The sequence below is a fragment of the Somniosus microcephalus genome, unplaced genomic scaffold, assembly GCF_052327205.1.
Source record: "Somniosus microcephalus isolate GS21.2 unplaced genomic scaffold, FLI_Smic_1.0 unresolved_chr9, whole genome shotgun sequence".
In the NCBI taxonomy this organism is placed as follows: Eukaryota; Metazoa; Chordata; class Chondrichthyes; order Squaliformes; family Somniosidae; genus Somniosus; species Somniosus microcephalus.
In genome coordinates this window covers 37,735,004-37,807,092 of record NW_028225187.1, presented here as the reverse complement: position 1 = coordinate 37,807,092, position 72,089 = coordinate 37,735,004, and the positions used below count along the sequence as shown (strand labels likewise).

The 72,089-nt window shown below is 43.5% G+C and overlaps 1 pseudogene; it reads left to right on the top strand.

Moving 5' to 3' along the window:
* Window positions 1–42,008: 42,008 nt before the first annotated feature.
* LOC147085081 (immunoglobulin superfamily member 1-like) lies at window positions 42,009–70,335 on the top strand (annotated as a pseudogene).
* Window positions 70,336–72,089: the final 1,754 nt, after the last annotated feature.

The following is a 72,089-nucleotide window of genomic DNA, read 5'->3' as shown; positions in this document are numbered from 1 at the left end:
TTACCCACCCCGAGATTTTCCCAACCCCATACACGATTTGCTCAGACAGCATGTTCACGTGCAATTCGTGTACAGAGTACCTCGCCATCTGGTCCCGACGCGGGTACACCTCCGCGGACGGGCGGCCTTTAACAGCTAAGCCCTTGCTGGAGAAAATCCTAGCAGCTGTGGGGGAGAAAGGACAGGTGTTCATCCATAAGGTGAAGGCTCACTCCATTACAGAACCCCGCAGTCAGGGCAACCAGCAGGCGGATGCGCTAGCCAGGGAGGGTGCCCGCAATGGCATTCTCTGGGACCCATACGAACCCGGACCCGTGGCGGCGATCCAAGGCAGGGAGGGAATTCCCGGGAACACAGGGGTGACACCGCCCCCAGACCTAAAGACCGGCCAAACCCTGGATCCCGCCCTAAAAGCAGTCCTAAAAGCCATCACAGAGGGCAAACAGGTAGAAGGTCCGTACAGTACGGCAGCCCTCACAGTCAAAGAAGGTATGCTGTTCCGAAAGGAGCAGTGGGTTGTGCCACAGCAGCACCGGAGGGAATTCCTGCAATTGGCCCACGAGGGTCCAGGAGCGGGACACCCCGGACCTGAGGTCACCTGGCAACGGGTGGAGCAGGCAGGATGGTGGCCGGGACTTCGGGACGATGTCCGCGAGTTCTGCGCAAGCTGTCTTGTGTGTGCTGCTAACAACCCAGACCCCCACAAAAGGAAGGTGCCCATGGGGCACATCAGGAGGGTAGAGGGACCATGGCAGTCGATTCAGGTCGACTACATAGGGCCCCTGCCCGCCGCCCAGGGAGGCTATAAGTACTGCCTTGTCCTGGTAGATGTGTTCACCAAATGGGTAGAAGCCTTCCCGTGCAGAACAGCTACGGCACTGGGTACTGCTAAGATCTTGATTCGGGAAGTGTTCTCACGGTGGGGACTCCCCCGTTTTGTAGAGTCCGACCAAGGGAGTCAGTTCACCGGTCAAGTAATGCAGAACGCCCTCAGGCTCTTGGGCATTGAGGGAAAGTGGCACGTAGCATACAATCCCCAGTCATCCGGGATTGTTGAGCGTATGAATCGGACCCTCAAGGAAAAGCTGAGGAAAGAGACAATGGGCTCGCCCCAGAAATGGGTGGAGGTCCTGCCTTTAGTCCTCATGGGGATCCGAGCCAGCCAGTCCAAAAGCACGGGGTATTCCCCGCACGAGTTAATGACTGGAAGGATCATGCAAACACCCACCCATGTGCTAGCCCCGGTGCTCACTGAGGGCCAGCTCCGAGAGGTGAAACGGGACAAATTCACCCAAACCCTCTTGGAGCGCCTGAGACAGATTTATGGGCAGGCGGCTGGGAACATGGGAAGACAGCACCAGGGAAATAAACTGTTGTTGGAACCTCGGAAACAACAAGAGTGGGTAGTCGGGGACCAGGTCATGGTCCGAAACTACGCCAGGGTAGGGAGTTTTGAACCACTGTACATGGGGCCATACAGCATTGTAGACAAAGCCAGCCCCATGGTTTATGCAGTGAAGACGCCCCGACGTACCAAATGGTTTCACATCAACCAATGTAAACTGTTTAAACCGGGTACACAAGGGCCACCAAAGGGGACCAGGTCTGAGAACAAAGATCCTCAGCCTGTAACAGAGTCACAGACCACACAGGCTGGAGCAGTAGCCTGCGTGAAGGGAGAGGCCATCCCATTGGAGTGGGTGGTCTCATCTTTTGAATGGGATTTAGGCAGGGGAGAGCCCGAACAGCTCAACCTCGCTTTAGACCCAATCACGGAGGAGGAAGAGTCAGAGGACGGCAGTCCCGCCCTCGACTCAAGCTTGGGGGAGGTAGGGAGTGGGGGTGAAGACTCGTTACCTGTAGGGACAGGTGAGGTGGAGTCGGAAGCCACAGATCCCGACCCCGGGGGGGCGGAGCCTGAGGGAGGGGAGCTGGAGCCGGCAGCTGTGGAGGAACCACAGGCTGTAACGGTAACAGTCACGACCCCAGGTCCATCGGCCCCGGGAGCCCAACCCAAAGCAGCCCCTCGTAGGTCAGCTCGAGCGCCCCAGCCCAGAAAATTTTGGCCAGATTCTCCCCATCCTCCCCAACCACAGTTTAAAGCAGCCCCAGGAAGACATGATCCCCATTCAGCAGCGACAGGCTGCGGGGGATCAAGGCCAAAGATCAATGCAGCCCCACCACAGGGTGTGGCACACGACAGACCTCACAGGGATTCGGAAAGCCGCACCACGGAGGGCGGCGCTGTACATAAGTTAAGATAGGTAATTATGGTCATAGTTTAAGGAATGTAAAGTATATGGTGTTAAGAGTACAATTTTGAAGTCTGCCCGTTATGTGTGTTTGTTAGGGAGCGGGGTCCAGGAACCCGCGCGTCCAATTAATTTAGGCCAGCACCTATCGGGAGCCCGGCTACATCATTTTGTTGGTTACAGAAACCTGGGATACGATGGAAAGGATTGTCGTCGCGTTCATGGCAATCGGGTGCGGGTGGGCCTACCGAGGCCGCACCAAGGACGTCATCATTTTCGGGTGCTCCGGGGACACGGCCCCCATCGCAACGGATGGGACGGGGGAGCGAGAGGTAGAGGAAACCACCACCTACTTCCACCAAGGGAGATGGCCAGGTTGGCTGGGAACGAATTCTACGGAATATTCCAGCAATTTCGGTTTTGCCTACCAAGAGACTTCATTAACGTGCCCTCGAGTGAGGATCCTAGCGCCCAGAGTCAGCGTCACCGTGGGAAAGCGGATTTGTCTGGTGTGCAATGGGAACGTACCACCAAGGCGATGGTGGTGGCTATGAAAGCTGGGAAAGGACATGAGAAACTCTACGGTCGAGTGGGAGCGACTGGGTAATAATACCCATCGGACTATTACGGGAACTCACGGACAATTACGTGTGTGTTGGGACAAATGGTGGGAACCGGATGAGGGAATATATGTCTGTATGTGGGGTTCGAGACGCGTCTGCCCCAAGGGCGTGTCCATCTTCTTCCAGAGGCATTGGCAGGATGAAGGGAAGGGGATGAGATGGGATGTTAGCACTCGAGCGTGCGGAGCCCCATACTCCCCTATTCCGGTGAACGCCACTGAACTCATCACCCGCCCACGCAAGCTCCTGCCCACGCTTCCGGTAGCACTAGCCCAGAAAGGAGGGTGCCCAACCACCACCAAGGGACCCGGGAACGGTTTAGTATTGGTACCCACTGGTCAGGTGCTGTACCAAGGGGTACACTACGCGGTGGCCTCAGTGATTTTAAATCTCACTGAGGTAAGATTGCCGGAGTGGTGTCCCAAAGAAACGGAACAATTATACCAGGTCCTGTTAACCTGTATGTTTAGACAATTTTACGAATTTGACTTTGCCGACATCGACAGAGACAAATTATACACCACACCGCCAGAAGTTTTGGATCGAGTCGGGAGGCAAAGAAGGGGTACTGTAAATGACATATTCACTGCTTTTAATACCGGGACATCTGTTGTCAACGCTCTAGATAACGTGGAGCTGCAGACACAGATCAACGGTTTAAAAGCCCAGTTAAGGAACATATTGACAGACGAAAACAAGGTCGTGGGTTCTGAGTTGCATGAGGACCAGGCCATGACACTACACTTTAAGGACATAATTGCTGAGCTGGAGAAACACGCGAGAACGGTAAATGCACTCATTAAGGAGGATCGGAATGCATCCGATCAAGCTGCGCAAAACGAGGCCTGTGTGCTGTATGGGGCGTGGTTATTGGGCGAGGGCCGCAGTAATCTTGAGGATTTAAAACAGGGTTTGGTCCCGTCCTGGATCAGCAACAAGCACTTGCAAGCGCTCCACCCTTTTGAGAATGCATTAAGCCCGTGCCAGCTCAGACTAGCCGCAGAAGCATACCCAGTTCCAGTGGACTGCGGACATTCGAATCACAATATTATGGGAATAGTAGTAAGAATGCCGGTGTTGGGTCCCGCAGCAAAGCCCGCCCCGGTATACAGAGTAGAGAACATTGGAGTCATTCAGGGGGGTGCACACATTCGTTACGCAGTGGTCCCGCCTTACGTCATCAGATGGGAGCGTACGATGACAGGCACCGACCTCTCGGGATGTCGGAGCCGGGGAGCACACATCATCCTGTGTCCCCAGCACTTGAATGCCTTTTTGAAACCACAGTGCGGGTTCAGAACCGCTAGCGCGAAGCCGGTGAATTGCACCATGGAGGCAATGGCAGAGGACCATGTGCCCCCACAGGTAGCATATATCGGGGGTGGGACATACTGCATCACCACTGCAGCGCCTCAGTACCGATATGGACAACACGAGTGGTGTTCGGTCAGTGATAGCAGTTTCTGTTTCAAACCCAGGGCCGAGGTTCAAGTGGCACAACAACGAATTGTTCCCATTCCTGCGCCCTCCACCGTACACATCACTATCAAAGAGAATTTCACAGACTTACAACGATTTGTCGCGCATTTTGGTTATGTCATTCCCCCTCTTCCCGAACACCTCACCATGATTTTAAAAGCCGTTATAATTTCGCAGAAACATTTCTACACACTGGAGCAGAAGACTTTAGAGATAGGAAAAGACATATTGGACATAACCATCCCACCATGGTGGGAGTTGTTCACCAACATAGAGGTCCCCGCCTGGATTAGAATAGCATCCCATATCCTAGTAGTATGTCAGGTTTTGATTGTGATATTTTTGCTCTTCGTGCATTGCAAAAGTAGCAAACGCCTCCAGAGGCACGAGAACACAGGAGAATGGAGAGAACGCTATGTGCTGATGGGGGAAGCAGGTACCCCACTCTAAGCTGCTAGTATAAGATTAAGCGTCTCTCCATTTAAAATTTTTTTTTTTTTTGATTGTTTTGGGTTATAAGGAAATAAGTATTGTTATGTTATTAGTTGTTCTTAAGTTTTTTTGGATTAATAAAAGATGCATGCAGATGGCGCAAAAGGGTATCAACCCCTGCCCATCTGACAGGTGAAGGTGTTATAGTTTAAGATTTGCTGTCTATGATTCCAAATCTGCATGAGGTAATTTTCATTTTCTCCGGAAATGGGAACTGCATGTGTCGTGAGGGGCATAGATAGTTAAGTGCCAGGAATGTTTGGATGTGGGGAATCAGGGAAAATTTGCTCATCAAGGATTGTTGATACTTTAAGCAAGCTATCAGTATCACAGGGGGGCCTGTCAGATTCGCAATTTTCAGCAAAAATCACGCAAGAAAACTGGATAAAATAAGACTGTTTATTGACCAAAGTAAGCTTGCACAGAAAAACATTTGATAAAAGGGCATACAAAATGGCCGCCAGGCCCCGTGATCAGTTTATGAACCATTTTATTTCTGTTACTGCAAGCCAGACAGGCTTGTGGATTGAAGACAGTGAGCCCACGAAAGCCAGTCTCTGGGAACCGAAACTCAGAGCAACAGCATACATATTCAATGGATTATAAGTACAGGATGGGGCCCATCAAGATATGGGCGGACAATGTAAAAACACTTATACCCATTTATCGTACAAAGGAAAAACCGTTTAGCAGCCATCAAGGAAAATGTCCGGACCGATCAATATGCGAACCGAGCCACGGTAACAATGCAAAAGACATTGAAAGACATTATCGGCCAGGAAGGCCAGTTTAAGTTATCACCGGCTCCGTTACAAGACAAAGCGCCCCTGCAGAGATTTCTGCCCGCCAAAATTAATACAAAGACAGGACTATGATTTGGCGGGAGATAAGACTGTCCCAAAAGAGTATAACTATGGATTGAAAGTCCATCTAAGTTACTTCGGACTTCGGGTTACTTGAACAACTTCTTCTTCACTGCCACGGCTTCTTGTTGGGCGACTTCAGGCTTCCATTTCTTCAAGAACTTTCTTCTACGAGGAACGAACGAAGGGCGGACGGTGCCCGGATCGGCGCCTCTTCCACTTCGGCAGATCGATGAAAACGTTTTCGTCTTTTTAAAGACGGACGGTTTCGGTAAATGGGCAACGTGGTCGGTGTTCAGCCAAACAAGGCTCGGCCACGACGAGAAGACGACGAGGGTGGCCCGGGTACTGGGGTCGGGAGATCATCGACGACCCAGGCCGACGGAGACGAAACCCTCTGGAGGACTGGCGATCTAGGCCACAAGATTCTCCCAAGTGCATAGCCTGCATCTGGGTCTGCTCCATGAATCCAAATCGACTTAGTGGATCTCAACCTTAACGAGCGCTCATCGAGGCTGGGTCTACCCCACCGCCTCGAGGGAGGAGAGAATATCGACTGCGCCAGAAGTTTCCAAGTCCACGTGACGACGGAAAGCGGTGCCAAAAAGGCTGTGAACCCCCTTTCTCGCGATTTCGAGAGTGGTGAGCATGATCCCAAGTTCCCCAGGTCGAAACTTAGTTTAGGTATAGGGGAGGGAGTTAAGGTAAATCGTAATGTGTTTCCCCTTTTTCGATGTGCCGTGTGTTCCCCATTTCCATAGAGTCAAGTTCATAAATTTGTGCATGATTGTAGTAACTTTAATCTGAGCCTATGACATGTATTTTGTAATGCTTCAAACTGTTTAAAAATAAAAGCATCCATTTCGTGCTATTCAACCTGGTCTATTGAGTTCTTTCTCTGCACTACTGTTCTCTGCACCTAAGTCCAAGGTCTAGAACCGTAGGGGGAGTGGGTCGAACCACTCAATGGTAATTATTGCACGAAGCCTGGCAGGAGACCAGAAAGAGCAAGAGAAACCCCCTACAATTCTTCTAAAATCTAGGGAATATAGGCCTCAATCTCTCCTCACTGGACAATCACCACATCTCACGAATCAGTCTGGTGATCCTTTGTTGCACCTCCTTTATGACAAGTATATCCCTACATCGGTAAGCAGAGCAAAACTGTACATAATAGATGTGGTCTAAACAAGGACCGATGAAATTGCTTTAAGATGTCATCACACTTATACTCAAATCCTCTTGTAATAAATGCCAACATATCATTTGCTTCCCAAATTGCTTGATGTAGCTGCATGTTAACTTTCAAGCATTAGTGCACCAGGACACACAGGTCCCTCTGAACACCACATGTCCCCCGCGAGAATCGGCGGGAATCGCGGGCTGAGCGGCTGTATAAAGGCTCCAGAGACACAGGTAAGGCCTCAGTGCGAGAATCGGCGGGAATCAAAGGCCGAGCGGCTGTATAAATAGTGTGGAGCTGCCAGATTAGCTAGCAGAAACAGATAGCCAAGTTCCGCACCCATGAGGACGGCCTCAACCGAGATCTTGGGTTCATGTCACGCTACATGTAACCCCACCTGATGCAGGGTCATCCAGACTCGAGTCGACATTGGCTTGTTCTCTCTACACAGATGCGGCCGGACCTGCTGTGATTTCCAGCCAAGAAAAATGGTTTTTGTCTCTTTTTTTGCTTTTCATACAGACCCCAGCATCTGCAATATTTGACCCCTTGTGACCCCACCTCATTGTTCTTTGATGTAATGTTTCCCTGACTGACCTGTTTGGACACCATTCACACCTTTGACTGCTGTGATTATCTCTCTGCCGAGGTGTGATAAATGGCAGTTGGAAAGGTTACCTGTAAACATCTGACATGATTCTCTGACTATATAAGCTGTGTCTTTATGCATTTCTCCACTTCACCTGAAGAAGGAGCAGCACTCCGAAAGCTTGTGATTTCAAATAAAGCTGTTGGACTATAACCTGGTGTTGTGTGACTTCTTACGGCTGTATAAATGCTCCAGAGACCAGGTAAGGCCTCAGTGCGAGAATCGGCGGGAATCGCGAGCCGAGCAGCTGTCTAAAGGCTCCAGAGACCAGGTCAGGCCTCAGTGCGAGAATCGGTGGGAATCGCGGGCTGAGCGGCTGTATAAAGGCCCCCGAGACCAGGTAAGGCCTCACTGCGAGAATCGGCGGGAATCGCGGGCTGAGCGGCTGTATAAAGGCTCCAGAGACCAGGTAAGGCCTCAGTGCGAGAATCAGCGGGAATCGCGGGCTGAGCGGCTGTATAAACGCTCCCGAGACCCAGGTAAGGCCTCACTGCGAGAATCGGCGGAAATCGCGGGCTGAGCGGCTGTATAAAGGCTCCAGAGACCAGGTAAGGCCTCAGTGTGAGAATCGGCGGGAATCGCAGGCTGAGCGGCTGTATAAAGGCTCCAGAGACCAGGTAAGGCCTCAGTGCGAGAATCGGCGGGAATCGCGGGCTGAAAGGCTGTATAAAGGCTCCAGAGACCAGGTAAGGCCTCAGTGCGAGAATCAGCGGGATTCGCGGGCTGAGCGGCTGCATGAAGGCTCCCGAGACCCAGGTAAGGCCTCAGTGCGAGAATCGGCGGGAATCGCGGGCTGAGCGGCTGTATAAAGGCTCCAGAGACCAGGTAAGGCCTCAGTGCGAGAATCGGCGGGAATCGCGGGCTGAGCGGCTGTATAAAGGCTCCCGAGACCCAGGTAGGTTTACCAATCTCCAGTCTTGGAACTCGGAGGGAAGGAGAGAGGTAAAAAGCAATCCAAGTGTGACGTCACCAGAAAGCGGGTAAGTGATTGGTTGGTAAGTATTCCTCCCTTTTTAAGCTTAAATCTCTTTGGTTTATAGTTTCTAAGGTGTGATATTCACCAGCTAGAATCGGGGCAGAGGGTATTTAAGATTAATATTAATAAATTTAATTAATTACATAGAATGGGAGATCAGGTGATGTGTTGCTGCTGCAATATGTGGGAGCTGGTGGACACCATTGATGCTCACGGTGATCACATTTGCAGTAAGTGTTTGCTGCTCGAGGAATTCCGGCTCCGTTTTGAAGAGCTGGAGTCCGAGCTTCAAACATTGAGACACATCATGGAGGGGGAGAGTTACCTGGACTCTGTGTATCACGAGGTATTCACGCCAATTAGATTAATTAATTCAGATGGAGTCCGTGGCCAGGGTCAGGATGGTGTGACTAGAATTGTGGCAGGTACGGGGATCCAGGAGGTAGTGTTGGAGGAACCACAGCCCTTGCACTTGTCCAACAGGTTCGAGGCTCTTACTCCCTGTGAGGATGGGAACAGGGACTGCGGGGAGGATGAGCAACCTGGCGACAGCACCGTGGAGCGGGGGGGCCATTCAAGTGGGGGGAGTTAAAATAAATGTTCTAGTGGTCGGGGATAGTATCGTTAGGGGGATAGATAGAGTTCTTTGCAGCCGAGAGCAAGAGTCCCGAAGGCTGTGTTGCCTGCCCGGTGCCAGGGGTAAGGACATCCCCTCTGGACTGGAGAGAAACTTGGAGTGGGAGGGGGAACATACAGTTGTCGTGGTCCATGTTGGTACCAACGACATAGATAGCACAAGGAAGGAGGTTCTGCTGAGGGAGTTTGAGCAGCTAGGGGCCAAATTAAAAAGCAGAACCACAAGGGTAATAATCTCTGGATTATTACCTGAGCCACGAGCGAATTTGGCTAGGACAAATAAAATTAGAGAGTTAAATGCGTGGCTCAAAGACTGGTGTGGGAGAAATGGGTTTTGCTTCCTTGGACACTGGCACCAGTACTGGTGCAGAAGGGAGCTGTTCCGTTGGGACGGGCTTCACTTGGCCAGAGCTGGGACGAGAGTCCTGGCGGATCATATAACTAGGGCTGTAGAGAGGGCTTTAAACTAACTAGTGGGGGTGAGGTTCCTAGAGAGCAAATAATAAAAATGACAACAGAGAAGGTCATAGACTTAGGTAGAAGTGCGGAAATTTAAAACCAGAGCGTGTCAGGAAGTGGCAGAAGGTATGGAGTATAATGTAAAGTAATAAAAAGGGCAAAAGCAGGAACTAAGTGTCACAAAACATCTTTGAAAGTTCTCTATCTGAATGCACGTAGCATTCGTAACAAAATAGACGAGATAATGGCACAAATAACTACATATGGGTATGATCTTGTGGCCATTACAGAAACATGGCTGCAGGGTGACAATGCCTGGGAATTAAACATACCAGGTTATTTAACGATCAGGAAGGACAGGCAGGAAGGAAGGGGAGGTGGGTGGCTATGTTAATAAAGGAAGGAATCACTATAATACAGAGAAATTATATTGGGTCAAAAGATCAGGATAATGAAACAGTTTGGTTGGAGATAAGGAATAATAAGGGGAAAAAACACTAGTGGGCGTAGTCTATAGGCCTCCGAACAGTTGCAACTCTGTTGGACGGAGTATCAATCAGGAAATAGTTGAGGCTTGTAATAAGGGAGAATCTATAATTACGGGGGATTTTAACTATCATATTAATTGGACAAATCAAATTGTGCAGGGCTCCCTTGAGGATGAGTAAATTGAGTATATTAGGGATGGGTTTCTTGAGCAGTATGTAACTGAACTGACCAGGGGGCAATCAACCTTAGATCTGGTCCTGTGTATCGAGACAGGATTAATTAAAAATGTCCTAGTAAAGGATCCCCTTGGAATGAGTGACCATAACATGGTTGAATTCCATATTCAATTAGAGGGTGAGATGGTTGGATCTCAAACAAGAGTGCTAAGCTTGAATAAAGGAGACTATGAAGTTATGAGAGCGGAATTGAGTGGAGTGGATTGGGAAAATAGATTAAAGGGTAAGACGATACATGATCAGTGGTGTACATTTAAGAAGCTATTTTACAACTTCCAAAAAAATGTATTCCACTGAGAAGAAAAGGGTGTAAAAGAAAAGACAGCCATCCGTGGCTATGTAAAGAAATTAAGGATAGTATTCGACTAAAAACAAGGGCATATAAGGTAGCCAAATCTAGTGGGAGGATAGAGGATTGGGAAAACTTTAAAAGACAGCAAAAAATAACAAAAAGATTGATTAAGAAAGGGAAGGTAGATTATGAAAGTAAATTAGCAAAAAATATAAAAACAGATAGTAAGAGTTTTCATAGTTATATAAAAAGAAAAAGGGTGGCTAAAGTAAATGTTGGTCCCTTAGAGGATGAGACCGGGAAATTATTGGTGGGAAATATGGAGATGGCAAAAACACTGAATGAATATTTTATATCAGTCTTTACAGTAGAAGACACTAAGAATATCCCAACACTGGACAAACAGGGGGCTAAAGGGGGGGAGGAGCTAAACACGATCAAAATCACTAAGGAAGTGGTACTCGGTAAAATAATGGGACTCAAGGCAGATAAATCACCTGAACCTGATGGCTTACATCCTAGGGTCTTGAGGGAAGTGGCGGTAGGGATTGTGGATGCATTGGTAATAATTTTCCAAAACTCCCTGGACTCGGCAAAGGTCCCGGCAGACTGGATAACTGCTAATGTAACACCCTTATTTAAAATGGGCAGTAGACAGAAGGCTGGAAACTATAGACCAGTTACCCTAACATCTGTGGTAGGTAAAATTTTAGAGTCCATTATTAAGGAGACAGTAACAGGACATTTGGATAATCATAATTTAATACGACAAAGTCAGCATGGTTTTACGAAGGGGAAGTCATGTTTAACAAATTTGCTGGAGTTCTTTGAGCAAGTAACATATAGGGTGGATAAAGGGGAACCAGTGGTCGTAGTGTATTTAGACTTCCAAAAGTCATTTGACAAGGTGCCACACAAAATATTATTGCTTAAGATAAAAAATCACAGGATTGGGGGTAATATTCTGGCATGGATAGAAGATTGGCTATCTAACAGAAGGCAGAGAGCTGGGAGAAATGGTTCATTCTCAGACTGGCAATCAGTAACTAGTGGTGTTCCGCAGGGGTCAGTGCTCTTAACTCTTTACAAACTATATTAACGATTTGCAGGAGGGGACCGAGTGTAACATATCAAAGCTTGCAGATGATACTAAGATGGGAGGGAAAGTAGTGAGTGAGGAGGACATATAAAACCTGCAAGGGGACATAGACATGCTAAGTAAGTGGGCAGAGATTTGGCAGATGGAATACAATACTGGAAAGGGTGAGGTTATGCACTTTGGAAGGAAAAATCGTCGAGCAAGTTATTATCTTAATGGCAAGAAACTGGAAAGTACTGAAGTACAAAGGGATCTGGGGGTCCTGGTGCACGAAACTCAAAAGGTTAGTATGCAGGTGCAGCAAGTGATTAAGAAGGCCAATGGAATGTTGGCTTTCATTGCTAGGGGGATAGAATATAAAAACAGGGAGGTATTGCTTCAGTTGTACAAGGTATTGGTGAGACCGCACCTGCAATACTGCGTACAGTTTTGGTGTCCATACATAAGAAAGGACATACTTGCTCTCGAGTCAGTACAAAGAAGGTTCACTCGGTTAAACCCGGGGATGAGGGGATGGACATATGAGGAGAGGTTGAGTAGATTGGGACTGTACTCATTGGAGTTCAGAGGAATGAGAGGCGATCTTATTGAAACATATAAGATTGTGAAGGGATTGGATCGGGTGGATGCGGCGAAGATGTTCCCGATGATGGGTGAAAGTAGAACTAGTGGGCATAGTCTTGGAATAAGGGGCTGCTCTTTCAAAACTGTGATGAGGAGGAACTACTTTACTCAGAGGGAGGTAGGTCCATGGAATATGCTGCCCCAAAAAGCTGTAGAAGCTACATCATTACATAAATTTAAAACACAAACAGACAGTTTCCTAGAAGTAAAGGGAATTAAGGGTTATGGGGAGCGGGCAGGAATTTGGACATGAGTTTAGGTTCGGATTGGTCATGGCCCTATGGGTAGCGGAGCGGGCCCAGGGGCCGTGTAGCCTGACCATGCTCCTATTTCGTGTGTCTAATTCTGTGAGATTCAGGAGATGGTTCTGTGATAGTGGATTGGCGGTTAGGATCAGATCAGCCATGATCTTATTGAATGGCGGAGCAGGCTCGAGGGGCCGATTGGCTTACTCCTGCTCCTATTTCTTATGTTCTTATGTTCTTATGTTTTCTCAATTATATTAATTAAGAGTCAGTGGCAGCGTGGATATAAAATCAACTCAGGGTCAGAAAGAAGTGAGTGGTGCTGAAGGCTTGTTTTTCAGACTGGAGAGAAGTATGTAGGGGGTTCCCCATGGGTCGCTTATTTAGACCTCTGCCCTTGTTCCTATATATTAACGACCTGGACTTGGGGTTAAAGGGCATAATTTCAAATGTGCAGAGACCTGGCTGCTGAAATGTAATGCAGGGAAGTGATGCCTGTTGGAAGGAAGAATGAGGTGAGGCAATATAAAGAGCTTGGTGTAATTTTAAAGTGGGTGCAGGAGCAGATATACCTGGAGGTTCACGTACACACATCTTTGAAGTTGGCAGGCCAATTGTAAAGGCTGATAAAAAGTATACCGTATCATGGGATTTATAAATAGACCCATAAAGTAGTGATGAATAATTATGAGGTGATGCTAAATCATTACACATCATTTTTGGGGCTCAGATGGAACATTGTGTCCAGTTCTGGCCATCAGATTTTACAAAGGATGTAAAGGTCTTGGAAAGGATGCAGAGAAAATTTAACAGAATGGAACCAGATGAGGAACTTCGATGATGTGGACATAGTAGAGAAGTAGATGTTCTCTATGCAGCAGAGAAGGGCAAGGGGTTTTAATAGAGTTGTTCATAATTAGAAATTATTTTGAAAATGCAAATATGTATAACCGTTTCACTGTCCAGAGATCAACAACCAGAGGGTGCACATTTAGTGCAGATGGTAAAATCGCCAGAGGGAGCGCTGCACTGTTGGAGGTGCCCTCTTTAGTATGTGATGTTAAACTGAGGCCCCTTCGTCCTCCCTCAGGTGGATGTATGTTATCCCACACCATGATTCAATGAAGAGCAGGGCAGTGGCACTGGTGTCCTGGTCATTATTCCTCACTCAGCCAACCCAAAATAGCATTTGGAAAATCCACCCGTTTGGGAAGTTGTTGCAAATTTGAGGACAAATGATTATAAGATGAAACGCATTGGAGAATAAATTATCAATATGTATATCTCGGGTACAGGTCTGAGAATAAAACGTGAAATAAGATAATTAACTGAGCAATCCTGGCACCGGCAGTTATAGAAACAGAATAATTAGTCAAAGTCTTCCCTGGGCTGAATCACCAGCTTGCTGCAGTTAGAGCAAGCGTGATTCAGTCATTGCAAATTTTAAGGTGTTTCCTGTGAAAACTGATATCTCTGCTGAAAGCTACTGCTGGCATTTTCACAGCAACACCATCAGTTCCCTATAATCCAAATTTCTCTGTGCAGAATAGTATAGTTGGGAAAGTCTATTTCTGTACTCCCATCGCAAAAAAGTTAGCACCTAAGATTATTGAACCATCATTTTTCACATTGTGCTCTTTGTGATCAGTGTCGCAGATACTGTAAATTGTGATACAGCTCCTCTCTAATCAAAAGCGCCAGAAATCTTAGCTCATAGGACGTGCCTGTAAATGTATTCTGGATATCAATCAATACATTTTCAACAATGGGCCAGAAATTAGGATCGGGGGCTTGCCGCGCGTGCATGACCCGATGTGCACTCACCCGGTGCGCCGACATCTGAAGCCCGAGCCTGCTTGCATTTCCTGTCATTGGCCCGGTCCAGATGTCGGCGCGATGTGCTTACCTGATCCAATGGCGTAGTTAGTGCGATGTGCCGGCTGGGATCAGGTGAGCACTGTGCAGCCAATCAGGGGAGGGGAAACTCATTCATGAGTTTGATAGTAAAGACTGTCAAACTCATGAAAAGTACGGGCACCCAAAAGACTAGTTTAACTTTAATTAAAATTTAGAAAAACATCCCAATAATTAAATAAACTATAAATAAATTTAAAAAACTATTTAAAACAATTAATAACATTTTTGAATTTTTTTTTTAAGAATTCGGGTCTAAAAATAAACTTACCTTACTGTAAAGTCCTTAAAAACAATGAAGCTGTGGAAAAAATGAAATAATTTTAAATATTAAACCACTTACCTTCAAGAATCCATTGCGTATGCCTCCTTTTTTCATTTCCAAAAAGTTCAGGCCCTTGCACACGCGCAAACCTGTCAAAACGTTGATGGAGAGGAAATGCTGGTTTCCCGCGCATGCGCTATGCATGCTGGAATCCAGCAGTTCCAACGGGCCCACGCGTGAGTACACCGTCCGTACTCACTTGTTGGGACCGGAATTACTGGCCCAATGTATTCATTATTAAGTTTATCCGTGTCCTGCATATATGTAAGCTTATATAAATGTCTCTCTCACTAAATGTACATATATATTAGAGACAGAGAGAGAGAGACAGAGACAGATAGAGACAATGAGAGATAGACAGACAGAGAGAGACATAAAAAGAGAGACAGAGAGAGACAGACAGAGAGAGAGAGACAGAGAGAGAGAGAGAGGGAGAAGGGCAGGGGGAGAGAGAGACAGAGAGATCGAGACACGGATGGAGAAAGAGAAAGTGAAGTACAGGGAGAGAGAGGTAGAGAGAGAGACAGATAGAGAGAGAGGGTGAGAGAGAGATACAGAGAGAGAGAGAGAGAGTGACAGAGAGAGTGAGAGAGAGAGATACCACAATCTGCACCATGTCTCTGTGAAGAAAATAAAGTGTTGTTAATTATGAACGGTTTGGATACAGTGAATAAGGAACAAGGTTTCCATTGGCTAGAGGTCGGTGACCAGGGGATGCACAATTATGATAATTAGCAAAAGCATCAGAGGGGAGATGAGGATTTTTTTTAATAACCACTTATTTTGTATCTGTCTTCACTGTAAAAGACGCAAAAAGCAGACCAAAATTTCTGGGGAAGCAAGAGTCCAATTAGGGTCAGGACTTAAACTTACTAATATAAGTAGAGAAAAAGTACTAGAGAAACTAATGGGAGTAAAAGCCAACAAATCCCCTGGACCTGACGGCCTACATGCTAGGATTCTAAAAGTGGTGGCTGAAGAGACAGTGCATGCATTGGTTTTGATCTTCCAAAATTCCCTAGATTCTGTAGAGGTCCCAGCGAATTGGAAGGTCGCAAATGTAACACAGCTATTCCAGCAAGGAGGAAGAGAGAATACAGGGAATGACAGGCCAGTTAGCCTGACATCAGTCATCGGGGATATACTGGAATTCATTGTTACGGAAGTTGTATGAGGGCACTTGGAACATTTTAACATGTTTACGCAGAGTTAACATTGTTTTATGAAAGGGAAATCGTATTTGCCAAATTTGTTAGACTCTTTTGAGGGCAATCTGTGGATGTAGTATATTTTGATTTCCAAAAGGCATTCGATAAGGCATCACGTAAAAGGTTATTACACACGATAGGGGCTCATGGAATAACAGCAGAAAATGCTGGAAAAACTCAGCAGGCCAGGCAACATCCGTGGAGAGATAATAGAGTCAACGTTTCGGGTGAAAACCCTTTGTCGAGACTGGAAAGGCACAGGAAATGAAATAGATTAAGAGGTCAGGCTGGGAGAGAACAAAAGAGTAGTGAAGAGACATTAAGAGGTATTCAAAACAAGACGAGATCGTGATAGGACTAGTGGAGAGACAAAAGACGGCTCTAGATTAGGTGTGAAATGCGCTGGCAGAATGGGAGACAGCTGCCATGTGGGAGAGGGAAAAAAAAGGTGGGGGGAGAGAAAGACCAAAACAAAGATGTGGATAAAAATATAAGAAAAAATGTAATAGGGGCCGAGGTTATGATCTGAAATTGTTGAACTTGATATTGAGTCCGGAAAGCTGTAAAGTGCCGAATCGAAAGATGAGGTGCTGTTCCTCGAGTTTACGGATAGGGGCTCATGGGGTTGGGGGTAATACTGTAGCATGGATGGAGGATCAGTGTTGGGGCCTGAGCTTTTTACAATCAGTATCAATGACCTAGATAAAGGGACCGAGTGTAATGTATCCGAGTTCCGGATGACACAAAGATAGGTGAGACATTAAGCTGTGAGGAGAACTCAAAGAATCTCCCAAGGGATATAGATCGACTTAGTGAGTGGGCAGTACGGTGGCAGCTGGAGTATAAATAAGTGTAACATTGTATGAATTGGTAAATTCCTGACGAAAATACTGAAAGCGAGTCAATCAGATAACCAAACGATGTTTAATGCAAACTGGAGGAAGTAACATTCAAAACTGCAGGAGAACTAATCAACAGGTGTTTGCTTAAGGCTGGCTCCACGAGGACTGAGAGGGGAGGCTCCTCAGTCCGACGTCATGACGTCATCACGTTTCCCGCAGTTGGGAACATCACGTGACCCACGTGGTGACGTCATCTCGTTTGGTCTTAATCCTTTAGCGACCGCGCTGCTTACATGCAGCAAACGAATACAGATACCGATTCACTCTGTTAAAGGCAATTATGTACATCCATATAAGAGTCCCTTGGTGGCTCTGCCACAACCTGACGTTATTCACTTTGGTAGGAAGAATAGAGAAACATAATCTTTTTTCGATGGTGGGAAACTTTTAAATGTTGGTGTTCAGACAGATTTGGGCGTCGTCGTGCAAGACACACTGACAGCTAGCATGCAGGTACAGCAAGCAATTAGGAAGGAAATGGCATGTTGGCCTTTATTGCAAGGGGTTTGGAGTATAAATGTAAGGAAGTCTTGCTACAATTGTACAGGGCCTTGGTGAGACCACACCTGGAGCACTGTGCACAGTTTTGTACTCTTTATCTAAGGAAGGAGATACATGCCTTGGAGGCGTTGCAAAGAAGGTTCAGTAGATTGATTCCTGGGATGAGAGGGCTGTCCTGTGATGAGAGGTTGTGTAGAATGGGCCTATACTCTCTTGATTTTAGAAGAATGAGAGGTGACCTCATTGAAACATACAGGATTTTGAAGAGAATTGTTAGGGTAGATGTTGGGAAGTTGTTTCCCCTGGCTGGATTGTCTTCAACAAGGGGGCATGATCTCAGGATAAGGGGTAGGCCATTTAAGACCGAGATGAGGAGGCCTTTCTTCATTCAGATGGTTGCGAATCTTGGAACTTCACTGCCCCAGAGGACTGTGAATGATGATTCTTTGAATATATTCACGGCTGAGATAGATTGATTTTTCAACTCCAGGGCAATCAAGTGATGTGGAGATCGGGCAGGAAGGTAGAGTTGAGGTCAATGATCAGCCATGATCTTATTGAAAGTGGGAGCAGTCTCGTGGGGCCATATGACCTAGTCCTGCTGCTATTTCTTATGTTCTTATGTTCTTATTATCAGGAATTAATTGTCTGAAAGGGTAATGTAATCAGATTTAATAGTTATATTGAGGCAATTGGATCTATGCTTAAAAATAAAACATTTACAGAGCTATGGGTAAACAACTGGGGAAAGAGATAAATTGAATAGGTCTTTCTTGGAGAGTGCATAGGCGCAATGGGTCAAATGATCACATACTCTACTGTTTCGTTCTAAAATTCTATACATATATGCATATGTATATTTAATACATATTGCAAAAACATTGTCAAGACCTCAATTTATTTATTTATTTATATGAATTCATTAATACAACAAATTGCCACTAATCAAAAAAATTTCTGGTTGCAACATAACTATTTCTAAAATAACATAGGGAATATATAGGACCAGGGAAGATCACATTTATCTATCAACTAACCAATTTATTCCATTGGTTATGCCTGTGGTCTGTAGCCGTTCCAACCTTAGAACAGAAATGAAATCTTGAAACATTAGCACACTTGGAACATGAGGAGGCCATTCAGCCCCATGAGACAGATTTGATATTCAATGAGATCTTGGATGGTCTGAACCTCAAATCCATTTACCCACCTTTGCTCCATATGTTTAATTCATTTAAGAAACAAAATTGAATTTATCAATCTTGTCATCTCTATCTGATTCAAGATCCAAAGCGTTTTGATGTGATAGTTTGGGCCTTCAAAAACCCTATGTTTGAAATATATTCTCCTTATCTCTCGCTGTTTTTTTCTGCCAGTTGTCTTCAATCTGTGATCTTTGGTTACCCGCCCCCCTAGCAGTAAAACCACTTCCTCCTTGCTTACTCTATCAAAACAACTCATAATTTGCAATAGCTCTAGCAAATCTCCCCTTAACCTTCTCTGCTCTATGGAGAACAACCCCAGCTTCTCCAGTCTCTCCACATCACTGAAGTCCCTCATCCCTGGTACCATTCTGGTCAAACTCCCCTTAACCTTATCTGCTCTAAGGAGAACAATCCCAGCTTCTCCAGTCTATCCACATCACTGAAGTCCCTCATCCCTGGTACCATTCTGGTCAATCTCCCCTTAACCTTTTCTGTCCTAAGGAGAACCCCAGCTTCTCCAGTCTCTGCACATAACTGAAGTCCCTCAACCCAGGTTCCATTCTATTAAATAACTTCTTGTACCTCATCATGGCCTTGACACACTTACTGAAGTGTAGTGCCACAGTTGCACACAATACTCCCCCTAAGGCCAAACACGTTGTTTATAATTTTTACCATCACTGTAACTTCACTGTATTTGTTCTAAGGTTTTAACATAATTGATTTACTCTATTAATCGGAAAAAACATTTGCATCACGTTCTTTTCATATACTGGAATGTATCTCTTGATTCTCCCAAATATTGCCAATTGATACATTCCCATTGTGTGTGTTCGCCATCTTATCTGCCAAACTCTCTTCCCAATTTTATCCAGCGGTTACCTTTTATCTCATCCAAGTTGACTTTTTTATTTCCAGTACAGTGACATTGTTGTTGACTATCTGCTTTCAGATTCATTTAACGGCCTGCCTAATGACATATTGGCTCTTTTATAATCCCATATTCCTAATTCATTTAGTAGAGTTGTGCCCAGGGATGCCACCTTTCCTTTGCTTTTAGTAATATTGTAACCTAGTAATAGTTGCAGGCAGCGGAATATCTCGTCCAGCTCGCCCACCTATCCCAGGTGTCAGCCTTGTCTAAGTGGTAACACTGTTGCTTCTTAATCAGAAGCGCATGGGTTAAATTCTAACGTGAGATATTTGATCACGTAATTTAGACTCACACATCAGTGCAGTCCTGAGGGAGCGCAGCAGTGTCAGCGTTACCGCCCTTAGCATGAGACGTTAAACCGAAGCACCATCTGTTCTCTCAGCTTGAACAGCATTATTCAATTAAGAGCAGGGGAGTTTCAAATTTATGCTTGTCCTGTATATATTTAAGCTGGTATAAATGCCTCCCTCTCTCTCTCTATGGATATATATATATAGTGCCAAAATAAAATTAATTAAATCCGCACTCTAGTCTGTAAATGGTAAAATAGCCAAGCAATTTATTTATACACAAAATTATTCAACAGTACAATACGAACAGTCTACGGAGGTACCTAAGGGCTGATCAGGGAGTACAGCTTAGAGTTCCTGCAACTCGTTCCTGGCTGACTCCCCGATTATCTTTGGTCTCTGGTATTTAAGCGTACAAAAACCGTGGCAGGCTCGTGCATAATCCATTAATTGGCTTAAAGCCCGCATGCACATTTGCTAATTGGCTGATTCCCTATCTCGCATCACGTAATCTTTTGCCTATATTTATTGTCACATGCTCTTTATGACCTCACCTATTATTGTATCTTTGTGACCTTCAGTAAACCCGCATGTCTACATTTCTATCCTGACTGTGCCCCGTGTGGTTTTACTTATCTCGAGGTTCCATTTCTTGTGGTTGGTGCTTCTGTTCCTGTTTTATCTAATCTTGCAAAAGCATCAAGACCTTGCGGTTAACATGTCTGAACTGTCTCCGCTGTTGTCTCGTGTGCAAGCAACATTGTTAACCCCTTAACTCCTGAAGGGTGCCAATGCTTCACTTCTGAGCCATATGCAAAGCCTCTTTTATTTCTGGCTGTTGTTGCCAGGCAGAAATGCCTTGACTACGTATTCTTACCCATGAAGCTATGCTTCTACTAATTGTGATTTCTAAAAATCCACTTCAATATATATATAGTGAGAGAGAGTGATAGAGAGAGAGATACCACAATCTGCATCGTGTATCTGAGAAGAACCTAAAGTGATCATAATTATAAAGGGTTTTGATAGGTTGAATCAGGACAAATGGTTCCCACTGGCTAGAGATCAGTGACCAGAGGATGCACATTTATGGTAATTGGCAAAAAAAGAGGGGAGTTGCGGATATTTTTTAGTACCCTATTAATTATTACCTGGAATTCGTGGCTTGAAAGGAAAATAGAAACAGATTTCACAGTTAATTTAAGGTAAGTCATTTTATAGTTGAAAATGAAACATTTACAGGGCTTTGGTGAATGAACAGGGGAGTGAGTCAACTGAATAGTTCTTTCAAAGAGACTGCACAGGCGCGATGGCCACATTGTGTGCCATTTTATTATATACTAGCTGGGGGAGCCCGGCTTTGCCAGGGCTGTTTTGGGCCGGGCGGTTTAAATCGAGTCCCAGGCTTTGGGGCCTGTCTGTCTGTCCCTGTGTGAATCTGCTGCAAGGCAACATTTTAAAACGAGTCCCAGGATTTCGGGCTTGTCTCTGTGTCCCTCTGTGAATCTGCTGCCGGGCAACATTTCTACCTTTTAATAGCTTCAAAGATGGAAGTGAAAGTACTTATAAAACGTTTTTGTTAATGTTATGTAATTTTTAAAAGAGACACTAACTTTTCCGAAGCTGGATTAGCAGATTTTGAGCTGGAAGTAGTGAAGCAATGGCTGCCCGATGCCTGAGTTGAAAAGCATTAGTCCCGCCCACAGACGCAGCGATTGGCCAACCATCAGGTGACAGAACTGTAGGATTGGTCAATCGTGCCGGCACAGGATTGGTCGACCTTGACGTCAGTCAATCAATGCTATTAGCAGATAATGAGTTTAATTTTGAAGGTTTTTTGCATAACGCGCGAACAATTTTTGTCCGACCGAAAAGTAAATATGCTTATGACGGTTCTGGAATCGTAAGCTTTGTTTCGACGTAACACACGTGTAGGTTCGCTCTATTACTTTCGAGTTTATTGAAGACAGACAGACAGACTGAATGACAGACAGAAGTATCCTATTTTATATATATATATACAATAATTTGTAATATGTCTCTGAAAAGTACACTGAACACTTCTGATTAAACAAATTGTTTGCTGCATGTCTTTGGAATATACAGGGTATCATTATCAGAGATGAAATATGTGTGAACTGATTTGTTCACTATCCATGTGCATTAAACATTTCTTCCTCCTAAATATTGAAATGGCTGCAGATAGGCTACAGTAGGTGAAGCTAATATTTAAACAAATCTGCACTTTGAATAATGTAGTGAGTAATCTTATTGTTGTACTGAAAATTAAACAGGATTGTTGTGTGTTTAGCAATTAAATGTAATAATATGTACATATATATGCAAATATATTAAGATAACGTCAACATACAATTAACATAATCTGGAATAGAAATTAATTCTTCTGAGCTTCTCTCTGCGATCCTAAAACAGTCTCTATTTTTTTAAATTAGGGTTTTCAGTCCTGTATCATTGAAACAAGATGTTTAATATTGAAAGATCTTCAGAGATTTGCCGGTAAGTTATATGTGATTGCCTAAAATGCACTGTCATTGTAGGTGATTGTTTCAATACATTGTTTAATATGTGCTCCAGGCTTATATATACCTATATAGGAAAAGGAGGCCATTCAGCCCCTCGAGCCTGTTCTGCCATTCATTGAGATCATGGTTTATCTGCGATTTATTTCCACAAACACGCCTTTGGCCCATATCCCTTAATTCCATTGGTTAACGGAAAGCTATCAATCTCCGATTTAAAATTAACAATTGATCTAGCAACAATTGCCGTTTGCGAGAGAGAGTTTCAATCTTCGACCAGCATTTGTGTGTAAAATTTTGGAATTTCATATTTTCACACCTGATAGGTCTGGCTCTAATTTTAAGACTATGCCACCTAGTCAAGGAATCACTAACCAGCGGAAATCGTTTATCTCTATCTATCCTATCTGTTCCCCTTGCTATCTTGAAAACATCGAACAGATCACCCCCTCACCTTCTAAATTTTAGGACATACAATCATAATTTGTGTAATCTCTCCTGGTAAATCAATATATTAAACACACACACACACACACACTGGTGTAACATGTCAAATTTATGTTCAGAATGAGTGTGTAGTAATTGTATGTGCTGACAGGTCAGGAAGAGCGTGTTTGAAGACCAGGACCTCAAACCTGACACTAAGCTCATGGTCTACAGAGCAGCATTGATACCCGCCCTGCTGCACGCCTCAGAGACATGGACAATGTACATCAGGGACCTCAAAGCACTGGAGAGGTACCACCAACTGTTCCTCCACAAGATCCTGCAAATCCTTTGGCAGGATAGGTGCAGCAACGTCAGTATTCTCGCTCAGGCCAACAGCCCGAGCATCGAAGCTTTGACCATGCTGGATCAGCTCCGATGGATGGGTCACTTTGTCCACATGCCCGATACGAGACTTTCAAAACAAGTGCTCTAATCGGAGCTCCGGCACGGCAAGGGAGCCCCAGGTGGACAGAGGAAACGCTTCAAGGACACCTTCAAAGCCTACTTGAAACAGAGCAACATCCCTACTGACACCTGGGAATCCCTGGCCCAAGACCGCACAAAGCGGAGGAGAAGCATCCGGGACGGCGCCGAACAGCTCAAGTCCCTTCGCAGGGAGCAAGATCAAGGAGCGCACGTCCACCCAAGCACCCTACCCACCCGTGCGTTCAACCACTGTCTGCCCCACCTGTGACAGAGACTGTAGGTCCTGCATTGGACTCATCAGTCACCTGCGAACTCAGTTTTAATGTGGAAGAAAGTCATCCTCGGTTCCGAGGGACTGCCTATGAAGAAGAAGAAGAAGATTATTCGTTCCTTTTGTACCAACTTGATTAACGTGATATCTGTGTTGCAATCTCGGTTACTACAGCAACAGCCACATCATATCCGTTATGTCCAAACCAATGAATAAGGATATTAAGAAAGAAAACTATCTCGGTCCTTTGGAGGATCCGAAAATTGTGCACGAATCTAATTGGAACATGTATACTCTCTCAGTTCTTCTTGGGATCGGTGAGTATGATTCTAGTGTCTGGTAATTTTAACTCCTCGATGATTTTTATTTCAATGAAAAGTTGAAATAGAGAGTTACGCAAACTGTTTGAATTGAGGAACAGTCTACACAGGGCATTGCTCGCTGCTGTTTTTTTTTCTAATGAGCATAGTCGGTCAAACTTGACCTGTATTTGTAATTGTTAAAAGGTGGGCGAGCAATTCACAGGTTACAAAATGGATGATGTGGTCTGGTAGCTTAAACAATAAATCACACAGATGTTTCTCAAGATCTGGACACTGTTCTCGTACAGTTTTAAAAGCGGATTAAAGGAAGTAAGGGCAGGGTATGTGTGGCTGCTATATCACTAATTCAAAGACACATTGTCTATCTAACTTACTTCAAACAGTAAGTGCTGGACAGACTCAGAAGGTCAGGCATCAACTGTGGAGAGAGAGTAGAGTTATTGTTTCAGTTCAAAGAACTTTCATCAGAACTGGAAGTTGTTAGTGATGAGCAGCTTTTAAGAATATAAAGTGCTAGGATAAAGTCGACGGGAAATTAATAAAAGGAGGCAGTCTGTGATAGATTGGAGGACGTGAGTGATTCAGTGACAAAATGGATGATGGTGTAAGGCAAATGGGAGTGCTAATGTTGCAAGTCTAGAAACACATATTGGGTGCGAAGGATTTTTAATGGTTACAGTAGAACAGCAACAGGTAAAGGAATCGTGGAAAATCTAACAAGGTGGAGAAGCTTAACCTGGTTCGGGAATGAGGCGGAAGATAGTAGGTAGACTCCCAGGGGTGCGGTTGGTGGTCGGAAATTGTTTCTGGGAGGGAAGGGCTGATGGTGGAAGTGTGCGAAAGAGGTTTCTGGGAGTTGTTCCCAGTCCCTGCACTTATTTTAAAAGCACCTCTTCTCTAATATCTTCTAGTTCTCATTTCAATTATCGACCTGAATCGTTAACTCTGTTTCACTCTCCACAGATACTGCCTGACCTGCTGAGTGTTTCCTGAATTTCCTGTTTGTATTTCAGGATTCCAGGATCACAGTGCTTTGTTTTATCTATCTGCCTCAATATCTCGTTGTTTTTTCTTTCTTACACTCTCTTTTTTCTTTCTTTCCTTCTTTCTTTATTTCTTTCACTCTCTCTTTCCTTCTTTGCCTCTTTCTTTACTTCTCTCTTTCTTTCTTTCTCCCTCTATCTTTCTTATTTACTTTCTTTCTACCATTCCTTTTTTCTTTCTCTCTCTTCTATCACTCTTTCTTACTTTCTTTCTATCTTTCTTTCGTTCTTTCTCCTCTTTCTTTTTTCTTTCTTCATTTCTTTCTACCATTCTTTCTTTCTCATTCTTTCAATCTTTCTTTCTTTCAATCTTTCTTTCAATCTTTCTTTCAATCTTTCTTTCTTTCAATCTTTCTTTCTTTCAAACTTTCTTTCAATCTTTCTTTCAATCTTTCTTTCTTTCAATCTTTCTTTCAATCTTTCTTTCTTTCAATCTTTCTTTCTTTCAATCTTTCTTTCAATCTTTCTTTCAATCTATCTTTCTTTCAATCTTTCTTTCAATCTTTCTTTCAATCTTTCTTTCTTTCAATCTTTCTTTTTTTCAATCTTTCTTTCAATCTTTCTTTCTTTCAATCTTTCTTTCTTTCAATCTTTCTTTCAATCTTTCTTTCAATCTTTCTTTCTTTCTTTCAACCTTTCTTTCAATCTTTCTTTCAATCTTTCTTTCTTTCTTTCAATCTTTCTTTCAATCTTTCAAACTTTCTTTCAATCTTTCCTTCAATCTTTGTTTCTTTCTTTCAATCTTTCTTTCAATCTTTCTTTCAATCTTTCTTTCTTTCAATCTTTCAATCTTTCTTTCTCTTTCTTTCTCTCTTTCTCTCTCTCTTTCTCTCTCTCTTTCTCTCTCCCTTTCTCTCTGTTTATTTATTGCTCTGTGTCTATATCGATGTGTGCATCTATCCCCTTTTGCACTATTCCACAGGTTGTTCCCCTGTGTCTATTCCCATGAGCTATTTGACTGGCAGTCGGGACCAGAGCCGTTCATTTCTTTTTCCACTTTCTCTCCCCTTTTACTTTTCTCGCTATCCCTCCATGACCGTGCCCTCCTGTTGTTCTGCCTCCTTCCCTCTCTCCACTTTCGGATAGTCTACCCTCCCAAATCCCTACTACAATCCATCATAAAGAATAAGAGAAGTTATCCATTCCTTTTTATGACAACTTGACTAATGTTAACCCAGTGCCCTAATAAGTGACTTCAGTCTGTGTTGCAATCTCGGTTACTACAGCAATGTTCCTGTCATATCCATTATCTCCAAATCAATGACAAAGGAAATTAACAAAACAAAATATCTCGGTATTTTGGAGGATCCGAACAGTGTGCACGAATCTAATTAGAACATGCTTACTCTCTCAGTTGCTCTTGTGATCAGTGGCCATGGGTGTACTGTCTGCTAACATTAACTACTCGAAGATCTTTATTGCTTGAAATGAGGAACTGCCGACACAGGGTTCAGCACACAGCTGTTTTTTCTCTAAAGTGCATATTTGATCTTATTCGACATTTCTTTGACATTTTAAATACATGAAGTAGCAATTCACAGGATAGAAACTGGATGATGTGCTCTAGTAGCTTAAAATATAAATCACACAGATGTTTCTCATGATCTGGACAATCTTATCATACAATCTAAAAGCTTATTAAAGGAAGAAACCAGAAGGTATGTGAGGCTGCTATAGATATACATCAAAGACACATTTGCCCTGTATTTCCGATCGGTGGCTTTGTGCGTGCGGATGTCTCCGATCAGGAAAAATCTACGCATTAACCTGTTGGCTCTGTAGGTGCTGAGGATTGCGATCCTGGGTCTCTCCACTACGAAATGCGAGGAGGACCACGTATCCCAGGGACTCATGTGGTTCGGAGGCTTGCCCTGTTCAATGTGCAGAGGCTTGTCCTTGATCGGCAATGTGGCAGATGAAAGGTAGTTAGATTCCCAAGGCGGGCGGATATTTATTATAAATGCTCTTCATGTCTAATATCTGCTGGTTCTCATTACATTCATACACCTAAAACTTTAACTGTCTCTCTCTTTCTTTCTTTCTTTCTTTCTTTCTTTCTTTCATTCTCTCTTGACGAAAGTTTGAGCAGGTTGGGCCAAACCCATTGGAGTATAGAAGAATGAGAGTTGATCTTATTGAAACATATAAGATTCTGAGTGGGATTGCCTGGTTGGATGCTGAGAGGATGTTTCCCCTTTTGGGGGTATCTAGAACTAGGGGGCATAGTTTCAGTATAAGGTGCCACCATTTAAGACGGAGATGAGGAGGAATTTCTTCTCTCAGAGGGTCGTGAATCTTTGGAATTCTCTACCCCAGAGAGCTGTGGAGGCGGAGTCATTGAATATATTCAAGGTGGAGATTGACAAACATTTGAACTACAGGGGAGACAAGGGGTATGGGGAGAGTGGGAAAGTGGAGTTGAGGGCAAGGTTGGATCAGCCATGATCATATTGAATGGCGGAGCCGGCTCGAGGGGCCGATTGGCCGACTCCTGCTCCTGGTTCTTATGTTCTTATGTTTCTTATGATCTTTAACTCGCTCCTTCTTTCCTTCCATCTGATTCTTTCTTTTTTTTTCTTTCCTTCTTTCCTTCTCTCGTTCTTTCACTCTTTCCTTGTTTCTTGCTCTTTTCTTTCTTTTTTCTTTGTTTTTTTTTCCTTCCGGTCTTTCTTTCTTTCCTTCTCCTTTTTCCGTTTTTCTTTCTTTATGTCCTTCTTTGATTTTTTCTTTCTTTGTTTCTTTCATTCTATCTTTTTCCTTTGCTCTTTCTCAATTTCATTCTTTCTGTTTACGTGATTATCTCGATGTATCCATCAATCTCTTTATCCCCCTGACTATCTTTCTATCGTTCTTTCTATTTACGTGATTATCTCGATGTATCCGTCAATCTCTTTATCCCCCTGACCATCTTTCTATCATTCTTTCTGTTTACATGATTATCTCGATGTATCCATCAATCTCTTTATCCCCCTGACTATCTTTCTATTATTCTTTCTGTTTATGTGATTATCTCGATGTATCCATCAATCTCTTTATCCCCCTGACTATCTTTCTATCATTCTTTCTGTTTACGTGATTATCTCGATGTATCCATCAATCTCTTTATCCCCCTGACTATCTTTCTATCATTCTTTCTGTTTATATGATTATCTCGATGTATCCATCAATCTCTTTATCCCCCTGACTATCTTTCTATCATTCTTTCTGTTTACGTAATTATCTCGATGTATCCATCAATCTCTTTATCCCATTGACTATCTTTCTATCATTGTTTCTGTTTACGTGATTATCTCGATGTATCCATCAATCTCTTTATCTCACTGACTATCTTTCTATCATTCCTTCTGTTCACATGATTATCTCGATGTATCCATCAATCTCTTTATCCCCCTGACTATCTTTCTATCATTGTTTCTGTTTACGTGATTATCTCGATGTATCCATCAATCTCTTTATCTCACTGACTATCTTTCTATCATTCTTTCTATTTACGTGATTATCTCGATGTATCCATCAATCTCTTTATCTCCCTGACTATCTTTCTAACTTTCTTTCAGTTTACATGATTATCTCGATGTATCCATCAATCTCTTTATCCCCTGACTATCTTTCTATCATTCTTTCTGTTTATGTGATTTTCTCGATGTATCCAATAATCTCTTTATCCCCCTGACTATCTTTCTATCATTCTTTCTGTTTACATGATTATCTCGATGTATCCATCAATCTCTTTATCCCCCTGAATATCTTTCTATCATTCTTTCTGTTTACATGATTATCTCGATGTATCCAATAATCTCTTTATCCCCCTGACTATCTTTCTATCATTCTTTCTGTTTACGTGATTATCTCGATGTAACCATCAATCTCTTTATCCCCCTGACTATCTTTCTATCACTCTTTCTGTTTATGTGATTATCTCGATGTATCCATCAATCTCTTTATCCCCCTGACTATCTTTCTATCATTCTTTCTGTTTACGTGATTATCTCGATGTATCCGTCAATCTCTTTATCCCCCTGACTATCTTTCTATCATTCTTTCTGTTTACGTGATTATCTCGATGTATCCATCAATCTCTTTATCCCCCTGACTATCTTTCTATCATTCTTTCTGTTTATGTGATTATCTCGGTGTATCCATCAATCTCTTTATCCCCCTGACTATCTTTCTATCATTCTTTCTGTTTACATGATTATCTCGATGTATCCATCAATCTCTTTATCCCCCTGACTATCTTTCTATCATTATTTCTGTTTACATGATTATCTCGATGTATCCATCAATCTCTTTATCCCCCTGACTATCTTTCTATCATTCTTTCTGTTTACATGATTATCTCGATGTATCCGTCAATCTCTTTATCCGCCTGACTATCTTTGTATCATTCTTTTTGTTTACATGATTATCTCGATGTATCCGTCAATCTCTTTATCCGCCTGACTATCTTTCTATCATTCTTTCTGTTTACATGATTATCTCGATGTATCCGTCAATCTCTTTATCCGCATGACTATCTTTCTATCATTCTTTCTGTTTACGTGATTATCTCGATGTATCCATCAATCTCTTTATCCCCTGACTATCTTTCTATCATTCTTTCTGTTTACATGATTATCTCGATGTATCCGTCAATCTCTTTATCCGCCTGACTATCTTTGTATCATTCTTTTTGTTTACATGATTATCTCGATGTATCCGTCAATCTCTTTATCTGCCTGACTATCTTTCTATCATTCTTTCTGTTTACATGATTATCTCGATGTATCCGTCAATCTCTTTATCCGCATGACTATCTTTCTATCATTCTTTCTGTTTACATGATTATCTCGATGTATCCGTCAATCTCTTTATCCCCCTGACTATCTTTCTATCATTCTTTCTGTTTACGTGATTATCTCGATGTATCCGTCAATCTCTTTATCCCCCTGACTATCTTTCTATCATTCTTTCTGTTTACGTGATTATCTCGATGTAACCATCAATCTCTTTATCCCCCTGATTATCTTTCTATCATTCTTTCTGTTTACGTGATTATCTCGATGTAACCATCAATCTCTTTATCCCCCTGACTATCTTTCTATCATTCTTTCTGTTTATGTGATTATCTCGATGTATCCGTCAATCTCTTTATCCCCCTGACTATCTTTCTATCATTCTTTCTGTTTATGTGATTATCTCGATGTATCCATCAATCTCTTTATCCCCCTGACTATCTTTCTATCATTCTTTCTGTTTACATGATTATCTCGATGTATCCGTCAATCTCTTTATCCCCCTGACTATCTTTCTATCATTCTTTCTGTTTTCATGATTATCTCGATGTTTCCATCAATCTCTTTATCTCCCTGACTATCTTTCTATCATTCTTTCTGTTTACATGATAATCTCGATGTATCCATCAATCTCTTTATCCCCCTGACCATCTTTCTATCATTCTTTCTGTTTACGTGATTATCTCGATGTATCCATCAATCTCTTTATCTCCCTGACTATCTTTCTATCATTCTTTCTGTTTACATGATTATCTCGATGTATCCATCAATCTCTTTATCCCCCTGACTATCTTTCTATCATTCTTTCTGTTTACGTGATTATCTCGATGTATCCATCAATCTCTTTATCCCCCTGACTATCTTTCTATCATTCTTTCTGTTTATGTGATTATCTCGGTGTATCCATCAATCTCTTTATCCCCCTGACTATCTTTCTATCATTCTTTCTGTTTGCATGATTATCTCGTTGTATGCATCAATCTCTTTATCCCCCTGACTATCTTTCTATCATTCTTTCTGTTTACATGATTATCTCGATGTATCCATCAATCTCTTTATCCCCCTGACTATCTTTCTATCATTCTTTCTGTTTACATGATTATCTCGATGTATCCATCAATCTCTTTATCCCCCTGACTATCTTTCTATCATTCTTTCTGTTTACATGATTATCTCGATGTATCCATCAATCTCTTTATCCCCCTGACTATCTTTCTATCATTCTTTCTGTTTACATGATTATCTCGATGTATCCATCAATCTCTTTATCCCCCTGACTATCTTTCTATCATTCTTTCTGTTTACATGATTATCTCGATGTATCCATCAATCTCTTTATCCCCCTGACTATCTTTCTATCATTGTTTCTGTTTACGTGATTATCTCGATGTATCCATCAATCTCTTTATCTCACTGACTATCTTTCTATCATTCTTTCTATTTACGTGATTATCTCGATGTATCCATCAATCTCTTTATCTCCCTGACTATCTTTCTAACTTTCTTTCAGTTTACATGATTATCTCGATGTATCCATCAATCTCTTTATGCCCTGACTATCTTTCTATCATTCTTTCTGTTTATGTGATTTTCTCGATGTATCCAATAATCTCTTTATCCCCCTGACTATCTTTCTATCATTCTTTCTGTTTACATGATTATCTCGATGTATCCATCAATCTCTTTATCCCCCTGAATATCTTTCTATCATTCTTTCTGTTTACATGATTATCTCGATGTATCCAATAATCTCTTTATCCCCCTGACTATCTTTCTATCATTCTTTCTGTTTACGTGATTATCTCGATGTAACCATCAATCTCTTTATCCCCCTGACTATCTTTCTATCATTCTTTCTGTTTATGTGATTATCTCGATGTATCCATCAATCTCTTTATCCCCCTGACTATCTTTCTATCATTCTTTCTGTTTACGTGATTATCTCGATGTATCCGTCAATCTCTTTATCCCCCTGACTATCTTTCTATCATTCTTTCTGTTTACGTGATTATCTCGATGTATCCATCAATCTCTTTATCCCCCTGACTATCTTTCTATCATTCTTTCTGTTTATGTGATTATCTCGGTGTATCCATCAATCTCTTTATCCCCCTGACTATCTTTCTATCATTTTTTTGTTTACATGATTATCTCGATGTATCCATCAATCTCTTTATCCCCCTGACTATCTTTCTATCATTCTTTCTGTTTACATGATTATCTCGATGTATCCATCAATCTCTTTATCCCCCTGACTATCTTTCTATCATTCTTTCTGTTTACATGATTATCTCGATGTATCCATCAATCTCTTTATCCCCCTGACTATCTTTCATTCTTTCTGTTTACGTGATTATCTCGATGTATCCATCAATCTCTTTATCCCCCTGACTATCTTTCTATCATTCTTTCTGTTTACATGATTATCTCGATGTATCCGTCAATCTCTTTATCCGCCTGACTATCTTTGTATCATTCTTTTTGTTTACATGATTATCTCGATGTATCCGTCAATCTCTTTATCCGCCTGACTATCTTTCTATCATTCTTTCTGTTTACATGATTATCTCGATGTATCCGTCAATCTCTTTATCCGCATGACTATCTTTCTATCATTCTTTCTGTTTACGTGATTATCTCGATGTATCCATCAATCTCTTTATCCCCTGACTATCTTTCTATCATTCTTTCTGTTTACATGATTATCTCGATGTATCCGTCAATCTCTTTATCCGCCTGACTATCTTTGTATCATTCTTTTTGTTTACATGATTATCTCGATGTATCCGTCAATCTCTTTATCTGCCTGACTATCTTTCTATCATTCTTTCTGTTTACATGATTATCTCGATGTATCCGTCAATCTCTTTATCCGCCTGACTATCTTTCTATCATTCTTTCTGTTTACCTGATTATCTCGATGTATCCGTCAATCTCTTTATCTGCCTGACTATCTTTCTATCATTCTTTCTGTTTACATGATTATCTCGATGTATCCGTCAATCTCTTTATCTGCCTGACTATCTTTCTATCATTCTTTCTGTTTACATGATTATCTCGATGTATCCATCAATCTCTTTATCCCCCTGACTATCTTTCTATCATTCTTTCTGTTTACCTGATTATCTCGATGTATCCGTCAATCTCTTTATCCCCCTGACTATCTTTCTATCATTCTTTCTGTTTACGTGATTATCTCGATGTAACCATCAATCTCTTTATCCCCCTGACTATCTTTCTATCATTCTTTCTGTTTACGTGATTATCTCGATGTAACCATCAATCTCTTTATCCCCCTGACTATCTTTCTATCATTCTTTCTGTTTATGTGATTATCTCGATGTATCCGTCAATCTCTTTATCCCCCTGACTATCTTTCTATCATTCTTTCTGTTTATGTGATTATCTCGATGTATCCATCAATCTCTTTATCCCCCTGACTATCTTTCTATCATTCTTTCTGTTTACATGATTATCTCGATGTATCCGTCAATCTCTTTATCCCCCTGACTATCTTTCTATCATTCTTTCTGTTTTCATGATTATCTCGATGTTTCCATCAATCTCTTTATCTCCCTGACTATCTTTCTATCATTCTTTCTGTTTATGTGATTATCTCGATGTATCCATCAATCTCTTTATCCCCCTGACTATCTTTCTATCATTCTTTCTGTTTACGTGATTATCTCGATGTATCCGTCAATCTCTTTATCCCCCTGACTATCTTTCTATCATTCTTTCTGTTTACGTGATTATCTCGATGTATCCATCAATCTCTTTATCCCCTGACTATCTTTCTATCATTCTTTCTGTTTACATGATTATCTCGATGTATCCGTCAATCTCTTTATCCCCCTGACTGTCTTTCATTCTTTCTGTTTACGTGATTATCTCGATGTATCCATCAATCTCTTTATCCCCTGACTATCTTTCTATCATTCTTTCTGTTTACATGATTATCTCGATGTATCCGTCAATCTCTTTATCCGCCTGACTATCTTTGTATCATTCTTTTTGTTTCCATGATTATCTCGATGTATCCGTCAATCTCTTTATCCGCCTGACTATCTTTCTATCATTCTTTCTGTTTACGTGATTATCTCGATGTATCCATCAATCTCTTTATCCCCTGACTATCTTTCTATCATTCTTTCTGTTTACATGATTATCTCGATGTATCCGTCAATCTCTTTATCCACCTGACTATCTTTCATTCTTTCTGTTTACGTGATTATCTCGATGTATCCATCAATCTCTTTATCCCCCTGACTATCTTTCTATCATTCTTTCTGTTTACATGATTATCTCGATGTATCCGTCAATCTCTTTATCCGCCTGACTATCTTTGTATCATTCTTTTTGTTTACATGATTATCTCGATGTATCCGTCAATCTCTTTATCCGCCTGACTATCTTTCTATCATTCTTTCTGTTTACATGATTATCTCGATGTATCCGTCAATCTCTTTATCCGCATGACTATCTTTCTATCATTCTTTCTGTTTACGTGATTATCTCGATGTATCCATCAATCTCTGTATCCCCTGACTATCTTTCTATCATTCTTTCTGTTTACATGATTATCTCGATGTATCCGTCAATCTCTTTATCCGCCTGACTATCTTTGTATCATTCTTTTTGTTTACATGATTATCTCGATGTATCCGTCAATCTCTTTATCTGCCTGACTATCTTTCTATCATTCTTTCTGTTTACATGATTATCTCGATGTATCCGTCAATCTCTTTATCCGCATGACTATCTTTCTATCATTCTTTCTGTTTACATGATTATCTCGATGTATCCGTCAATCTCTTTATCCCCCTGACTATCTTTCTATCATTCTTTCTGTTTACGTGATTATCTCGATGTATCCATCAATCTCTTTATCCCCCTGACTATCTTTCTATCATTCTTTCTGTTTATGTGATTATCTCGGTGTATTCATCAATCTCTTTATCCCCCTGACTATCTTTCTAACATTCTTTCTGTTTACATGATTATCTCGATGTATCCATCAATCTCTTTATCCCCCTGACTATCTTTCTATCATTCTTTCTGTTTACATGATTATCTCGATGTATCCATCAATCTCTTTATCCCCCTGACTATCTTTCTATCATTCTTTCTGTTTACGTGATTATCTCGATGTATCCATCAATCTCTTTATCCCCCTGACTATCTTTCTATCATTCTTTCTGTTTACATGATTATCTCGATGTGTCCATCAATCTCTTTATCCCCCTGACTATCTTTCTATCATTCTTTCTGTTTACATGATTATCTCGATGTATCCGTCAATCTCTTTACCCCCTGACTATCTTTCATTCTTTCTGTTTACGTGATTATCTCGATGTATCCATCAATCTCTTTATCCCCCTGACTATCTTTCTATCATTCTTTCTGTTTACATGATTATCTCGATGTATCCGTCAATCGCTTTATCCGCCTGACTATCTTTGTATCATTCTTTTTGTTTACATGATTATCTCGATGTATCCGTCAATCTCTTTATCCGCCTGACTATCTTTCTATCATTCTTTCTGTTTACATGATTATCTCGATGTATCCGTCAATCTCTTTATCCGCATGACTATCTTTCTATCATTCTTTCTGTTTACGTGATTATCTCGATGTATCCATCAATCTCTTTATCCCCTGACTATCTTTCTATCATTCTTTCTGTTTACATGATTATCTCGATGTATCCGTCAATCTCTTTATCCGCCTGACTATCTTTGTATCATTCTTTCTGTTTACATGATTATCTCGATGTATCCGTCAATCTCTTTATCCGCATGACTATCTTTCTATCATTCTTTCTGTTTACATAATTATCTCGATGTATCCGTCAATCTCTTTATCCGCCTGACTATCTTTCTATCATTCTTTCTGTTTACATGATTATCTCGATGTATCCGTCAATCTCTTTATCCCCCTGACTATCTTTCTATCATTCATTCTGTTTACGTGATTATCTCGATGTATCCGTCAATCTCTTTATCCGCATGACTATCTTTCTATCATTCTTTCTGTTTACGTGATTATCTCGATGTATCCATCAATCTCTTTATCCCCCTGACTATTTTTCTATCATTCTTTCTGTTTACCTGATTATCTCGATGTATCCATCAATCTCTATCTCACTGACTATCTTTCTATCATTCTTTCTATTTACGTGATTATCTCGATGTATCCATCAATCTCTTTATCCCCCTGACTGTCTTTCTATCATTCTTTCTGTTTAGGTGATTATCTCGATGTATCCATCAATCTCTTTATCCCCCTGACTGTCTTTCTATCATTCTTTCTGTTTACATGATTATCTCAATGTATCCGTCAATCTGTTTATCTCCCTGACTATGTTTTTCTTTCTTTCTTTGTTTCTTTCTTCTTCTTAGTTTTACTTTCCTTCTTTCCCTCTTTTTTCTGTCGATCATTCCCTCTTTCCTTGTTTCTTGCTATTTTCTTTCTATCTTGTTTCATTCTTCCTTTCACTCTTTTCTGCTTGCTTTCTTTTTTCTTTCTGTCTTTCTGTCTTACCTTCTCCTTCTTTCTTTCTTTTGTTCCTTTATATCCTTCTTTCTCTCTCTCTTGTTCGTTCTCTCTTTCTGTCTTTCTTTCTTTCTGTTTATGTGTCTATCTCGATGTACACATCAATCTCTTTGTCTACCTGACTATCTTTCTTTCTTTGATTCTTTCTGTCTTTCTTACCTTTTTCTTTCCATCTCTCTATCTCTCTTCCTCTCTATCTTTCTTTCTTACTTTCTTTCAATCTTTCTTTCTCTTTCTCTCTCTCTCTCTTTCTCTCTCTATCTCTCTGTTTATTCATTGCTCTGTGTCTATATCGATGTTTGCATCTATCACCTTTTCCACTTTTCCACAGGTTGTTCCGCTGTGTCTATTCCCATGAGCTCTTTGACTGGCAGTCCGGACCCAAGCCGTTCATTTCTTTTCCCACTTTTTCTCCCCCTTTACTTTTAAACATAGAAACATAGACATAGAAACATAGAAACATAGAAGATAGGAGCAGGAGTAGGCCATTCGGCCCTTCGAGCCTGCTCCACCATTCAATGAGATCATGGCTGATCATCCAAACCCCAGCACCCGGTCCCTACACCGACAGCCATCCCACCCAAGCCCTATCCCTGTAACCCCGTAACCCCATGTATTTAATCCCCCCTAACACTAAGGGCCAATTTTTATCATGGCTATCCCTCTCGCTATCCCTCCATGACCGCGCCCTCCTGTTGTTCTGCCACCTTTCAGCTCTTCACTTTCGGATACTCTGCCCTCCCAAATCTCTTTATCTACCAGAAGATCTTTCTTTCTTTCTTTCTTTCTCTCTTTCACTCTCTCTCTCTCTCTCTCCACTTGGCCCCTCGAGCCTGCTCCGCCATTCAATAAGATTGTGGCTGATATTGGGCTCCCCAAAATTGCCTAATCGCTCCTCATAACTCAATATATTATATCTATATATATATATATATACACACACACACTGGTGTAACAGGTCAAATTCATGTTCAGAAAGTGTTTGTAGTAGTTTTATGTGCTGACAGGTCAGCGATAACGTGAACTCTATTTGAATCTACACATATACTGTTCAGTCTTTCCCTCATTTTCTGTTTGTATTTCAGATTTCCAGCATTCCAAGTGTTTTCCTTTTCTCTAGCTGACTTACTTTTTTTATTTCTTTCTTTCTTTCTCTCTTTTGTTTACTTTCTTTCCTACTTTCCATCTTTTTTTCTGTCGGTCATTCCCTCTTTCCTTGTTTCTTTCTATCTTTTTTCTTTTTATCTTTTTTCATTCTTTCCTTCTTTCTTTTTTCTTTCTGTCCTTTCTTACCATCTTCTTCTTTCTTTCTTTTTTCTTCTTTATATCCTTCTTTCTTTCTTATTTGCTCTTTCTTTCTGTGGTTCTTTCTTTCTGTCTATATGACTCTCTCGATGTATGCATCAATCTCTTTATCTACCTGACTTTCATTCTTTCTTTCATTTTTTCATTCTTTCATTCTTTCATTCATTCTTTCTTTGTTTCTATCTCTTTCGTTATTTATTTCTTTTTAATTTATTTTTCTCTCTTCCTTTGTTTGTTTCTTTCTTGTGCTCATTCTCTATTTCTTCCTGTCTCTTTCTTTCTTTGCAACTATCTCTTTTTGCAACAGTCTAGAACAAAATGTATTAACATTTATACCCACTACGAAACACAAAGTGACATTTCAAAATGTTTTTCTCGGTGTATACGATCTGTTTAATTATGTAGTAATATAATTATGTTTGTTATTGTTTGATAATTTTTAATCAATTTGAATTGTGTGCCTTACCTGTACTGAATTACAAAGGTACACCTAATTCTGGGAAAGAAAATCTGATGGCAATTTCGGAAGTGATAACATGCGAGCTCTGGGAGCATTTGGTTAATGCGACAAGTCAACCGGTTATTGATGGGCAAAAACTTTTCATTGATTCATTTTTTTCTCTTTCAGTTCATTTCCAGGCATTGTTCGGACAGAAAATAATATGTAAGTATGCGACATTAAAATGAACAGTCAATTCATTCATATAGCCATCAGCTGGCCGAAATTAATATTTCATAGTTGGGATTTCGTTTAACTCCAGGGCACACCGATCTAATGCAGGAAGTGTTGTGCAACATCCCGCAATTGTTTCTTAAATTCTGATATTCCCCCCAAAAAATTGCACTTATTTGAAAAGCGATCATGGCTTGTACGCGTTTTGTAAAATTGTATTTATTAACACTGTCCATCAGTATTATTATATAGGGCTCGACATTCATCTCGGGCGGGGCGCAAAACGGGTAGCATCGGATCAGCCGCCCGTTATACGCAGTGCCCGATATTCAGTATTTGGGTGGATCAATTGGTTGGCGACCCTTTTAGGATGCCAACGTCACTAGCGATAATTTTAGCGCCCTGAAAATGTTAACGCCCCTCCGCTGGAAATTCATTAGTAGTGTCCCAAGCAGAATGTGGAGAGCGACTGGAAGTGCCCCACACCCTTCTTGGGCTGCCATAACTGATGATTGGCGGGATACATGCGACAGCGCCACGCACATTGGAGCATACCGCTGCCTCATTGCAAGACTCCTCCCCTGATTAATAGAGAGGGAGCTAGCGCCGCACGTATCGGGGCCCTGCTAGACCACCGGGGAGCAGTGTGCAGTAAAAACAGCCTGGTCTGCCCCTTTGGGCACTAACAGGAGGCGCTAATCCACCTAATTTAACAGTTTATAAAATTACTGCAGTTGCACTTTCCTGTTATGTTGTTTGAAACATCATGTTACTGTTACGGTAATTAAAAAACTGCACATTAATTCCAATGATCTAGAAAGCGGAGAGCTCGTTTACCATTTCAGTGCGGGGGCATACATTGGTAAAGGGCAGGCTGAACTTAGGTTATTGCAGTGATATTGATGTTAATTGATTGAAGCTTTTCAGTGTTTAAACTCTTTTGACTGTGCTTTCCTCAGCTGATTTATCGAAGCCAATCTTCACTGTGAATCCACCATATGAAGTCATTTTAGACGGAGAGACAGTAACTATGACTTGTCACTGTCAGTGTCCCCTCACAATGAACCGTTATTACCGAAGGCAAGGTTTATTCACGGAACTGAAAGCTCCTGAAGGACAATGTTATACCTCTTATGAATTCATCGCAGATCATGGCTATCAAAATCGTTACTCATGTGTATGTCTACACTCAGAGAATGGACAATGGAGATCTTCAAGACCGAGCAACACTATTCAGATAATTATTCGAGGTATGTTAACAAAACCTATTCTCCCAATGGGATTAGAACAATTTGTGCTTACTCAGCAATCAAACGATCCAGTGGAACAGAAGGACACTTGGGCTGCAGTTACATTGGACCTTGGGTGTTAGTTTTCAAACCCAACCTCTTTACATGATGTGAGCGGATTTCTTAATGGTTACCGTCACAGCAAAGGGTATTCCGGTGACAATAACTCCACTTATGATTCACGCACGATTTTTTTTTCTATTAACAAGTTTAGCACATCCACTATTAACATCATTACTCTCTTTTTATAAATACATAGCAAAAAAGCTTTTTTATACCATGTTAATTTTTATCAAACCGGATGTGGCCTGATCGTATTTGGTAGCCTCCGGTCAATGCATTTTCCTTCAGCCGATTCATACCCACACAAGTTGACAATTCTAGTACATCAGCATGTTGTAGTTTCCGGTCAATTCACAGTCCTTCTGCCGATGCAGAAAATAGTATAAACAGCCCAAGGCCTTACTTCAATCTTGAACACTTGCTGCTGCTGAGTGAAATATGTATCTTTCCCGCTCTCTCACGCTCTCGTTCTCTCTCCAATGATGCCATCCACGTTTCTTTGCTGTGCACTGAATGAAATAAAACTGCAAACATTTAAAGCCGATTTACCCGAGTTCCACAAGCCAACAGAATCTGATAAATGGAATACCAACAGAAAATGCTGGAAAAACTCAGCAGGCCAGACAACATCCGTGGAGAGAAAATAGAGTCAACGTTTCGGGTCAAAACCCTTTGTCAAGACTGGAGAAGCACAGGAAAAGAAATAGATTAAAAGGCCAGGCTGGGAGAGAACAAAGGAGAAGTGAAGAGACATTAAGAGGTATTCAAAACGAGACGAGATGGTGGTAGGACTAGTGGAGACAAAGGACGGCTCTAGTTTAGGTGTGAAATGCGCTGGCAGAATGGGAGACAGCTGCCATGTGGGAGAGAGAAAAAGGAGCGTGAAAAGGGTCAAAACAAAGGTGTGGATAAAAAATCAGTAAAAATGTAATAGGGGCCGAGGTTATGATCTGAAATTGATGAACTCGATATTGAGTCCGGAAGGCTGTAAAGTGCCTAATCGGAAGATGAGGTGCTGTTCCTCGAGTTTACAGTGAGCTTCCGTAGAACAATGCAAGAGCCCGTGTACAGTGAGGTCTGAGTGGGAATGGAGCGTTGAATTAAAATGACAGGCGACTGGAAGCTCGGAATTGTGGTGTATGTGCCTTTAAGAGCCCCCTGTGTACTGTAATGCCGGTAATGGCCACTTGGGCTATATAAGCCTGTACATTGTCTTGTATCTGTTAGTTCACCTCCAGACTTTGTTCAGTAAACACCTGTGAATACCAACTCCTGCCTTCCGTGTCTCCATTAACACATGGATACAACAGGGGTCATCCTTCAGGACTGAACGGAGGTGTTCCGCAAAAGTCACTCAATCTGCATTTGGTCTCCCCAATGTAGAGGAGACCACATCGTGAGCAGCAAATACCGTATACTAGATTGCAAGAAGTACAAGTAAATCGCTGTTTCACCTGGAAGGGGTGTTTAGGGCCCTGGAGAGTGGGAAGGGGGGAGGAGTAAGGGAAGGTGTTGCATCTCCTGCGCTTGCATGGGAAGGTGCCGGGCGAAGGGGAAGGGGTGTTGGTGGTGATAGAGAAGTAGACTAGGGTGTCTCGGAGGGTGTCGTCCCTATGGAATGATAATAGGGGAGGGGAGGGGAAGATGCATTTGGTGGTGGCATCACTTTGGAAGTGGCAGAAATGGTGGAGGATGATCCGTTGAATGTGGAGGGTGGTGGGGTGAAAGGTGAGGACAAGGGGAACCCTATCCTGGTTCCGGGTGGGAGGGGCAGGGGTGAAGGCAGAAGTGCGGGATATAGAATGGACACGGTCGAGGGCTATGTCAACCACGGTAGAGGGGAATCCTTGGTTGAGGAAAAAGGAAGACATGTTGGAAGCACTTGTGTGGAAGGTGGCATCATCAGAGCAGATGTGGCGGAGACGGAGAAACTGGGAGAATGGAATAGAGTCCTTACAGGAGGCGGGGTGGGAGGAAGTGTCGTCCAGGTAGCTGTGGGAGTCAGTGGGCTTGTAGATAAATGGAATATCTGCCTCAGAATGGGAGGGTCATTTAAAGCATTGAGCCAAAGGATGGTCGGGTTGTACAGATTGAATGGAGATGTACAGTAAGCGGCTACACAATGGTCATTATAGAAAACAGAAAAAAAACAGACTGAAATAAATGCCTCGCATAAAAGAAATAATCAGCACATTCTCGTTCATCCTGTTTTCTATCTGTCCTCTTGTAAGTAATAACAAATACCAATGTATGCATTGCAAGCAAGGCGACAGATTCTGTTTTTTATAAAAGTGTCCTCATATATCATTGAGTAGGCTTCTGACACACCATTTCATACAGTATTTTTAATACAGATGAACTCCCGGAGCCGACTATCTACATGGACCCAGATTCCGGTGCAGTTTCAAAAGGGGAAAATGTTGCCATTTCCTGCAAAGGTGAGATTCGCTCCAGAGGAGGAACATTTCTCTTGTTCAAAGGTCACAAGAGGAACCCTGTACAGTCTCGTAAAGTGAGTGGCGATGAGCGGAATGTGACCATCAACATAATTACCCGAAGCGAAGGCTTTTTTGGAAATTACAGTTGTCGATATCAAACAGAGGTTGCAGGACTTTCGAGGGATTCACCATTCAGTAAAGATGTCCTAATTACGGAGAAAGGTAGGGACCAACACATTTCAAAACGACGTTGTATGTTCTTGTATCTCAATGTCTGTCTCGTTTGCTCATATATTGTTTAAATTGGTGACCAGTTCCCTTTCAAATCGGACTGAGATGTACCAATTTCCGTGTAATAGATGAATGGGGATCGGTTTCATAAGGCCCATTAATTCGGGTCTCCACGGGTGAGAACGCACTGGGTACTCACCCGTAAGCCCAATGGAAGTGCCAGTTTCGTGCATGCACTGCGTATGCGTGGGAAACCGTCACTTCCGTTCCCCTGAAAGATGGGGTTCAGAAGTCGAACGCGTGCACGCGAGAGGCTGCGCGTGCGCATCGAACTTACCATTATTTTGCAGGTTTTCCTGGGAAGGTAAGTCTCCAGCAGTTAGACATGTAAATAGCAGTCGCAAGGCCTGCTTTTCACAAGGTAAATGGTGAATTGATTAAAATTAAACATTTTTTCCACAGGTTTATTATTTTTAAATACTTTAAAGAAAGGTAAGTTTATTTTTAGCCCCGTTAGAAAATAAAGTTATTTTTTTCAAAAATGTAAATTATTGTTTAAAATAGTTATTTCACGTAATTTATAGTTTATTTAAAAGAATGTGATTTTTTTTAAATTGATTTGAAGATTTATTGATGTTTTGGGGCTTATATTATTTATAGGTTTGACAGGCCTGTCAAACTTATGAATGGATCATTCCCTGCTGCCATTGATTCTCCATGGCCCCTGTGATACCAGGGGACGCATCGAACTAACTGCGCCCCTGGGATACGCAAGCACCGCATGCCGAAGTTGGAGGAGGCCCAGGATCGGAATCCCACAAGGGCCCACAGCTCAACGGCTGGCGCACAGGTTAAGTGCAGGTTGGGGGCTTGCACCCGCGGGAAGCCCCCGTCCCGAATTTCTGGGCCAATGTCTTAATCTTTCCATTTTTTGCTGCATAGCCTGCAGAAGATTAACCCCCCACCTGTTTTCCAAAAATAATGGTCACGAAGTAAAGGCTGGATGAGTTATAAAAACATAGAAACATAGAGGATAGGAGCAGGAGTAGGCCAATCGGCTCCTCGAGCCTGTTCCACCATTTAATGAGATCATGGCTGATCATTCAAATTCAGTACCCTGTCCCTGCATTCTCCCCATATCCCTTGATCCCATTAGCCTTAAGAAATATATCCAACACTTTCTTGAATTAGTTCGCTTTCTTTCTATATATGCGTAGAATTCCCAGGTAACTCCCGATTTCACCTTCCACCCACTTTGCGTTGGTCCATCACTATCTGAAGACAGCCCACATACCAGGGAGTGTCTGGCTGTGTACCTTCAATGCGGCCTAATGGGGTGAACAGAAGATCTTCCATTTGACTCCAGCAAGCGAGCTGTGCCCAAGATCAATAAAGTGTGCAAAATAAATAGGTAGACTTAGGCGCTCCTCCATTTACTGCAAGGCCTGATTGACGTCGAATGCTGATCCTAAAGTTTTACAGCCAAACATTTTCCAGTACAACTTTCAAGTGGATTGGCTCAGAAATTGAATTACATTCATACTTCAGAGATGGTACAATGCAGATTTACTAGCATATTGCCTGGTATGATGAAATACAAATATGAACAACAAAAAATCCTTGAAATATTGAGACTTCATTTATTAATGAACATTACGGAGCGATTTGGTGCAATGTTTACAATTATATAAATATGAAAGAAAGGCTGATAGAAGCAAAATGTTCCCAATAGATATGATTAATAACGAAGGGGTCAGAAGTACAACTCTAAATGTAAGAGAGCGAGAAAAACCTCTTTAAACTGAGAGATGTGAAGATATGGAATTCACTATCAAGGATAATGGTTGAGGAACAAATCTCATCATCAGTCATTGTTACTTTATATGAAATGTTGATGAATGTATTTGCGAACAGGATTGTGGAAATGTGATTCTAAGTATTTGCTCAGGTGACGGGCCAACACAGTCAGAGACTGACTTTGCCGAATGACCTGTTTCCTTGTAAGTTCTGTGCATTTTATCTAAGAATTGTACGTGGAATCGGAGCCTCGCCTACTGGGCCCCATGTGTTCCTGTGTGATGATACTTTATCTGCTCTCATTGACAATGCATGATAAAACTGAACTTCGTCACAGAACAACTGAATTGTGGCTAATGGCAGTCAGTGCATCTAACTAAGATCCGAGGCCATTGCCAAGAGATTCCAATCATTATCGTTTCTGTTTCAGAGCAAACTCAACCCAGTTGCCACAACTTTCAAAGTTCCCTTTTACTGTTTAGACTGCCCGGTCCCAAATGATTCTTCTCACATCACATTCAGTGACCAAGGCATCTCAGGAACCGTGTGAGGACACCCCTAGTTCCTGCTGTTGCCAAGGTTTTCAGTCCTTCCTGTAGCAGCTTGATTTTCAGATGTCAACGAATGTTCCCTTTCATCCCCAAACAAGGTCGCCTTCCTTTGGTTTCACACTTGCAGCCGAAAGTCGAAGGTGTCACAAGGAAAAGCAAGATGCCTACCTACAGCATCTTGCAATTATATAGCACCTTTAAAGCAGTATAACACCCCAAGGCGCTTCACATGATCATAATGGGACTAGGCCCGACTGCGATTCTAGGATGAAGACAATATGACATTGCGTCAAAGAGATTAGCACGATTGGATAGGCTGGTGTTGCTTTCTTTGGAACAGAGGAGGCTGAAGGATGAATTAATTGAGGTGTATAAAATTATGAGGAGTCTATATAGATTGGATAGGAAGGACCTAAACCCTTAACAGAGTGTTCAATAACCAGGGGACATGGAATTAAACTAATTGCTAGAAGGATTAGAAGAGAGTTGAGGAGAAACTTTTTCACCCATGGGGTGTTGTGGGTCTGACACCCACTACCTGAAAGGTTGGTAGAGGCAAGAACCCTCAGCACAATTAAAAATTACTTGGATATGCACTTGAAGTGCCGTAACATTCAGTGCTACGGACCAAGAGCTGAGAAGTGGGATAGGCTGAATAGTTATTTTTCAACCTATCTGTAAGTGTTTGCAATTGAACAAGATCCGACCTTAAAGCATAGTTATTCATGACCAAAAATTATTTTACATGATTATCTTCCACTTAAGTAATAAAATTTCGTTCAGTGCCCAACACGACTTTCGACATAGAGTGGAACTTTTCAATATTTATCAGTTTTATCAGTTTAATCTGATGCATTATATCTCCACCTACATCACTTAATAATATCTGCCATTTGCCTCACATAACTCACATTCCTATTTAGAAGAGTGACCAATACCGACACTGCCACAGGGAATCCAATTCATGGGTTAACTGACATTGACTGCACCGCAAAACAAGTTAATGGCGTCAATTCCTTCCTATGTGCCCCCAGTTCCCTCACTGTGTGCCGTCTGCAATGTTAGAACATATGGACATTAGAAATAGTTGCTGGAGTAGGCCATTTGGCCCTTCGAGCCTGTGCCACCATTCAATGAGATCATGACTGATCTTCTGCCTCAGCTACATTCACCGGCCCTGTCGCCATATCCCTTGATGCCCTTACTAGTCAGAAATCTATCGACTTCTGTCTTGAATATACCCAATGACTGAGCCTCCACAGCCCTCTGGTGTAGAGAATTCCAAATATTCACCACCTTCTGTGTGAAGAAATGTCTTTTCATCTCAGTCCTGAATGGCCTACCCTTTATCCTGAGGCTGCGGCCCCTGGGGTCTTGAATCCAAAGCGAAGGGAAACATTCTCCGAGCATCCACTCTATCAAGCCCTGTAATAATTTTGTATGCTTCAATGAGATCCCCTCTCATTCTTCTGAAATCAAGAGAATACAGGCCTAGTTTATTAAATCTGCTTTCATACGACGGACCTGCCATCTCAGGAATCAACTCTTGAACCTTTTTGCACTCCCTCTGTGGCAAGTACAACCTTCCTTAGGCAAGGAGGAATAAATTGTACACAGTACTCCAGTTGTGGCCTCACCAAAGCCCTATATAATTGGAGTAGGACCGTCTTTACTCCTGTACACAAATCCTCTTGTAATGAAGGCCAGCATGACATTTGGCTTCCTAATGGCTTGCTGCACCTGCACATTCACTTTCAGTGACTCATGTACCAGGACACCCAGGTCCCTTTGAGCATCTGCATTCCCAATCTTTCACCTTTTAGGAAACAATTTGCCTTTCTGTTTTTTCTTCCAAAGTGGATAACTTCACATTGATCCACATTATATTCCATCGACCATGTTCTCGCCCACTCACTGATCCTTTCGAGAGCCCCTTGAAGTCTCTTCGCAGCATCCTATAGTTTGGCGACCAGATCTGCACACAGTATTCCAGCTGTGGCCTAACTAGCGTTTTGTACAGCTCCATCATAATCTCCCTGCTCTTATATTCTATGCCTCGGCTAATGAAGGCAAGTATCCCATATGCTTTTTTAACCAACTTATCGACCTGTCCTGCTGCCTTCAGGGATATATATACATGCACACCAAGGTCCCTCTGATCTCCTGTTCTTCCTAGGATCCTACCATTCAACGTATATTCCCTTGCCTTGTTATTCCTCCCAAAATGCATTGCATCACATTTTCAGGGTTAAATTCCATTTACCACTGTTCTGTCCATCTGACCAACCCGTTTATAGTTTCCTATAGCCTGAGGATTCCCTCCTCGCTATTTACCACTCCAACAATTTTATTGTCATCTGCCAACTTTCTGATCATACCTCCTACATTCGTATCTAAATAATTAATGTACACTACTAACAGCATGGGACATGGCACCGATCCCTGCGGTACACCACTGGACACAGGCTTCCAGTCACAAAAACAACCTTCAACCATCACCCTCTGCCTCTTGCCACTAAATCAATTTTGGATTTAATGTGCCAAATTGCCCTTGATCCCATGGGCTCTTACCTTCTTCACCAGTCTCCCATGCGGGTCTTTCTCAAAAGCTTTACTGAAGTCCATGTAGACTACAGCAACTGCACTACCCTCAACTGCACACCTAGTCACACCCTCGAAAAATGCAATCAAATTGGTTAGACATGATCTCCCCCTGACAAAGCCATGCTTACTTTCCTTGATTAATCCTTGCCTCTCCAAGTGGAGACGAATTCTGCCCCTCAGAATGTTTCCAATAATTGCCCTACCACTGATGTTAGGCTCACTGGCATGTAATTCACTGGTTTATCCCTACTACCCTTCTTGAATATGGTACTACATTAGCTGTTCTCCAGACCTCTGGCACCTCCCCTGTGGCCAGAGAGGTTCTGAAAATGTATGTCAGAGCCCCTGCAATCACCTCACACAGCAGCGTGGGATAGATCTCGTCTGGGCCTGGGGATTTATCCAATTTTAAGCCCACTAAAATCGCTAGTACCTCCTCCCACTCAATGCTAATTTGTTCAAGTATATCACAAACCCCCTGCCTAATTTCTATGCCTAAATCGTCCTTCTCCATAGTGAACAGAGATGCAAAATATTCATTTAAAACCCCACCTCCATCTTCTGGCTCTACAGACAGGTTGCCACTTTGGTCCCTAATGGGCCCTACTCTTTCCCTAGTTATCCTCTTGCCCTTAATATACTGATAAAACACCTCGGGATTTTCCTTTATTTTGCCCGCCAGTGTGTTTTCATGCCCCCTCTTCACTCTCCTAATTTATTTTCTAAGTACGCCCTTGCACTTTCTATACTCCTCTAGGGCTTCCACTGTTTTTACTCCTTTGTACCTTCCAAAAGCCTCCCTTTTATTCCTAATGCATTCTTGCATATCCCTTGACATCCAAGGTTCCCTGAAGTTGTTGGTCCCACCCATGATCTTTACGGGCACATATTGGCGTTGTACTCTATTTCCTTTCTGAAAGACTGCTCTGATGTGGATTTTCCTCAAAGTAGCGGATCCCACTTTGGCAAGATCCTGCCATATCATATTAAAATCGGCCTTCCCCCAATTTAGAACCTTTATTTCCGGTCAATTTTTCTCCTTTTCCATGACTAATTTAAATCTCACCGAATTATTGTCACTGTCACCAAAAGGCTCTTCAACTGACACTTCTACCACTTGCCCGGCTACATTCCCTAGAATTAGGTCCCGTATCGCCCCCTCTCTTTTAGTACTTTCTACATGCTGGCTCAAAGAACTCCCCTGGCTGCACTTTAAGAATTTCGCAACCACTAAGCCTTTCACACTCTGACTATCCCAGTTAATATTGGGGAAGTTGAAATCTCCTACTATTATTACCCTATTATTGCTACACTTCTCTGAGATTTGCCTACATATCTGTTCCTCTCTCTCCCCCAGACTGTTTGGGGGCCTATAGTACACTCCCAGCAAAGTGCTTGCCCCCTTTTGGATTTTAAGTTCTACCCATATGGCCTCATTAGAGGAACCTGCTAATATATCATCCCTCCTTACAGCAGTGATTGACTCCTTGATTAATAGCCCAGAAATTCGGGTCGGGGGCTTCCCATGGGTGCAAGCCCCCGACCTGCACTTACCTTGCATGCCAGCCGTTGAACTGTGGGCCCGCGTGGGATTCCGATCCTGGGCCTCCTCCAACTGCTGGCGCACAGTGCTCACGTATCCCAGGAGCGCAGTTAGTTCTATGTATCCCCTGGGATCCCGTGGGCCATGGGGAGCAAACGGTTGCAGGGAATGCTTCATTCATAAGTTTGACAGGAAGACCTGTCAAATCTATAAATACTATAAGCCCCAAAGCATCATTAAATCTTCAAATCAAATTAAAAGAAACATCACTTTTTTTAAATAAACTATAAATTACATGAAATAACTATTTAAAAAAATAATTACAATTTTTGAAAAAAATAATGTTATTTTCTAACGGGGCTAAAAATTAACTTAACTTATTTAAAGTATTTAAAAATAATAAACCTGTGGAAAAAATGTTTTATTTTTAATTAATTCACCACATACCTTGTAAAAAGTAGGCCTTGTGACTGCTTTTTAAAAGCTTAGCTCCTGGAGACTTACCCTCCCGGGAAAACCTGCAAAAAGAATGTAAGTTCAATGCACACGTGCAGCCCCTCCGGCGCATGCATTCGACCTCTCTGGCCTAGAAATTCAGTTGGGCACACCAGCCGTTAGCGCCTTAGGAGGAGTAGATCTCGAGCGTTAGGTGCTTAGCGCCCGGGCGCAGCGCAATCTGTGCCTCGCCCCAACTTCAGTAGATATTTAGCGCCGGCGCAAAGTCGGCTGCGCGCGCAGATCATGACGTCATTTCATCGTGCAACGCCCTTTGTGCGCCCGGAACCGGAACTTCACTTGCGCCGCCCCATTGTGCGCCGGGCGGCCCTAACGACTGTGAAGTGGTATGGTACACAGCCGAGGTGGGCCGCGGGGAGCGCAAATTAAAGGGCACTTACGCTGCACTATAAAGGCCAGCCATTTTGCAGCATTCACTCTTGTGCAACGGTCTTTTGGAGAGAGACCAAGGAAGAGAGCTTACTGCTTTGGCCCAACACTAGGACAGGTATTTTTGGCTCAGGCCAGAGCTTAGCAATTGTCTTTGCCTTCATTGAGATCTCAGTGTTTGCCAGCATATAATGGGGGCTGCATTGGGTGCCAACGCTGAGTTTCAGCCTTATGCCGGAAGGGCTTACAGACGCCGTGAGAGAGTGGCAGTCCTGGCTAGACGCAGAGGGGGCAACAGGCGTCGCCAAGTGAGGCCTTACCCACCCAGGGTATACCGCCAGCAGTCCTCCTATCTGACCATGTCTGCCGCGCAGTGTGTTAGGAGGCTACGATTCAGAAGGGAGGTGGTTGCAGACATCTGCCAGCTGCTGCACAGAGATCTGCGTCCACAGCTGATGTGCAGGACGTCTCTGTCGGTGGCAGTGAAGGTGACGGTGGCTCTCAACTTCTATGCCACCGGCTCCTTCCAATCCGCTGCTGGGGACATCGCTAACATCTCCCAGTTCGCCGTGCATTGCTGCATCCGCCAGATGACCAATGCCCTATTCAGAAGGAGACGTCAATTCATCGCCTTCCCCATGACCCTGGAGAAGCAGCAGCAGCGTGCAGTGGGATTTGCAAGAATAGCAGGCTTCCCCATGGTGCAGGACGCCATTGACTGCATGCATGTGGCTTTGTGGGCACTTCTGGAGCATGCCGAGGATTACCGCAACCGGAAGGGCTACCATTCCCTCAACGTACAGCTGGTGTGTGACCACAGGCAGCGCATCCTAGCTGTCAATGCCCGCTTTCCAGGCAGCAGCCACGGTGCCTTTATCCTGCGACAGACAACTGTGGCTGACATGTTCCAGGCACAGCCTCACCCAAGAGGATGGCTTATCAGGGACAAAGGCTATCCTTTGTGTACCTGGCTCATGACCCCGCTCTGCGCGCCCACGACCCCTGCTGAAGAGGCATACAACGAGAGCCATCAAGCGACTAGGAACATCATAGAACAAACAATCGGCGTCCTCAAGCAATGGTTCCGCTGTCTGGATCGCTCCGGAGGAGCCCTCCAGTATTCGCAGGAGCGAGTCTCCCAATTCGTCGTCGTTTGCTGCATGCTGCACAACCTGTCTCTCCGCAGGTCTCAGGCACTGCCACCTCACGTTGGTCCACCACCTCAGGAGGAGGAGCAGGAGGAGGAGGAGGACGAGGAGTACCAGCCCAGGAGGGAGGCAGAAGGTCCAAGGGCCGCCCGTCGGTGGCTTATTGATCGTCACTCCTAGGCCCACTGTCAGGGAATGGCTTGTGCCAATGAAACAACATGATTGCAGCCGCTCCGCAAGCCGTCAGCCGGTTAAGGCAACAAACACTTCAAAGATCAAACATGGACAATGTGAATAAATAAAATGCTTTATTGTACAAACTCAGGGCCCTTCCCACATGAAAACCAAAAACAGACGAAAGCCCCAAAAGACACTCACACACATGACTCACTCCCAAACCTGGGGAGCATTAACAAAAGATGTAAACAAAAATGGCCTTCATCCTTGGCATTCACAAAACACACATTCCCAAAAACACAACATTTGGACACACCCTCTACTTAGTGGCCCACGAGGGCGATGCCTTCTGCCAAATTTGGCGGCCCCTGCACGCCCTGCTGCTCCTCCTCAAAGTGAGGCCATTGGCTGCTGCAAGGCTGGGGGCAGGCTCCTGAGGGGCACATGTCGTGATGGCAGATGCCCTTGGGGGTCGGCCTAGATGAGGTCTGGCCGTCAAGGGGCCGGCTGGTGAATGCTGCAGCTGTGGCTGGCCAGCATCAGTCGCTGCAGCAGCTCCTGGCAGCTCCACTGGGGGAGTGGCAGTGGCGGCTGGAGGAATGGGGGCAAGCTGGCGGATGGCAGGCACTCGCTGTTCACCTGAGACACTGGCACTCGGCCGGGCCAGCACTGCAGCATGCGCACCAATCTGCCGAGGGACAGACGCTGTGCTGCTGCAGCGCGCCGGGTGCCCTGGCGATGCCTGGCTGACACAGCGAGTGTGGCAGCAGTGAGTGCCCGTGTTGACCTGTTCAGTGATCGTATCAGAGCACCCAGTGACTGCACGGCACCGCTGATCAGCTGGCCACTCGCTGCCTGAGCTGCCCCGAATTCCGCCCGGCTGGTGGTCTGTGAGGCCCCGAACTCGGTCACACTCTGAGACAGGGACTCGATGGCCTCAGGCAACCGTGCCACTACCCCCATGAGCTCCGTGTGCCGGCGCTCCGAGTCCGCGGACAAGTCCTCGAGGCGGCGCATCTCCTCGGCGTTGGCCGTCTCTGGACTGGAGGCCGGACTTTCCCTCTGGGGAGAAGGCCGCTGAGCTGGCTGACCCTTCCTGTGTTGCTGGACGCCGCTGGGCCCAGCAATTGGACTCCCCTCCGACCCTTCCCTCCTCTGGGGAGAAGGCCGCTGAGCTTCCACCCCCCTCCCGCGTTTCTGCAGGCCGCTGGTACCAGGAGCTACCCTCCCCTCCGACACTTCCCCCACGCTCCCCTCCAGGGAAGACGTGTCCCTTACATTGGCATGGTTTGCCGCAGCTGAGGGTTCCCCTGATGGGCCACCTTCCTCTTGCTTCTCCTCCTCCTCCTCTTCTGAGGGGCAGTCACTGGCAACTTCAGGGACCTCCACCTCACCATCTGAAAGCAGGAAGGCACAACATTAGCTTTAGAGTGAGGAGAGGGTGTCAGCGAGGGATGCATGAGTGGTGGCATTCAGCGCATTGGCCGGACAGTGGCAAAGGATGTAGATCTGATGCGCAAGTGGGACGAGAGAGGTCCAACAGGTGATGTCCTTACCATTGGTGCCCAGAACAGGGTCGGCATCTCCAGATGCAACGGGGCCAATCACCCGGGCACCCATGATGCACTCCACGCGATGTTGCAGCTCGGTGAGCGGCTGGACCTGGGGTCTGCCTCCCCCGGTCGCATTCCGGCTCCTCTTATTATTGGCCAGCTTGGCCTGCAAGAGAAAGGACAGCCTCTAAGCACAGTGTGTAGCCCTGATCTTGTGTGCACTGCATCCCATGGTCGAATAGCCTGGCCAGTGTGTCAAGTGCACAATGTGCAATTGATGTTCATGAGTGTCCCATAGCTGCTGCATGAGGGCTGGCCATTAGGGCTTTCAGGTCCCTTTGCCCATAATGTGAGTTGCACATGCAAGGATGAGGAGGACACTGGAAAGGGTACTCACCCTGACAATCCTGGCGAGGTCATTCAGCTCTTTGCGGCATTGGAAACCGCTCCTGGGGACCTCGCTGTTGGATGACACCTTGGTTGCGACATGCCTCCAGGCTCTCCGGTAGACGCGGGCCGGCGGCTTCCTGCCATTGTCCGGAAACAAAATATGGCATCTCTTCTCCACAGCACCAACCAGCACCCACAGGTCAAGCTCTGAGAAGCGCTGCGCTCATTCACGGGCCTGCTCCTTGGTTTCAGGCGCTATTTGGGTCCAGCAGCAGTGTTCAGGCCTAGCTGCAGGGCTCCACTATCCAGGGCGTGGCAGCAGACCAGGTCGACCCTTCCCCCTTAAGAGCTGGCCGGCACCAGGTTGTCTGCTGTCAATCAAGAAATGGCCGCACCTGCGCTGCGCCGGGCCTCGGCGCTCTCGCTCAGCACCTCCGGCTTAGCACCTAAAGAGAGGCGTGCATCGCCAGTTTTAGCGCTCGAGCAAACTCTTAGGGCGAAGCAAATAATATCGGAGAAGTGGGCTCGAATTTGCGCCTGGCACAAACTTTAGTGGCCGCCCGACTTTACCGCCCCAAAAGTGGCTATAATGAATTTCTAGGCCTGAATCTCTTCTTTCAGAGGAATGGAAGTGTCGGTTTCCCACACATGCGCAGTGCATGCACGAAACCGGCACTTCCATTGGGTTTACGCGTTAGTACCCCGTGTCTACTCACCCGCGGGGACCCGAATTTCTGGGCCAATATTGCGACACCCCCTCCTCTTTTACACCCACCTCTTTCTCACCTGAAGATTTTATACCCCGGACTATTGAGCTGCCAGTCCTACCCATCCCTCAACCATGTCTCTGTGATTAAAAGGTTGGGACCTGGTGCTGCACGCAACCTGGCCCTGCTCGACCACCGGGGAGCAGGATGCCGTGAAAGCAGCCCGACATGCCCCTGGGGGCGCTAACCAGAGGTGCAAATCAACCTAATTTACCAGTTTTTTAAAAAGACTGCAGTTGCACGTTCCTGTTATATTGTTTGAAACATCATATTATTGTTACATCCCTAACAATAATTTAAAAATTGCACAATAATTCCAGTGATCTGGAAAGCGGAGAGCTCACTATCTCCTGACACTTTTACCATTTCAGTGCGGCGGGTGTATTCTGGTAAAGGGCAGGTTGAACTTAGCTTATTACAATGATAACGATGTTAATTGATTGAAGGTTTTCGGTGTTTAAACTCCTTTGACTGTGCTTTCCTCTGGTGATTTACCGCAGCCAATCTTCTCTGTGAATCCACCATATGAAGTCATTGTATACGGAGAGACAATAACTATGACTTGTCGCTGTCAGTGTCCCCTCACACTGAACCGTTATTACCGAAGGCAGACTGAATTCCACAACCGGCCAGCTCCTAAAGGATAATGTTACACCTCATATGCTTTCACCGCAGTAGATGGCTTTGATGACATTTACACATGTGTATGTCTACACTCGGAGAATGGACAATGGAGATCTTCACAACCGAGCAATCCTGTTCAGTTAATTATGCGAGGTATGTTAACAGAACCAATTCTCCCAATGGGATTAGAACAATTTGTGCTTACTCAGCGATTAAACGATCCAGTGGAACAGTAGGGCACTTGGGCTGCAGGAACATTGGGCCTAGGATGTTAGATTTCAAACCCAACTTCTTTACATGGTGTGAGCGGATTTCTTAATGGTTACCATCACAACAAAGTGTTGTCCGGCGACAATAACTCAACTTATGATTCACACACGATTTTTTCTTATTTTAACAGGTATAGTACATTCACTAATAACATCATTTTATATAACTGTTCTACAAGGTTATATTATTTCACAATAGAACCTTAGAATGGTTACAGCACAGACAGAGGTCATATGGTCCGTTGAGCCCGTGCCAGCTCCCTTCAAGAGCATTTAATCTATTCCCCCTCATCCCGCCCTTTCCATCTGCCATCTTTTTTCCTTTCAGTTACTTATCTAATTCCATTTTGAAAGCCACGTCATTTTGAAAGCCATTTTGAGTCTGCTTCCTCCACCCTTTCAGGCAGTGCTTTTCAGATCTTAACCAGTCGCGGCGTAAAAATGTTTTTCCTCATTTCGCCTCTGATTCATCTGTCAATCACCTTAAATCTGGTTCTCGAGCATTTCACCAATGGGAACAGTTTCTCTCTATCTACTCTTCCTAGACCCCTCGTGACTTTGCACACCTCTGTCAAATTTCCGCTCAAAGGTTCCCTGCTCTAAGCGGAACAACACCAGCTTCTCCAGTCTATCAACGTAATTGAAATCCCTCATCCCTGGAACCTTTCTTGCAACTCTATCCTGCACGCTCTCTGAGGCCTTCACATTCTTCCTAAACAGCAGGGCCCAGGTCTCTCTGTTCCTGCACACAATTTAGAATTGTACCCTTTTGTTCACACTAGAATGTATCAGTTCACACTTTGCTGTGTTAAATTTCATCCGCCACATGTCCGTCCATTCCGCCAGCCTGTCTATGTCCTCTTGAAGTCAATTGGTTTCGTCCTCACTGTTCACTATACTTCCAGGTTTTGTGTCATCTGCAAATTTTGAAATTGTGCCCTGCACACAAGTCCTAATCATTAATATAAATCAAGAGAAGCTGTAGTCCTTGCACCAAAATCCTGGGGAGCACCAGTGTACACCTCCCTTCATCACGGAGACAACTGTTCACCACTACTCTATGTTTCCTGACACTTAGCCATTTCGTGTCCATGCTGCCACTGTCCACTATTTTCCATGGGCTTCAATTTTGTTGGCAAGCGTATTATGTGGAACGTTAGCAAATGCCTTTTGGAAGTCCATGTATACCACGTCAACCACATTGCCCTAATCAACCCTCTCTGTTACCTCATCAAAAACTCAATCAAGTCAGTTAAGCACGACTTGCCTTAGCAAATCCATGCTGCCTTGCCTTACTTAATCCACACTTGTCTAACTGACTGTTAATTTTGTTGCTGATGATCATTTCTTAAACTTTCTCCACCACCGCGGTAAAACTTACTGGCCTGTATTTGCTGGGATTATCCTTACAAACTATTTTGAATTTTCAATTCTCCAACCCCTGGCACCACCCCAAAGCTAATGAGGATTTTACAATTATGACCAGTACCTCCACAATTACAATCTGTACTTCCCTCAGCATCCTAGGGTACATCCCATCAGGTCCTCGTAACTTGTCTACTTTAAGTACAGCCAGCCATTCTAGTCCCACCTTCTGATCAATATTAACCCATCCAGTACCTCAACTACCTCCACTTTCACTATGACAAGAGGAAATGCAAGATGATATGCAATTAATAAGACCTGGTCCCTAGACCCGGAATTGCACCTTTTGGCTCTCTCAGCTGCTGGACTGGCTGTGGGCTTACGACTGCATTTGAGATGTTTATCTAACTAATAGATCAAAAATGTCCCTTTCTTATACTTTTCGGCTAGCTTAAACTACATCTGACACACAATAAATACGCAGATCCCCCATTTTTAATTGGTACCCCATTTTATAATCTATTTAGCTTTTTTCAATGTGCTAGAAGCTTTGTTTGTAGTACAGTAAGTGCATAACTTATGGTATATGACAATGAGTTGCCCCAAATTGACCACATATCTGTTTTACGCTTAATGCTGTTTTTACCTCAGAGAAACTTGTAATCATATCTTCAGAGGGTGCTGTGCAAATTCCCGCCCTCGACTGGATACCACGTGCACCATTGTGCATGTTGGTCATTTACAACCTATTTAAAATTTAACAGTGCCTGTCAAAAAACGAATACCAGCACCAAATTCAATTCAATGTGTGGTTTATAACTACAGGAAACCTTCTGGTATCCGGCACTGATGGGACCGAGCTGGTGCCGGTCGATCAACATTGCCGGAAAAACGAGCGCTGATGTTAAAACATATGGGGGGAGAAATTGGGTGAGTAGCGCCACCTGTTAGCGCCTAAAGAGGCAGTCAGTGGCTGTTGCGCCACTGGCTGCATCACCGGCGATATTCAGTAGGGGCGCTAATGGTGGTGTTAGGCATTTGCGCTGCGCCGCCACCGATGACGTCATCGGTGTGCACAGCGCCCCATTCGTGCCCCGTTCGCGATATTTGGGAGCGAACGCCGCAGTTGCACCGCTCGCTACCCGCGCCCGGTTCACGGGGCCTTACTGTGCCGGCAGCAGTGCAAGTTAAGGTGGAGGTGCGGGGCGGCCACTTTTCCGGTGGCCGCCTGCCAGCAACACCGTCCCCGGCCTCCCCATCCCACCCCCTGCGGCATTGCCAGCTGTTTTCCGAGAGCCCGGCACTTCTCTTCGGTGCCGGGCTCATTTGCCGGCACTCGTGATCGGGACTTGCGCTGTTGCAGGCACCTCCCCCTTAACAGTGGGAGGAAGGCCTGCAGTACCGCAGCGTGCCGTGCCGCAGCGTGTGGCGCTGTGGCACGTTGCGCTGTGATAATCAGTTTCAGCGCCCTATGAGGGACACGGAGTGCCTCGAGCCTCACCCCGTGTCCCTCGAGGGGCAATGAAACTGAATATCTGGTGATCGGTATCACTCCGATCGCTGCGATAAATCCTGCCCTCTGCCGACTTTTGTGGCACTTTGGCGCCCCAACCCAATTTCTATGCCATGGAGCTTCTGAGCTCCGGCTGAAGCAACAAACTCTGCTGCTAAGCAACAGTTTCAAAACAGTCGGCGCAGCTTGCAAGCATCTCTGTAGCTAAGCAACAGCTTCAGCTAGACGCTTCCAGAGCCAGGAATGGAGAAAAAAAGCAACAAAAAGTAAAGAAACTTATCTGAACTGACTCCTGAATTTTGCCGGTGGATAGAGCATTCCGGATATTTAACCTCCGGTTAAATGAAAGTTTCCTGTAGTCTGCTTCGATTAGGAAACGGTGGAGACCTTTAGGGTTTATGAATGCTAATATCAATGCTCTGATTATAGAGAGTGCTTGCATTCTGAGTATCAGGGAAAATAAAGACAGCCTGAAGTATCAACAGGTTACAGGAATCTATCGATATTAAACAGACTTCTGTTTTTCAGTCGAGTAGTAAAAACTTCAGTGTTATTATGATTATATATCGCTATATTTTTATCTACTTTAACATAAAAACAATCTAAACATGGAGCATCATTTCCTCAGAGTATAACACAGTTCACAAGCAGAGTTGTCTCAATAGTTCCAAGAATATGTGTGCACACAAGTAGGTTACTCTCTTTTTATCAATACTTAATAAAAATGCTTCTTTTTTACACACTATTCATTTTTATCAAACCGGATGTGGCCTGAACTTATTTGGTAGCCTCCGGTCAATGCATTTTCATACCACCGATTCATACCCACACAAGTTGACATTTCTAGTACATCAACATGTTGTAGTTTCCTGTCAATGCGCAGTCCTTCTTCTGATGCATACCCACACAACCTAACATTTCTCATACATCAACATTCAGTAAGCTTTGGTCTATGCACCGTCCATCAGCCATTTTGTATGCACACAAGTTTACAATTCTCGTACATCAAAATCTCATTGTTTGCAATGTTGTTTTATGGGATGTTTATTGTACGGAAATATTATAAACAGCCCAAGGCCCTACTTCAATCTTGAACACTTGCTGCTGCTCAGTGTAATATGTATCTTTCCCACTCTCTCTCTCTCTCGTTCTCTCTCCAATGATGCCATCCACGTTTCTTTGCTGTGCACTGAATGATATAAACCTGCAAACATTTAAAGCCGATTTACCCGAGTTCAGCAAGCCAACAGAATCAGGAAAATGAAATATCTGCCTGAGAATGGGGTGGTCAGTTAAAGCATTGAGCCAAAGGAAGGTCGGGTTGTGCACAGTGAATGGAGATGTACAGTAAGCGGCTACCATATGAAAAAAAAAATTACAGACTGAAATAAATACCTTGCATCAAAGGAATAATCAGCACATTCTGGTTCATCCTGTTTTCAATCTGTACTTTTCTTGTAAGTAATAACAAAAAACGATGTATGCTTTGGAAGCAAGGCGACAGATTTTGTTTTTCACATATAAAAGTGTCCTCATATGTCATTCAGTAGACTTTTGTCTCACAATTTCATACAATATTTTTGATACAGATGAACTCCCGGAGCCGACAATCTACATGGACCCAGATTCCAGTGCAGATTCAAACGGAGAAAATGTTGCCATTTCCTGCAAAGGTGACATTCGCTCCGGAGGGGGAACATTTCTCTTGTTCAAAGATCACAAAGGAAATCCTGTACAGACTCGTAAAGTGAGTGGCGATGAGCGGATTGTGACATTCAACATAACTACCCGAAGAGAAGGCTTTAGGGGAAATTACAGTTGCCGATATCAAACAGAGGTTGTAGGATGTTCGAGGAATTCGCCATTCAGTAAAGATGTCCTGATTACGGTGAAATGTAGGGACCAACACATTTCAAAACGAGGTTGTGTTCTTGTATCTCAATGTCTGTCTTGTTCGGTCATATATTGTCAATATAGGAGACCAATTCCCTTTTAAATCGAACTGAGATGTACGAATTTCCATGCTGTTTTTGATCTATTGTCTTAATCTTTCCATGCGTGCTGTATAGCTTGCAGAACCTAAACCTGTTATCGTCAAATAATGGTCATGAAATAAAGGCTGGATGGGTTAGTTAACTCTCTTTATTTACATGTGTAGAATTTCCAGGTAACTCCCGATTTCATCTTCAACCCTCTTTGCGTTGGTCCATCAGCATCTGAAGACAGCCCACATACCAGGGAGTATCTGGCTGTGTAGCTTCAATGCGGCCTAATAGGTTGACCTGAAGATATTCAATTTGTCTCCGGCAAGCGAGCTGCGCCCAAGATCAATAAAATGTGCAAAATACATAGATATACATTGGCGCTCCTCCATGTACTGCAAGGCCTGATTGACTTCGAATGCTGATCCTAGGCTTTTACAGCCAAACTGCTTCCATGACTCTTTTCAAGTGGATTGGATCACAAATTGAAATACATTCATACTTCAGATATCTTGCTGCAGTTGTACAGGGCCTTGGGGAGACCACACCTTGCGTATTGTGTGGAGTTTTGGTCGCCTTACCTGAGGAAGGATGTTCTTGCCATGGAGGGAGTGCAGCGAAGATTCACCAGACTGATACCTGGGATGGCAGGAATGACGTATGAGGAGAGATTGGGTCGATTGGGCTTATACTCGCTAGGTGTGTAGAAGAATGAGAGGGGATCTCATTGAAACTTATACAATTCTAACAGGACTAGACAGACTAGATGCAGGAAGGATGTTCCCGATGACCGTGGTGTCCAGAACCAGGGGTCACAGTCAAAGGATAAGGGGTAAGTCATTTAGGGCAGAAATGAGGAGGAATTTCTTCACCCAGAGAGTGGTGAACCTGTGGAATTCTCTACCACAGAAGGCAGTAGAGGCCAATCCATTAAATATATTCAAGAAGGAGTTAGATATATTTCTTAATGCTAAAGGGATCAAGGGATATGGAGAGAAGGCAGGGACAGGGTACTGAATTTGGATGATCAGCCATGATCTCATTGAATGGCGGAGCAGGCTCGAGGGGCCGAATGGCCTACTCCTGCTCCTATCTTCTATATTTCTATGGTACAATTCAGATTCACTCAGATACTGCCGGGTATGATGAAATACAAATACGAATAAAAAAATCCTTGAAATATTGAGGCTTCCTTTATTGAAACAATGAACATTATGGGGCGATATGATGCAAAATGTTACAATTATAAAAGAATGGGAGAAGACCGATAAAACCAAACTATTCCCAGCAGTTATGATTAATAATTAAGTGGACAGAATTACAATATTAAATGTAAGAGAGCCAGAACAAACTCTTTATAGTGCGAGATGTAGAAGATATGGAATTCCCTATCAAGGGTATTGGTTGAGGAAGTAATCAGTCAAGGTTGCATTATATCGGTGGATGAATGAAAAGTTGATGAATGGATTTGTGAACAGAGTTGTGCAAATGTGATTCAACTATTTGCTCACCAGTCTGGTCCGCACAATTAATGACAAAGTGTGCAAAATTTGATCTAAGTATTGTACCTGGACTCAGAGCCTCGTCTACTGGTACCCACACATTCTTGTGTGCGGATCTGTGTATGATGATACTTTATCTGGACTCCATGACAATGCATGATCAAACTGAACTTCGTCACAAAACAACAACTGAATTGTGGCTAATCGTAGTCGGCGCATCTAACTAAGATCCGAGGCCATTGCCGAGAGATTCCAAACATTATCAATTCCATATTGCAGCAAACTCACCCCAGTTGCCACAACTCTCAAAGTTCCCTTGTACTGTTTAGTCTGCCGGATCCCAAATGATTCTTCTCACATCACATTCAGTGACCAAGGCATCTCAGGAAACGTGTGAGGACTCCCCTAGTTGCTGCTGTTGCGAAGGTTTTCAGTCCTTCCTGTAGCAGCTTGATTATCAGATGTCAAGGAATGTTCCGTTTCATCCCCAAACAAGGACGCCTTCCATTGCCTTCATCCTTGCTGCCAAATGTCGAAGGTGTCAAGAGACAAAGCAAGAGGTCTATCTGTAGCACCTGTCCAATATATAGCGCCTTTAAAGCTGTATAACGTCACAAGGCGTTTCCCATGATCATAGTGGGACTAAACCTGACAGCGAGTTTAGGAAGGAGACAATAGGTCTTTTCGTCAAAGCGATCAGCACGATTGGATAGGCTGGTGTTGCTTTGTTTGGAACAGAGGCAGCTCAGCGGCGACTTAATTGAGGTGTATAACATTTTGAGGAGCCTAGCTAGAGTGGATAGGAAGGACCTATACCCTTAGCAGAGTGTTTGTTGTGGTGCAATAAAATTAATTAAATCCGCACACTAGTCTGTAAATGGTAAAATAGACAAGCAGTTTATTGAGAACACAGAAAACACAAATTATTCTACAGTACAATACAAACAGTCCATGGAGGTACCTATAGGCTGATCAGGGAGTACAGCTTAGAGTTCCCGCAGCTCGTTCCTAGCTGACTCTCCGATTGTCTTTAGTCTCTGGTATTTAAGCATACAAAAACCGTGGCAGGCTCTAAAGCCCGCATGCACATTTGTTAATTGGCTGATTCCCTATCTCGCGTCACATAATATTTATTGTCACATGATCACCTGTTGTTTTATTTCATGACCATTAGTAAAACCACATGTCTGCATTTCTGTTTGACTGTGCTCCGTGTGATTTTACTTACCTCTAGGTTCCATTTCTTGTGGTTGGCGCTTCTGTACCTGTTTTATGTAATCTGGCAAAGCATCAAGACCTTGCGGTTAACATGTCTGAACTGTCTCCGCTGTTGTCTCGTGTGCAAGCTGCATTGTTAACCCCTTAATTCCTGAAGGGTGCCAATGCTTCACTTCTGAGCCATTTGCAAAGCATCTTTATTTCTGGCTGTTGTTGCCAGGCAGAAATGCCTTGACTACTTATTCTTACCCATGAAGCTATGCTTCCACTAATTGTGATTTCTAAAAATCCATGTCAGTGTTCAATAACCAGGGGACATGGAATTAAACTAATTGGTAGAAGGATTAGAGGAGGGTTGAAGAGAATTTTTTTTTTACCCAGAATGTGGTGTGGGTCTGAAAGTCATTGGATGAAAGGGTGGTAGAGGCAGAAACCCTTATCACAATGAAAAATTACTTTGATATGCATTTGTAGTGCCGTAACCTACAGTGCTACGGACCAAGAGCTGGGAAGTGGGATTAGGGTGGATAGCGCTTTTTCAACCTCCCTGTAAATGTTTGCAATTCAACGAGTGCCGGTCCTCATGCATAGCTATTCATGACCAAAAATGATAAAACATGATGTCTTCTACTTCAGTAATAAAAATCCGTTGAGTGCACAACAGACGTTCGAAGTAGAACAGCGCATTTCAAAATGTATCAGTTTATCAGGATATTCTGATGCATTATATATTCACCTATATCACTTAATAATATCTGCCATTTGCCTCACACACCTCGCATTCCTACAGACAGGAGTGGGCAATACCGACAATGCCATGGCGAATCTAATTCATGGATTAACTGACATTGACTGCACCGGAAAACAAGTTAACGCCGTTAATTGCTTGCTTTGTGCCCCCAGGCCTCTCACTGAGACATATGTGTACAATGTTACAACAAGAGTATGAATAAGTGAGAATCGAATCAAAGCGAATTAACATTGAGGAAGCTGTAAAATTCAACAAGATTCACTGCAGACAAATAATATCAGTAATTGCTTTAATGGCCTTGTTTAAGAACATCGTAAATGCATTATTTCCATTAATCATTTCTGAAAAATGAGTTCTAAAGGAACACATTAAGCATTTTGAAGGAAAAACTGTTAAACTCCTATTATTATTATAACCCTGAACATAACAGTCATTACTGTATTTTTCTTGTTGCAGTAGAGGAACTGCCAGCGGGTGTGAACAATGACTTTGTGTAAATAATAAAGCGAGGGTTCATGTTCAATTTCAGTTTAATTTGGAAGCGTAAATGACTAATTTAAGACTTGCACACAATGAACTATCAATGCTCATTGCTTCTTCCACAGAACAATATCTCATGGTGCCCTTATTCCGACTCTGCCTCAGTGCCTTCGTGGTCATTGTGATGGTGATATTCATTGTTGAGCATTTCGTGAATGTTAACCCACGCGAAGGTAAGGCATTAAATAGAATTGCAAATGTTAGATTTGTCTAAAATGTTTTGAGTTATTCTGTAGTATTCTCTGGAAAGGGCATACCTACATCGTTATGCCTAATACAGAGCCTTGCAAAAAGCACCACATATCCAGTCACGTAGTATTACATAATATTTAGAGCACTGAATCAGGTCAGTCGGCCCAACAGGTCCGTGCCGGTGTTTATGCTCTGCACAAACCTCATCCCACCCATCTTCATCAACCCCATCAGCATATCCTTCCATGCCTTACTCCCTCATGCGTTTATCTAGCATCTCTGTAAATGCATCGATGATGTTGGTCTCAACCATTACTTGCGTTTGCGAGTTCCACATTTTAACCACTCTCTTGATTAAGAAGTTTCTCCTGAATTGCTTATTGGATTTATCAGTGAATATTTTTATCCATGCCCATAGTTCTGGTCTCATCCGTAAGTGCAAACATGTTCTCTACAGCTAACCTATCAACACCTTTCATAATGTCAAAGCTCTCTATCAGGTCAACCCCTAGTGTTCTCCCTTCTCGAAAAGAGACCGCTGCCCGCTCAATCATTCCTGATAGTTAAAACACTCCTGTTCTGATATAATTCTAGTAATTCATTTTTACCTGCTCCGTGCCTCTATATCCTTTTTATAATATGGAGACCAGAACTGTTCACAGTATTCTAAGTGTGGTCTAACCCAGGTTCAACACAATATTAGCAAAACTTCTCAACCCTCAGTCGTTTGTTTCCAGAGTAAAGAGACAATGCCTGTTGAATAATTCCTGATAGGTATAACCTCTCAATTGTGGTATGATTCTAGTAAATATTTTTTGCAGCTTCTCCATACCTCTATATGCATTTTATAATATGGAGACCGGAACTGTTCACAGTATTCCAAGTGTACTCTAACCATGGTGCAATACAATGTTAACATAGAAACATAGAAGATAGGAGCAGGAGTAGGCCATTCGGCCCCTCGAGCGGGCTCCGCCATTCAATGAGATCATGGCTGATCATCCAAATTCAGTACCCTGTCCCTGCTTTCTCCCCATTTCCCTAGATCCCTTTAGCCTTAAGAAATATATCTAACTGCTTCTTGAATATATTTAATGAATTGGCTCTACTGCCTTCTGTGGTAGAGAATTCCACAGGTTCACCACTCTCTGAGTGAAGAAATTCCTCCTCATCTCAGTCCTAAATGGCTTACCCCTTATCCTTAGATTGTGACCCCTGGTTCTGGACTCCCCGACCACCTGGAACATCCTTCCTGCACCTAGTCTGTCTAGTCCTGTTAGAATTTTATAAGTTTCAATGAGATCCCCTCTCATTCTTCTAAACTCCAGTGAATACAAGCCCAATCGACACAATCTCTCCTCATACGTCATTCCTGCCATCCCAGGTATCAGCCTGGTGAATCTTTCCTGCACTCCCTCCATGGCAAGAACATCCTTCCTCAGATAAGGCGACGAGAACTGCACACAATTCTCAAGATCTTCCCTGATTTTCAATTCTACCCTTGTAGAAATTAACCAAAATTGTTTATTTGCTTTTTATGGGCTTATTTACCTGCTTCACTACTTTTAGTGATTTGTATACAAGTACCCCCAGATTCCACTTCTCCTCTACTCCATTTAGGCAGTATTTTCAATGGAGTATGTAGCCTATTAATGCATCCTACCTAAACGTGCTACCTTACACATCTATATAAACATATGTAACTTTATTTGCCTATTACATGCCCAATCTGCAGGTTTATTATTATCTTCCTGCAAATGTTGTGGGCCTCCTCTGTATCAATTGCAATACCCAATGTGGTGTGTGATAATAATAACTTCCGGGAAGTTATGTGCATCACTTCCTGTGAACTGTGACCTGTGAACTATGAACTGTGAACTCTGTACATACATCACTTCCTGTCATATGTCACTTCCTGTTGGACCGGTATAAATAGTGAACACCTCAGTATTGTAAGGGGCTTCTACCAGAGGCATGGTGAAGACCTCTCTTGTATATAGTGTGATTATAAGTTGCTTAAAGCTTACTTTAAAGTTACTTAATGTGTGAGACTCCTTTTTCTTACATCAATTTAAGCAACGTACTATTTACACTCACAAATACTAGACCTTCGGACAAACTCGGAGTTAAGGATCCAGGGAACCACCCATCATGCAAAACCTTCTTAAACCTACTCGTCTGGACTTGGACCCAAAAACACCAGCAGCTGGCAGGGTATGGAAGCATTGGTACCGTACTTTTGAGAATTTCCTTGATGAATGTAACGCGGATGCTCCTACTAAACTGAGGATACTTATCAACTATGTGACTCCAACAGTGTTTGAATATGTTGATGAATGGGATAATTATGATGAGGTGATTCGGGCGCTTAAGAAAATGTATGCCAAGACTCCAAATGAGGTCTATGCTAGACATCTACTGGCCACAGCCCGACAATGGCCAGGTGAATCGATTAACGAATTCCTTCAAGGACTTCGCAGGCTCAGCATAGATTGTAACTTTCAGGCAGCCTCAGCTGAGCTGTACCGCGAAGAAATGATTCGCGATGCTTTCATCTGCGGGATTGCCACTCCATTTATACGCCAGCATCTACTAGAAAGTAAAACACTTGAGCTACAAAAAGCTTTTGACCTAGCTTGTTCTCTGGATTTGGCAAAGAGAAATGCAGACCTCTATCAGCTGCCCAGATCTCGAACTGCTGCTGTAACTGCAACCAGACAATCCAAGTGGTCTCAGGTGAACCCTATCATGGAGGAATCTTATCCTGATAATTCTGATGAAGAAGAGGAGGATGACCCCACTTTAGCAGCCTCTTGGCAATCTAGGAAGAAATGCTTCTTTTGTGGAGATGCTTTTCACCCTAGGAAACTCTGCCCTGCCCGCAATGCGTTCTGCAGTCATTGCAAAAAAAAAGGACACTTTGCTAAAGTTTGCCAATCAAGAGCCTCTACGAGGGCCTATCCAGCTAAGGCCTACGGAACTGCCCCAATTAGGGCCTATCAAGATGCTCCAGCTAGGACCTATCAAGCTTCCTCTCGAGCTCTCTCCCGAAGAAGCACACCGAGAGTTTTAGCCACTCTCTGTGCAACGACACCAATTACAGCTGCTTGCCCACAGAACCTGTTTCATGCAGCTACAAAAGTTTCAATTAAAGGGCATACCTTAGATGCCTTAATTGACTCAGGAAGTACTGATAGTTTCATTAAAGAACAGATTGTTGCGAAATTGAAACTAAATGTCTTCCCATCGGACCAGGCAATTGCGATGGATCAGTCATCACTTAATACCAGAATCTCCGGCTTTTGTGTTGTTGATATGACACTTCATGGTCGTATGTATCCCTCCACCCGACTTTCGGTGCTCAAGGACTTATGTAGTGATCTCCTCTTAGGGCTGGACTTCCAAAAACAGCATAAGAAACTCACCATTGAGTTCGGCGGATCCAAACCCGGACTTACTATTTCTAATATACCGTCTAAATTATCGTTTTGTGCATTGTCAGCAGCTTCACTTGATGAACCCTCATTATTTGCCAGTATTCCGCCTCGATGCAAACCAATAATAACGAAATTGCGGCGCTTTAATCAGGAAGACCAATCTTTTATTGAGGCTGAAATCTCTCGACTTCTAGCAGAGGATATCATCGAACCATGTTCGTCGCCCTGGCGGGCTGAAGTCGTCATTGTCAAGAACCCTCTAAAACCTCACAAACAGCGACTATCCATTGATTATTCACAAACCATCAATCAATATACCGACTTGGACGCCTACCCATTGCCGCGCATTGATGATATGGTTAATAAACTGGCCGAATACAAAGTGTTCTCAACTTACGATTTAAAAAGTGTCTATCATCAGGTACCCTTGAAGGTCTCAGATAAGCAGTACACGGCCTTTGAGGCTAATGGACGGCTGTACCAATTTCGTCGCCTCCCTTTCGGGGTTACTAATGGAGTGGCTGTCTTCCAACGGGCAATGAATGGCCTGGTTAAGCAGGAAAACCTAAGGGACACTTTTCCCTATCTTGATAACATTACCATTGCAGGTCACGATCAACAGGAACACGACGCCAACCTCCAAAAATTTCGGGATTCCCTCCATCGCCGTAATTTAACCCTGAATGAATCCAAATCTGTTGAGTCGGAACTGACCATCAACATCCTTGGCTACTGCGTAGGCAATGGTATCATTAAGCCAGACCCAGAAAGACTTCGCCCGCTCCAAGAGCGCCCGTCACCTAAGAATCCGGCTTCTTTAAGTCGGGCTCTCGGTTTGTTTGCATACTATGCTAAATGGATTCCTCATTTTTCAGACAGAATCCTACCCTTGCTGCATGCGAGATCATTTCCATTGGAAACGCTGGCTGTTGCAGCCTTTAACCTTCTCAAAAAACAGTTGGAGAAAGCGGCTCTTCACTTCATTGATGAGAATCTCCCTTTCATAGTCGAATGTGATGCCTCGGAGGTGGCGATCTCGGCTACTCTAAATCAGGAAGGTCGTCCTGTAGCATTTATGTCCAGGACCTTACAAGGTGCCGAGCTACATTATCCTCCATTTGAGAAGGAAGCCACAGCCATCATAGAGGCAGTACGGAAGTGGAACCATTTTCTAGCTCGCCAAAACTTTACATTAATTACGAACCAGCGATCAGTCGCCTTCATGCTCGATAATCGGAAACGAACCAAAATTAACAATAATAAAATCCAACTTTGGAGGATGGAACTGGCCTCTTTTGGTTATACCATTCACTATCGACCTGGCAAGGAGAATGTGGCACCGGACACCCTCACACGGGCATTCTGCTCCACTATGTCGTCCTCTACTCTCATAGATGTCCATAATGGATTGTGTCATCCTGGCGTTACGCGCATGCTACATTTCGTACGATCACGGAATCTCCCTTTTTCTACTGGAGATGTAAAGAAAATATGCTCAGAATGCCGGCTTTGTGCGGAATTAAAACCTCAGTTCTTCCGCCCCTCAGATGGTTTACTCATACATGCAACCCAACCGATGCAACGACTTAGCATTGATTTTAAGGGCCCAGTGCCCTCTTCAACTCGGAACACATATTTGCTCACCACGATTGATGAATATTCACGTTTTCCGTTTGCCTTCCCCTGCTCCAATATGTTGGCGTCCACAGTAATCTGCTGCCTTGAGCAGGTATTTTCTCTCTGTGGCATGCCGGCTTATAATCACTCAGATCGGGGTCCATCCTTTATGTCAAAGGACCTCAAGGACTACCTCTCAGAACGGGGAGTTGCTACAAGCAAAACAACACCATACCATCCCATCGGAAATGGGCACGTAGAGAGCTATAACGGTATCATCTGGAATTCCGTACGTCTTGCTTTAAGATCTCGGGGCCTACCAGACCAGCAATGGGAAGCAGTGCTTCCGGATGCATTGCACTCTATACGGTCCCTTCTTTCTACAGCCACAAACACTACACCTCATGAGCGTTTCTTTGGATTCCAGCATCGCGCATCTCATGGGACATCACTCCCATCATGGCTAACTACTCCTGGACCGGTACTACTACGAAGATACGTTCGGACGTCTAAAAATGAACCCCTCATAGACGAGGTCGAACTAACAAATGCCAACCCCACCTATGCAAACATACGGTATCCCGATGGCCGAGAATCTACCGTATCATTAAGGAACCTGGCTCCCTGCCCGCCAGGACCTAGTGGGACATCGTGTGATGGTATTTCACCAGGACACTCTTGGAATCTATCGGGTACCCCTCTCCAAGATCCTGATCGGACACCAACTAGCTTGGTGCCGGAAGAACCCCGTACTCAAAGTTGCGACCCTCCCAGTACCGCGCATGAAAGTACTGATCCACCACAGACCAACTCTGCACCTCCCTCTGAACAGAGGCAGACCGACTTTGAACCTATTGGGGCTCGTACACGAAGCCATGATCTCCCCGACCCTTCACAGCGTAATCCAGGCCACACAGACTCTGACCAATGGCCAACCGCATGTAAGCAGACCAACGACCCTCTACGACAGGAACCCAAACGGGTGCGACTCTTCCTCGTTCGGCGGCTGCGGAACAAAAGGAAGACCACGGCCTTCTAATCCTGCAGGAGCGAAGAATGTGATAATAATAATAACTTACGGGAAGTTATGTGCATCAATTCCTGTGAACTGTGAACTGTGAACTATGAACTGTGAATTTGTACATACATCACTTCCTGTCAATGTCACTTCCTGTTGGACTGGTATAAATAGCGAACTCCTCAGTATTGTAAGGGGCTTCTACCAGAGGCATGGTGAATACCTCTCTTGTATATAGTGTGATTATCAGTTGCTTAAAGCTTACTTTAAAGTTACTTAATGTGTGAGACTCCTTTTTCTTACATCATGGTGTTACCTGTAAATTTTGATATTATATATCTCTATAGGGACAGGTGGGCAGGGACCTGATAGAGAGTGTTCTGGCAGTGTCCCTGACCACAGATGTCCCATTCAGCAATGTTACAGGATTTCGGCAAGTTAGTGATACAACTTGCATCAATCATCCTCAATTCTATTTAGTCAATCCAGTGTCATTATATGTTTGTTTTTTTATACAGGAAAAGAAACATGGGACAAAATGTGTTCTCCAGACAGCCAGAACAGGCAGAACATGCTCATTATGTCCCTGGATTGAATTTCTGTTTCAGGGGTGTTTTTTAACCTTTGCAGAAGAGATTGCTTGCCTGCGGATCAGATATTTTGCTACTATATTACTTTTGAAGGACAGCTATGTCTGTCTTGATGCTGTTCCCTCTCTAATATATAGGTTACAGTGACAAATCCGCACTGAACACTTTACACTTACTTTAGCAGAACATGTACGAGAATCAGGAAGAACAGGACAATTTCTGTGAAGTAGAAATTGATCTGTGTGAAGCGCCTTGGTGGGAGAGATGAACTGAGCCAGAGGACCCAGCGATTCCTCCTGATTAACGTGGCTATTGAGATCTGTGAGGATCACATAAAACCGTCCTTGGATGCTCCCACAGAGGAGGAATCAATTGCTCAAGAAACAGAAATAGGACAGGAACAGATGCCTAAACGCTCACAGGTTAGGGAATGGTCCAGCAGACTGCAGACCCAAATTTCATCCGGGTATGTATAAATACGCCATATTCTCAATGAAAGTAGAGCAACTGTTCACCAAAGAGTCCAAGAAAATGCGTCCAGGGCCCCAAACATCCCTTCCAGGTGAAACAGCGATTTACTTGTACTTCTTGCAATCTAGTATACTGTATTCGCTGCTCACGATGTGATCTCCTCTACATTGGGGAGACCAAACGCAGATTGGGTGACCACTTTGCGGAACACCTCCGTTCAGTCCGTAAGGGTGACCCCGAGCTTCCGGCCGCCTGTCATTTTAATTCACCGCCCCAGTCCCACTCGGACCTCACCGTCCTCGGCCTCTTGCATTGTTCCATGGAAGCTCACCGTAAACTCGAGGAACAGCACCTCATCTTCCGATTAGGCACTTTACAGTCTTCAGGACTCAACATCGAGTTCAACAATTTCAGATCATAACCTCGGCCGCTATTACTTCTTTACTTATATTTTTTATCCACATCTTTGTTTTGGCCTTTCTCCCCCCCCTTTCTTCTTTTTTCTCTCTCCCACATGGCAGCTGTCTCCCATTCTGCAAGCGCATTTCACACCTAATCTAGAGCCGTGTTTTGTCTCCACTAGTCCTATCACCATCTCGTCTCGTTTTGAATACCTCTTAATGTCTCTTCACTTCTCTTTTATTCTCTCCCAGCCTGGCCTCTTAATCTATTTCATTTCCTGTGCTTCTTTAGTCTTGACAAAGGGTTTTGAATGAAAACGTTGACTCTATTTTCTTTCCACGGATGTTGCCTGGCCTGCTGAGATTTTCCAGCATTTTCTGCTGCTATTTCGGATTTCCAACATCTGCAGTATTTTGCTATAGTCCAAGAAATGTGATGGGCAGATAATAGAAATAATTGGATAAAATCTTCAAGAAACTCAAGAGAATGAACGTCTACTGAACAAGAATTGGCAATATCTCTGATACAAATGGAACAAGATAGGCTGAAACATTGAACGCAAATGCTTATTTGAAGGGGAAGATTAATAAAATTGATAAGAAAGGATAATTAGCGGAAGGCAATGAGTCACGGCTGATATTCACAGGAACTGTACAGTTAATAATGTGGAAACAAATGACACAGCATCAGCCCAGCTCCAACCTCTTTGGCTTCGGATCTTATCGCAATGAATGGTTATTTCTTGCTATCAAACAACCTGATCAAATTCAGACTTGGAAAGTAAAGGAAGGAACACTCTGACACCCCGAAGATGGGGCATTGTTGTCTTTGTATTCTGAGTTCTGAGGGATCCATGGCAAGAAAGTAAAATCTGTTGGTGAAGTTG